General features: G+C 47.4%; 1 protein-coding gene and 1 pseudogene across 4 annotated transcripts; one reads left to right on the top strand and one right to left on the bottom strand.

Moving 5' to 3' along the window:
- The first annotated feature begins 33933 nt into the window (after positions 1-33933).
- TOMM6 (translocase of outer mitochondrial membrane 6) lies at positions 33934-53011 on the top strand. 4 transcript variants are annotated; one of them, XM_063921617.1, is made up of 3 exons: positions 33934-34108; positions 40777-40810; positions 52553-53011. In XM_063921617.1, the coding sequence occupies exon 3, from the start codon at positions 52605-52607 to the stop codon at positions 52797-52799; it is 195 nt and encodes a 64-aa protein (XP_063777687.1). In that variant the 5' UTR covers positions 33934-34108; positions 40777-40810; positions 52553-52604; the 3' UTR covers positions 52800-53011. The 4 variants fall into 4 exon arrangements, with proteins under 4 accessions (XP_063777687.1, XP_063777686.1, XP_063777689.1 ...); XM_063921616.1 differs by lacking the exon at positions 40777-40810 and having other exon boundaries at positions 33936-34108; XM_063921619.1 differs by lacking the exons at positions 33934-34108; positions 40777-40810 and adding an exon at positions 41294-41442.
- A 16441-nt stretch (positions 53012-69452) lies between these two features.
- LOC134930115 (5S ribosomal RNA) lies at positions 69453-69570 on the bottom strand (annotated as a pseudogene).
- Between the last annotated feature and the right edge of the window lie 2519 nt (positions 69571-72089).

Below are 72089 nucleotides of genomic sequence, written 5' to 3'. Positions count from 1 at the left end.
GGAACGAGTTGGCGTTTGCGAGATGCTGCTACTGGTGCCGCCGCTGCTGTTCTTGCTGCGGGAGGCAATACATCTACCCAGTGGGCTGTCACAGTCATATAGTCCTGAGTCTGCCCTGCTCCACTTGTCCACATGTCCGTGGTTAAGTGGACATTGGGTACAACTGCATTTTTTAGGACACTGGTGACTCTTTTTCTGACGTCTGTGTACATTCTCGGTATCGCCTGCCTAGAGAAGTGGAACCTAGATGGTATTTGGTACCGGGGACACAGTACCTCAAGCAGTTCTCTAGTTCCCTGTGAATTAACGGTGGATACCGGAAACACGTTTGACACCACCCAGGCTGCCAAGGTCTGAGTTATCCGCTTTGCAGCAGGAGGACTGCTGTGATATTTCATCTTCCTCGCAAAGGACTGTTGGACAGTCAATTGCTTACTGGAAGTAGTACAAGTGGTCTTCCGACTTCCCCTCTGGGATGACGATTGACTCCCAGCAGCAACAACAGCAGCGCCAGCAGCAGTAGGCGTTACACTCAAGGATGCATCGGAGGAATCCCAGGCAGGAGAGGACTCGTCAGACTTGACAGTGACATGGCCTGCAGGACTATTGGCTTTCCTGTGTAAGGAGGAAATTGACACTGAGGGAGTTGGTGGTGTGGTGTGCAGGAGTTTGGTTACAAGAGGAAGGGATTTAGTGGTCAGTGGACTGCTTCCGCTGTCACCCAAAGTGTTTGAACTTGTCACTGACTTCTGATGAATGCGGTCCAGGTGACGTATAAGGGAGGATGTTCCTAGGTGGTTAACGTCCTTACCCCTACTTATTACAGCTTGACAAAGGCAACACACGGCTTGACACCAGTTGTCCGCATTTCTGTTGAAATAATTCCACACTGAAGAGGTGATTTTTTTTTTGTATTTTGACCAGGCATGTCAATGGCCATATTCGTCCCATGGTGTCTCCCTGGGTGCCTGACTTAAACAAACCACCTCACCATCAGAATCCTCCTTGTCAATTTCCTCCCCAGCGCCAGCAACACCCATATCCTCATCCTGGTGTACTTCAACAGTGACATCTTCAATTTGACTATCAGGAACTGGACTGCGGGTGCTCCTTCCAGCACTTGCAGGGGGCGTGCAAATGGTGGAAGGCGCCACCTCTTCCCGTCCAGTGTTGGGAAGGTCAGGCATCGCAACCGACACAATTGGACCCTCCTTGGGGATTTGTGATTTAGAAGAACGCACAGTTCTTTGCTGTGCTTTTGCCATCTTAAGTATTTTAAGTTTTCTAGCAGGAGGATGAGTGCTTCCATCCTCATGTGAAGCTGACCCACTAGTCATGAGGAACATAGGAGACGGCCTCAGCCGTTCCTTGCCACTCCGTGTCGTAAATAGCATATTGGCAAGTTTACGCTTCTCCTCAGACGATTTTAATTTTGATTTTTGGGTCATTTTACTGAACTTTTGTTTTTTGGATTTTACATGCTCTCTACTATGACATTGGGCATCGGCCTTGGCAGACGACGTTGATGGCATTTCATCGTCTCGGCCATGACTAGTGGCAGCAGCTTCAGCATGAGGTGGAAGTGGATCTTGATCTTTCCCTATTTTACCCTCCACATTTTTGTTCTCCATTTTTCAATGTGTGGAATTATATGCCAGTAATATATTTATCAATAGCAATGGCCTACTACTATATATACTGCGCACAAAAACTGAAATGCACCACAGGTATGGATGGATAGTATACTTGACGACACAGAGGTAGGTAGAGCAGTGGCCTACTGTACCGTACTGCTATATATTATATATACTGGTGGACAGCAAACTGTGCAAAACTGAAATGCACCACAGGTATGGATGGATAGTATACTTGACGATACAGAGGTAGGTAGAGCAGTGGCCTACTGTACCGTAGTGCTATATATTATATATACTGGTGGTCAGCAAACTGTGCAAAACTGAAATGCACCACAGGTATGGATGGATAGTATACTTGACGACACAGAGGTAGGTAGAGCAGTGGCCTACTGTACCGTACTGCTATATATTATATATACTGGTGGTCAGCAAACTGTGCAAAACTGAAATGCACCACAGGTATGGATGGATAGTATACTTGACGACACAGAGGTAGGTAGAGCAGTGGCCTACTGTACCGTGCTGCTATATATTATATATACTGGTGGTCAGCAAACTGTGCAAAACTGAAATGCACCACAGGTATGGATGGGATAGTATACTTGACGACACAGGGGTAGAGCAGTGGACTACTGTACCGTACTGCTATATATATAGTTATACTGGTGGTCAGCAAAATTCTGCACTGTCCTACTATATACTACAATGCAGCACAGATATGGAGCGTTTTTCAGGCAGAGAACGTATAATACTGGTGGTCACTGGTCAGCAAAACTCTGCACTGTCCTCCTACTATATAATACTGCTGGTCCCCAGTCCCCACAATAAAGCAATTAGCACACTGAGCACAGATATTTGCAGCACACTGAGCACAGATATGGAGCATTTTTCAGGCAGAGAACGTAGATATTTGCACTTGCAGCACACTGAGCACAGATATTTGCAGCCCACTGAACATAGAAACTGAGAGGACGCCAGCCACGTCCTCTCACGATCATCTCCAATGCACGAGTGAAAAATGGCGGCGACGCGCGGCTCCTTATATAGAATACGAATCTCGCGAGAATCCGACTGTGGGATGATGACGTTCGGGCGCGCTCGGGTTAACCGAGCAAGGCGGGAGGATCCGAGTCTGCTCGGACCCGTGCAAAAAAGGGTGAAGTTTGGGGGGGTTTCGGATCCCGAGGATCCGTACCCGCTCATCACTAATTAATATATGTTTATATGTATTTAGTATGTATATGTATGTATAGATATATACGGATAGCTAATCTCGTACTGAGCACTCTGTTTGAGAAAGAATCCTGGTGGCTTCCGATGGTTATTCGTTCCTGCCGCGGACATAATAAAGTGTGAGTCACGCCCTGCTCTGCATGGGACCATGTCACAAATCCAGTGGATCGTATACAGGAAGCTATGCTATATCCTAGCTGTGTAACCATGGGTACCTTACTTAGACCTGCCATGGCAGGCGAATGGGTGAGTAGTAGTATTCAAAAATGATAGGATACCTTGTCGTCCGATATAGATACCCTGGAGGGAGATGAGATACTCCTTACGTTGGGTCATATCAAGGACGCTGCAGCATGCTTAAGTGAGACTGCAGGGTAAATTGGACTCTTGGATTCACAGGCGATTTCTATAGCGGTCTTGGCTAGGCGGTCGTTGAGCATTCACCAGTGGAATGCTGATGCTGGCTCCAAGAAGAAATGGAGCCTCTTCCCTATGAAGGAGAAGCCTTGTTTGGTGATGGCCTAGTTGATCTGATCTCAGCAACGGCCGCAGGTAAGTCAACCTTCTGGCCCTATGGTCAATCACAACGAATGAAGACGCATCATTATCGGATGCCGTTATCTCGACCCAATAGATGCACAAGAAGTTAGATTCCCTTTTCTTTACAGGTTTAGGAGAGGGAAGAGGTCCGTAGTCTCTTCCAGATCACAGGAGCAGAAATCATCCTCTGCGTCCGCCGAATCCACCGCATGGCGCTGGGGCTCTCTTGCGGGAGGCCGCACCGGTGGGGGCACGTCTAAAAAAAAAACAAAAAAAACTCTTTAGTCAGTTCTGGATTCATCCGGAAAACTGGCAGTTTTAGAGACGTTTCCCCTCAACGATTTTTCAAATCGGCCTTACCAGTTCTCCGACGAACAGGGAGGTAGTATGCGACGCAATACAAAAATTGTGTCTGAATCATGTCATTGTCCTGGTTCCCCGTCACAACAGGGTGAAGCCGTTTAATCAAGCCTTTTTCGTGGTCCTGAGACGGGACAGAGGCCAATCCTAAACAGAAATCCCTCGATTTCTACCAAAAGAAACTCGAATTCAAGATGGAATCTCTCGGGACAGTGATTTCCAGTCTGGTGGAAAGAGGTTTCATTGTTTCGGTAGACATAAAGGATGCCTACTTATAGATTTCAATTTTCCTCGGCGTCACTGAGGTTTACAATTCAGAATTGTCATTACCAGTTTCAAATGTTGCCGTTTGGTCTATCTACGGCTCTGAGGATTTTCACCGACATAATGGTGGAAATGATTGTTTTCCTTCAAAAGCATGGAGTCACGATTATCCCGTACTTGGACGATCTCCTGATAAAGGCGAGATCAAGGGACCAGTTGGTGCAAAACATTGCACTATCCCTGACAGTTCTTCAACAACATGGTTGGCTCCTAAACTTGCCAAAAGCAAAGTTAATTCCAACAACGCGGCTGTCGGTTTTTGGGAAGGATACTGTACACAGAACTACAGAGTTTTTCTTCCAGGGAAAAAGGCTCTGGAACTTCAGAGCCTGGTGAAACATGTTCTGAAACCAGCAAAAGTGTCAATCTATCAATGCATTCGGTTGCTGGGAAAGATGGTTGCGGCCTACGAAGCCATTCAGTTGGCAGATTTCATGCCAGAGTGTTCCAGTGGGACCTGTTGGACAAGTGGTCCGGATCCCACCTACACATGCACCGAAGGATTATCCTGTCTTCTGAGACCAGAATCTCACTCTTGTGGTGGCTACACAGCTCTCACCTCCTAGAGGGGCGCAGGTTCGGGGTCCAGGACTGGATCTTGATAGCCACGGATGCAAACCTCCGAGACTGGGGTGTAGTCACACGGAGGAAAATTTTCCAAGGAAGATGGTCAAGTCAAGAAACTTGTCTCCACATAAACGTTCTGGAGTTAAGGGCCATTTACAACGGCCTTCTGCAAGCGGAACATCTTCGCGATCTGCCCGTATTGATCCAGTCGGACGATGTAACAGCAGTAGCATACATAAACCGCCAAGGTGGAACAAAAAGCAGAGCGGCGATGGCAGAAGCCACAAAGGTCCTCCGCGGGGACGGAAAGACATACAAACACTCTGTCCACAATCTTCATTCCAGGGACTTCTTTGGCAGACACGATCTCCAGCCAGGAGAGTGGGGCCTCCACCAAGAGGTCTTCGCTGAGGTGACAAGTCGTTGGGGAGTTTCCTCAAGTAGACATGATGGCATCTCGTCTCAACAAGAAGCTTCAGAGATATTGTTCCAGGTTGAGAGACCCTCAAGCAATAGCAGTGGATGCGCTGGTGACACCGTGGGTGTTTCAGTCGGTGTATGGATTCTCTTTATTTCCTCTCATTCCGAAAGTTCGAAAAATCACAAGAACAACAAAGATTCGAGCAATCCTCATGGTCCCAGAATGGCCAAGGAGGGCTTGATATCCAGATCTTCTGGAATTACTCATACGAGATCCCTGCCCTCTTCCTCTGCGCGAGGACCTACTACGGCAGGGGCCGTGCGTGTATCAAGGCTTACCGTGGCTACGTTTGACGGCTTGGCTGTTGAGCACAAAATCCTAGCCGTGAGGGTATTCCCAGTGAAGTCATTACCACACTTATTCAAGCCAGAAAAAAGGTAATGTCTAAACATTACCACCGTAGTTGGAGAAAATATATTCTTGGTGTGAATCCAAGAAGACTCCTACGGAAGAGTTTCAGCTAGGATGTTTTCTCCATTTTCTACAAGCAGGTGTGGATGCGGGCCTAAAATTGGGCTCAGTTAAGATACAGATTTCAGCCTTATCGGTTTCTTTCAGAAACAATTGGCCTCCCTTCCAGAAGTTCAGACTTTTAGAAAGGCATGTTGCACATCCAACCTCCATTTGTGCCTCCTGTAGCACCGTGGGATCTTAATGTGGTTTGCACATTGGTTTGCACCTTTACAGAAGGTGGAGTTGAAGTTCCCCACTTGAAAAGTGGTCATCCTGTTGGCCTTGGCTTCTGCAAGGCGAGTGTCTGAGTTAGCGGCTTTGTCTCACAAGAGCCCTTATTTGATCTTCCATGAAGATCGAGCAGAATTGAGGACACGTCAACAATTTCTGCCGAAGGTGGTTTCATCTTTCCACATGAACCAACCTATTGTGGTGCCTGTGGCCACTGACGCCTTCATTGAGTCAAAGTTTCGAGATGGTCAGACCGGCTCAGATTAGGAAAACAGAGGCTCTGTTTGTCCGGTTTGCTCCCAACAAGATGGGGTGCCCTGCTTCCAAGCAGACTATTGCACGCTGGATCTGTGGTACGATTCAGCATGCTCATTGCACGGCTGGATTGCCGTTACCGAAATCAGTGAGGGCCCATTCTACTAGAAAGGTGGGCTCGTCCTGGGGGGCTGCCGAAGGGGTCTCGGCATTGCAACTTTGCCAAGCAGCTACTTGGCAAACACTTTAGCTAAGTTTTACAAGTTTGGTACCTTGGCCGATGATGACGTTTGGTCATTCGGTACTGCAGAGTCATTCGCACTCTCCCGCCCGTTCTAGAGCTTTGGTATAACCCCATGGTTCTGAATGTGACCCCAACATCCTCTAGGACGTATGAGAAAGTAGGATTTTAATACCTACCGGTAAATCCTTTTCACTTAGTCTGTAGAGGATGCTGGGCGTCCGTCCCAGTGCGTACTGTATCTGCAGTTATTACTTGTGGCTGCACACATGTTGTGTTACGGTTCTTGTCAGCATGTTGCTGCAATCGTTCATGCCGTTGGCTTGTATTCTGTTGAATGCCACGTTCTGCGGCATGCTTGAGGTGTGAGCTGGTAAGATGTTCACCGTGGTTTAACAATAAATCCTTTCCTCGAAATGTCCGTCTCCCTGGGCACAGTTCCTATAACTGGAGTCTGGAGGAGGAGCATAGAGGGAGGAGCCAGTTCACACCCTTTGAAAGTCTTAAAGTGCCCATGTCTCCTGCGGATCCCGTCTATACCCCATGGTTCTGAATGTGACCCCAGCATCCTCTACGGACTAAGAGAAAAGGATTTACCGGTAGGTATTAAAATCCTATTATTCATGGTATATAACAAAACAAATTACAGGATTATAGGTGACTAATCTGTTAGAAAAATAAAATATGAATGTAGGCACATAGTGGAATGGAAGAACTGGATCTATAACTATAACTATCTATTACATCAAAGTTGGATCAGCCTGTAGTGTGTTTTTCCACTTTAATTTTGAGTGTGACTCCAAATCCAGACCTCCATGGGTTAATAAATTTGATTTCCATTGATCATTTTTGTGTGATTTTGTTGTCAGCACATTCAACTATGTAAAGAACAAAGTATTTAATAAGAATATTTCATTCATTCAGATCTAGGATGTGTTGTTTAAGTGTTCCCTTTATTTTTTTGAGCAGTGTGTATGTATATATATATATATATATATATATATAATGTGTACATATACACACACAATAGTCCATACCTCCCAACTGTCCCGATTTTCGTGGGACAGTCCCGTTTTTTGGGGACTGTCCCGCTGTCCCACCCGCGGGCCACAGTGTCCCGCGGTGGGGCGGGTCAGTTTGGAGGTTCTGTCAATTGCTGCTCTGCTTTGCAGAGCAGTGGTGAATAGACGCTGTGCGCATGCGCACAGCGTCTATTCAGTGGAGTCAGAGGGAGCATGCCAGCGGCTCACAGAGCGCTGGGCATGCCCCCTCAGTGACGAAAACGGAGGCGCGGCTCGCGATCGCGGGTCCTCCCGTGAAGCCACGCCCCCTTTCCACAGGCCACACCCCCTTTTCGGGAGCGCGAGTGTCCCGTTCTGCAAAGAAGCAAAGTTGGGAGGTATGATAGTCTTTAATCCATGACACTGAAACATCTGTAGTATGTGACCACGCTATTTAAATATTAAAAATCACACATACTCAGCACTCACCAATTACCCTCCAATCTGCATTTTACTTGCAGGGAATGTTCCAAAATATTGCAATACTTTGTTCAGCTGGCCAACCACGGCAAGTTCTCTCCTTTCTGGCCAGTACCTACACTGACTCTAAAAAACATGATTATTACTCTGCATCAGGTCTCAAACAGATTTTATACACATAGTTTTTTTCCTTTCATGGGATTAGGTCTACTGAACTCATTGGCTCAAAGAAACAAAGTCTATTATTACAAATAAAAGTTTGTGGTCACATTTTCTCCTGCACCCCATATTTAAGTCACAATTTGTCAGCTCACTCCCTATGTGCCGATTAAGTGATATGCTTGGATGAGGTCTGTTTCTTTGAACCAATGAGCTTTGATAAATCTCCCCCTTTATGTCCAATATTTACATATATAACACTGAAATGGTTAGATTTATGGCAAATATGGAAGAGTTTAAGGGCTCTATTTACTAAGCCTTGGACAGAGATAAAGTGGACGGAGATAAAGTACCAGCCAACCAGCACCTGTCATTTTTCAAACACAGCCTGTGAGATGGCTGTTCGGAACGGATCTCCGTCCACTTTATCTCGGTCCAAGACTTAGTAAATAAGCCCCTAAGTATCTTTTGATCGTCTCCCAGTCTGCTATAAAGTCATCATTTAGGGATTTTCCCAATATGGGATACAGTGTGTATGGAACAGCAAATGAATGAATGAATTTATAGTTTTGCTATTGGAATTGAAGAATGATAGGATGGAAAGCTCTTCAGGAAGAAGAAGAATAGGCCTAGATGAGGATGAAGTTTGAAGATTAGAAACGTAGTTAAGGAAAGGATTAGAGCCTCAAACAGAACATACCTTCATCATGCAACACGTACTGAGAAGTGAGAATTCCAAGGCCACACCTCAGTATTCCATTTGTGTGATGTCACAATGTGCAGGCTAACTGGCTGTGTCATCACCACCAGCCATTACCACCAGCTGCAGAAGCTGACGAGGCATTATTACTGTGTGATCCTTATAATCTATATCACCCTGTGTTCGTTTTTTTTTATTTATGTAGCGTTTTTCGCACATCTTTTACACTTGGAGTACAGTAAATGAGGGTCCTTGGGACATTAAGGGGTTTATTTTTCTTATTTTGCTAAAGACCAGTTTGTAGAGTGATACAAATATTTTTCACAGATTATCAGTTTCTTTTTCAAATCTTTGCATCTATTATGGAACTAGACCTATAAATCACAGTTTTCCAAACAGTCAAAACAAGTTGTCAGGCATCGAAAAATCACTGAAATTAACAAATTCTTAGGGGAAATCTATTAAAGACCAATTTAGTTAATGAATTTTGGAAATTAGCAATAATGTTTTCACTGGTCTCAGACACTCAAAATGAGCCCCATGAGTCATATGTATGTTTAACCACTGGAGTTAATGATCACATTAAAATAAATGGAAAAAGCTGCGCCCATGTAGTTTTTTGTTACTAGCAGTGACGGCTCCATCAGTGGGGCTGCAGCACAGTCCAAAATTCAAATAGGGGAGTTACATCATCTGACAGCGAGTCCCAGCCAGCGATGTTTGGCAGCGTTTGTGGTGGCAGTTTATGTGGCTCCCCTACATCGGCATTTCATTAATGGGTGCAATGTGTGCAGTGCACACAGGCCCCTGGGTCCAGCGGAGGCACACACTGCACCCATGTTTTAATACTTACCTTTCCGGAGTCCCGTATTGGGCGCTGCAGCCGTGGCAATAGCCACAGCCAAAATGGCTGCCGTGCATGCCCACTAGCAAAATTAGGCTAAGATTTGTCAAGCCATGTCATTTTTGAAACACAGCCTGTAACATGGCAGTTAGGAGCTGATTGGCTGGTACTTACATAGAATTTGAATTTGACGGCAGATAAGAACCACTTGGCCCATCTAGTCTGCCCCTTTTTTTTACCATATTTTTAGCTCAATCCTTATTTGATCCTTATTTATTTGTAAGGATATCCTTATGTCTATCCCATGCATGTTTAACTTGCTCTACTGTCTTAGCCTCTACCACCTCTGATGGGAGGCTATTCCACTTGTCCACTACCTTTCTGTGAAGTAATTTTTCTGAAAATTTCCCCTGAACCTCCCCCCTCCAGTCTCAGTGCATGCCCTCGTGTCCTATTGCTTCTCTTCATTTGGAGAATGTTTCCCTCCTGGACTTTGTTAAAACCCTCGATATATTTGAAAGTTTCTATCATGTCCCCCCTTTCCCTTCTCTGCTCCAAACTATACATATTGAGATTTTTTTTGTCTTTCTGGGTATGTATTGTGATGTAGGCCATGCACCATTTTAGTTGCCCTTCTTTGTACAGTCTCTTATGTATTAATATCCTTTTGAAGATATGGCCTCCAGAATTGAACACAGTAGATGAGGCCGTACCAATTACCTATACAGTGGCATTATTACTTCTTTCTTTCTGCTGCTGATTCCTCTTCCAATGCAACCAAGCATCTGACTAGCCTTCCTCATTGCTTTGTTACATTGCTTACCTGCCTTTAAGTCACCTGAAATAGTAACTCCTAGATCCCTTTCCTCCTCAGTAGTTTCCAGTATAGTGCCATTAATACTGTATTTAGCCTTTGGATTTTTGAGACCCAAGTGCATGATTTTGCATTTTTTTTGGCATTTATCACTGTGCAATTTATCACTCTCCAAAGCTCGATAAATCTGGCCTTAGTCTGCAGAAACTGGGCGGGTGCCATTTTTCCAGAGACCTGCACATGCGCAGTAGACTCCGGCACAATGCCGGAGCCTACTGCACTGGGTAGAGGAAGGGGCCCCCTCCTCTGTTAAAACTCCGCTTCTCCCCAGTTTTAAATTTGGATTGCGCTGCAGCCTCACCTCTGGAGCCGCCACTGGTTAATAGCCAAATAGACTATTTACTGAGTAATATGACATTTGGACATAATTCTGGAGATGCTAAGTGAGTTCCATGTGACCTGTTTTTTCTCTCCGCATCATTTCTTTAATTAAGTCTGACAATACTATTACATTCTGTCATTGCTGAGACTGTATTAGTTCATTATATAGAAAGTCAGTTTGGGGATGAACTTTTGGGGCATGGGGCTCCTTGGATTGCTCTGGCTGGGCATCACCACCTTACATTTATTTTTAACACCTATATCACCCTGTGTTTTTTTTTATTTATGTAGCATTTTTCGCCCATCTTTTACACTTGTAGCACTGATCAGCTAACATCACTTTCTAACATTCTGACACCTTACTGCTGTCCTCTTTCTAATACCCATTTTACACCGCAAGCATATAACATGGGTTATTGCACATGAACGTGCATAACCCGTGATGCTGCTCTGTGTAAAAGGGCAGAGTTAGAATAATCTGGGTCGAGTGACCAGGTATTCCAACTCGGGTAGTTTGCAGGGTTGAATACGTGTTCAACCCGGCAAACTGTGCAGTGTAAACTGTACCCGGATCGCATCGACCCGGCTTCCCGTTTACAGAGAATATACAGGCGGTGCTTGGAGATCATGTGATCTCCAAGCGCTGCCCCCGCAGCGTCATCGGCTGTGTCACCAACCCAACAATGAGCTGGCAGTGGAAAAAGGGGGCTGACGCGGGTCGCAGCCGGGTAGCACCCGTGTCAGGCTCCTGGCTGCGACCCGCAATCTCTGTATAAAAGAGGTATAACACTCAACAGCTTCTTTCACTTGCCTAACACTGATTTCTCACTTCTATCCCTTATCTGTGTGGTGCCCTGGGCTGGGGTGGTTTGGGGGTGCTTTGTGCCCCAGAGGCGAACCCCTATAATGTTAGGGACCTGTCCGATGAGGTCACTGTGAAGAAGGTGGGCAGGCTTGTAAATTGGGCAATATATGGCAAGAACCTCGGATATGATGGTTGTTATCATTTTAATAGTGCATGGTGCACCTGCATTCTTGTTCCTATATTACAGTCCTAAGTCCCAGCAAGGTAGCACATCCCATTATAAGAAACTAGGGTGTTCAGTCCAGGCCCCCTCTCTACAATATACTCTTAGTTCATTTTGAACCCGGTCCTATAGAAGAACTCTGTAATGAGGATGTAATAGGTAATGCATTTGATCCCTATAATACCATGGAATTTTGTATTAATAGTGTAACTATATGTGGTGCATTTGCACCTTACAAGGAGATAGAAATGTTAGATAAATCAAAACAGGGTACCATCCCAAGAAGAGGTTGGGAGAGATACCAGCAGAAAATATTCCTTTCTCTTACGTCCTAGTGGATACTGTGGAACTGTACTTTAGTACCATAGGGGTATAGATCGGGTCCACTGGAGCCTGGCACTTAAAAACCTTTAGTGTGTGTGTGTATGTGTGTGCTGGCTCCTCCCCTCTATGCCCCTCCTACCAGACTCAGTTTAGAAAAATGTGCACAAGTAGCTGGGTGCATTTCTGTGGAGCTCCAGAGAGTTTTCTTTATTTCTCTAACGGCCTAGTGGATACTAGGGTTCTGTACTTTAGTACCATGGGGTATAGATCGGGTCCACTGGGGCCTGGCACTTTAAAACCTTTAGTGTCTGTCTGTGTGTGCTGGCTCCTCCCCCCTATGCCCATCTTACCAGACTCAGTTTAAAAAAATGTGCCCAAGGAGCCGGGTGCATTTCTCTGGAGCTCCAGAGAGTTTCCTTTATTTTTTATTTTAGTTAGTTATTTTCAGGTAGCCCTGGTTGGCAACCAGGCTGCCTGCTTCGTGGGACTTAGAGGGGGGGACCAAACCAACCTACTGAGGGTTAATGGTTCGTAATCCCAGCTGACAGGACACTTAGCTCCTGAGGTGCTGATCACACATCGTTAGTATGTGTGCCCACGCTGGCAGCTAGCCGCCACACTCTAACAGATGCCGAAGATCAAGGTGCGGTAAGTGTTACGCCGGGGTCCCAGTTAGCGGGTCCCCGGTGTAGTTTTGGGGGCATGTCGCGCGGGGGTCATAGGCCACGAGCTGCGGTGGCCACCGCGGACAAAACTGGCTCTCCTCAGCAGTGCTCACTGTCAGACAAGGCTTTGTGTGTACTGTTATAGTTTTACTGTGTATTAACAGGGCCAGTATAAAAAAAAAAAAAAACACAGGGACCGCGTGCCATTGCAAGGGGCGGGGCTTCCCGAAGCAGGACCAGAGGCGGGAAGGCACCATTTCCTGCTGCTGCGGATCGTTAAGGCTGCATGTACACTGCTTCTTCGGGGACCCACGCTGTTACAGACTTCTGTGCTGGTACCAGGGTGTCATAGCAGGGAGGGAGCTCTCCAGCGGCAGCGTCGCTGCACTTGTATCAGGTTGTACACTTACATTCACACATTGGGCTGCTGTGTTTGTGTGCTGGTCTCCGTTTCCTCAGTGTCACTCCAGGGGCTCTCTAGGGTCTGTATGGAGGTGTCCAGTGGGCTGCGCTGTATTTTCAGTTGTATTTTAGAGATGTGCACCGGAAATTTTTCGGGTTTTGTGTTTTGGTTTTGGATTCAGTTCCGCGGCCCTGTTTTGGATTCGGACGCGTTTTGCCAAAACCTCCCTGAAATTTTTTTGTCGGATTCGGGTGTGTTTTGGATTCGGGTGTTTTTTTTACAAAAAACCCTCAAAAACAGCTTAAATCATAGAATTTGGGGGTCATTTTGATCCCATAGTATTATTAACCTCAATAACCATAATTTACACTCATTTTCAGTCTATTCTGAACACCTCACACCTCACAATATTATTTTTAGTCCTAAAATTTGCACCGAGGTCGCTGGATGGCTAAGCTAAGCGACACAAGTGGTCGACACAAACACCTGGCCCATCTAGGAGTGGCACTGCAGTGTCAGGCAGGATGGCACTTCAAAAAAATAGTCCCCAAACAGCACATGATGCAAAGAAAAAAAGAGGCGCACCAAGGTCGCTGTGTGACTAAGCTAAGCGAAACAAGTGGCCGACACAAACACTTGGCCCATCTAGGAGTGGCACTACAGTGTCAGACAGGATGGCACTTCAAAAAAATTGTCCCCAAACAGCACATGATGCAAAGAAAAAAAGAGGCGCACCAAGGTCGCTGTGTGACTAAGCTAAGCGACACAAGTGGCCGACACAAACACCTGGCCCATCTAGGAGTGGCACTGCAGTGTCAGACAGGATGGCACTTCAAAAAAATAGTCCCCAAACAGCACATGATGCAAAGAAAAAAAGAGACGCACCAAGGTCGCTGTGTGACTAAGCTAAGCGACACAAGTGGCCGACACAAACACCTGGCCCATCTAGGAGTGGCACTGCAGTGTCAGACAGGATGGCACTTCAAAAAAATAGTCCCCAAACAGCACATGATGCAAAGAAAAAAAGAGACGCACCAAGGTCGCTGTGTGACTAAGCTAAGCGACACAAGTGGCCGACACAAACACCTGGCCCATCTAGGAGTGGCACTGCAGTGTCAGACAGGATGGCAGATTTAAAAAATAGTCCCCAAACAGCAGATGATGCAAAGAAAAAAAGAGGTGCAATGAGGTAGCTGTGTGACTAAGCTAAGCGACCCATGTGGCCGACACAAACACCTGGCCCATCTAGGAGTGGCACTGCAGTTTTCTAGCGAGAGGATGAGTGCTTCCATCCTCATGTGAATCTGAACCACTAGCCATGAACATAGGCCAAGGCCTCAGCCGTTCCTTGCCACTCCGTGTCGTAAATGGCATATTGGCAAGTTTACGCTTCTCATCAGACGCTTTTAATTTTGATTTTTGGGTCATTTAACTGAACTTTTGTTTTTTGGATTTTACATGCTCTCTACTATGACATTGGGCATCGGCCTTGGCAGACGACGTTGATGGCATTTCATCGTCTCGGCCATGACTAGTGGCAGCAGCTTCAGCACGAGGTGGAAGTGGATCTTGATCTTTCCCTATTTTAACCTCCACATTTTTGTTCTCCATTTTTTAATGTGTGGAATTATATGCCAGTATCAATAGCAATGGCCTACTACTATATATACTGCGCACAACTGAAATGCACCACAGGTATGGATGGATAGTATACTTGACGACACAGAGGTAGGTAGAGCAGTGGCCTTCCGTACCGTACTGCTATATATACTGGTGGTCACTGTCAGCAAACTGCAAAACTAAAATGAACCACAGGTATAGAATCTAGATGGATAGTATACTTGACGACACAGAGGTAGGTAGAGCAGTGGCCTTCCGTACCGTACTGCTATATATACTGGTGGTCACTGGTCAGCAAACTGCAAAACTAAAATGCACCATAGGTATAGAATCTAGATGGATAGTATACTTGACGACACAGAGGTAGGTAGAGCAGTGGCCTTCCGTACCATACTGCTATATATACTGGTGGTCACTGTCAGCAAACTGCAAAACTAAAATGCACCACAGGTATAGAATCTAGATGGATAGTATACTTGATGACACAGAGGTAGGTAGAGCAGTGGCCTTCCGTACCGTACTGCTATATATACTGGTGGTCACTGTCAGCAAACTGCAAAACTAAAATGCACCACAGGTATAGAATCTAGATGGATAGTATACTTGACGACACAGAGGTAGGTAGAGCAGTGGCCTTCCGTACCGTACTGCTATATATACTGGTGGTCACTGTCAGCAAACTGCAAAACTAAAATGCACCACAGGTATAGAATCTAGATGGATAGTATACTTGACGACACAGAGGTAGGTAGAGCAGTGGCCTTCCGTACCGTACTGCTATATATACTGGTGGTCACTGTCAGCAAAACTCTGCACTGTACTCCTCCTATATAATACTGCTGGTCCCCAGTCCCCACAATAAAGCAGTGTGAGCACAGATATATGCAGCACACTGAGCACAGATATGGAGCATTTTTCAGGCAGACAACGTATAATACTGGTGGTCACTGGTCAGCAAAACTCTGCACTGTACTCCTCCTATATAATACTGCTGGTCCCCAGTCCCCACAATAAAGCAGTGTGAGCACAGATATATGCAGCACACTGAGCACAGATATGGAGCGTTTTTCAGGCAGACAACGTATAATACTGGTGGTCACTGGTCAGCAAAACTCTGCACTGTACTCCTCCTATATAATACTGCTGGTCCCCAGTCCCCACAATAAAGCAGTGTGAGCACAGATATATGCAGCACACTGAGCACAGATATGGAGCGTTTTTCAGGCAGACAACGTATAATACTGGTGGTCACTGGTCAGCAAAACTCTGCACTGTACTCCTCCTATATAATACTGCTGGTCCCCAGTCCACACAATAAAGCAGTGTGAGCACAGATATATGCAGCACACTGAGCACAGATATGGAGCGTTTTTCAGGCAGAGAACGGATAAAACTGGTGGTCACTGATCAGCAAAACTCTGCACTGTACTCCTCCTATATAATACAGCTGCTCCCCAGTCCCCACAATTAAGCAATAAGCACAAATATTTGCAGCAACATTAATAAACGGAGAGGACGCCAGCCACGTCCTCTCCCTAACATTTCCAATGCACGAGTGAAAATGGCGGCGACGCGCGGCTCCTTATATAGAATCCGAATCTCGCGAGAATCCGACAGCGGGATGATGACGTTCGGGCGCGCTCGGGTTAACCGAGCCATACGGGAGAATCCGAGTATGCCTCGGACCCGTGTAAAATGGGTGAAGTTCGGGGGGGTTCGGTTTCCGAGGAACCGAACCCGCTCATCACTAATTAATATGTTTGTGGACATGGTTATGGGTGCAGCTTGTAACGCTACACCTTCATCAGCGGGGTCCCTCATGTGTGAACAATGCTCCTTATCTCCATAGGGACACAGTTCACAGGCACCTGACTGTTTAGACAATTTTAAAAGCATGATACAGAATGTCAATTCAGAATTAGCTGCAGCTAAAAGGGAGAGACAGGTGTTGAATCAGTGTATTGATTGTATGGCAAAAGCAGCAGATACCAGAAAGGCTTCTCAGCCCCCTCTGTTGGTATCACATAAGCGTTCACTGCCAGAGGTGCTCCAGTCTGATTCTGATTCTGATCAGCCTGATGTGGATGATGATATGGATGAGGACAGTTCTCTGTCCCCAGGGGTGGAGGCCCTCATTTTTGCTGTTAGAGAGGTTCTTCACATCCCAGATCAGGAGGCAGAACCAGATGAGGAGTTGTACTTTAATGTTAGACCAAAGACCTCGGCAACTTTTCCTGTGTCTAAAGAGTTAAACTTCCTGGCCAAGGAAGCATGGTTAAACCCTGATAAGAAATTTTAAATTTAACAGAGGTTTTTAACTACCTTTCCCCTCCCAGCTGAGGACAGTAAGGTATGGGAAACCCCCCCTCAGTCGATACTTCTGTGTCCAGACTGTCCTTGAAATTGGTACTGCCAGTGCCAGGAAACGGCTAACCGTAAAAGAAATGGCTGACCGTAAAATTTAAACCACTCACAAGGCAATTTATATAGCAGCGAGTATAGCACAGCGACCCACAATAGTTTGTGGGTGGATTTCCAGGGCAATGGTCAAGTGGTCTCATACTTTTATTGATGGTTTAGACCAGAGATTTTAAACCTTTTACAACTCGCGGCACACTGAACAAGCACATTCAAATAATGGTGATGCATGGTGCAGTTGTATGTCCTAGGATGTCATGTCGCAGCTTCTCCATAGGTAACGCCTGAGCCACATCTGAGAAAGCCAGAAGAGCCCAACACTGCCCGGGCCCAAAATTAGAACTGGCTCTGCAACCACTAAACCCACCAGCATTGATCGTTCCATGGCCACAGTAGTGGCAAAACACTGACTGGCATGGCTGTGGCTTCTATGGCAGCACACCTGGAGACTGCTCAGGCACACTAGTGTGCCACGGCACAGTGGTTGAAAAACACTGGTTTAGACTCTCTGCCCGGGATGAGGTCATTACTCTGCTGCAACACATACAGGGAGCGAGGCTATAAAGGAATTGTGTAAGATAAATGAGCGCACTATTGCTATGGCTGTTTCGGCACGCAGAGCTCTATGGTTTACGTCAAGCGGACGCTGATTCCAAAAAGGGTGTAGAAAATCTTCCCTTTACAGGTGATGCCTTGTTTGGGGACGAATTAAATAAATGGATCTCCCAAGCAACGGAGGGTAAGTCTACCTACCTGCCGTCGGCTGCACCACTTGCTAGACGTTCTTACACGGGACCCTCTTTGCAGTCCTTTCATGTGGCAAGGTTCAGAGGCAGGGGCCGGGGCATCTCCACCACTCCGAAAGGATCTCGTGGTAAGTCCCGAAAACCTGCAGCTGCTGCCTCCCTGGACCAGACCACCGGATCCCCTGCCGCTAAGCCTTCCACGTGACGGTTGGCCCGAGCAGCAAGGCGATTTTCAGGTAGCCTTCAACACTGCGCCCACGTGTGGGCAAAGTCCTGCCAGGATCCTTGGGTGAGGGACCTCATTTCCCAGGGATACCATCTGGAATTTCATGCACTCCCTCCTCACAGAGTTTTCAAGTCGGGCTTACCAGTTTTGCCTGCAGCAAAAGTTACCTTGCAAGAGGCTATTCAAAAACTTTTGTGGACAGGGGTGGTGGTTTCGGTACCTCCTCCGTTGCGCAACAGGGGTTTTTACTCCAGTCTTTTTGTCGTTCCAAAACCGGACGGTTCGGTGCGAACCATCTTAAACCTGAAGTCTCTGAACCCGTATCTGCGGAAGTTCAAATTCAAGATGGAATCTCTGTGGGCCATGGTGTCCAGTCTGGAGGAGGGGAAATTCCTAGTATCTCTAGATGTCAAGGATGCTTACCTCCACATTCCCATGTGGCTCCCTCATCAGGCTTACCTCAGGTTCGCCAACCTGGACAACCATTTTCAGTTTCAGGCCTTGCCCTTTGGACTGTCCACAGCTCTGAGGGTCTTCACCAAAGTCATGGTGGAGATGATGCTGCAACTGCGCATGATGGGAGTTAACATTGTCCCCTACTTGGACGATCTCCTGATAAAGGCCATGTCCAGGGAGTGTCTACTGCACAGCATCGATCTGACGACTCGCCTGCTTACGGATCATGGGTGGATCCTAAATTTTCAGAAATCTCACCTGGAACCGACCCAACGTCTTCAGTTTCTGGGAATGATACTGGATACAGTGTCTCAAAAGGTGTTTCTCCCGGTGGACAAGGCCTTGACTTCCCAGGCTATGGTCCGCTTGGTGCTCCGTCCTCGCAAGGTGTCCATACATCTTTTGCCTCCGCATACTGGGGAGGATGGTTGCTGCTTACGAGGCAATCCAATATGGCAGTTTTCATGCCCGGCCATTTCAGCTGGATCTACTCGCTATTTGTACTTTATGAGGCCACCAAGATTGGTCGTCCGGCTTCTTAGCAATCAATTGCTCGTTGGCTCAGGTTTACCATTCAACAGTCCTATACTTCGGTGGCTTTGCTTTTGCCGACGTCCATTCAGGCCCACTCGATGAGATCTGTGGGCTCTTCCGGGGCGGCTGCCCCTGGGGGTCTCGGCCTTGCAGCTGTGCCGAGCTGCTACTTGGTCTGGTTCGACACTTTGGCCAAGGATGACCTTCAGTTTGGTCATGCGGTTTTACAGGGGTCTCAGCACTCCCCCACCCGTTTGATAGCTTTGGGACTTCCCCATGGTACTAAAGTACAGTTCCCCAGTATCTACTAGGACGTAAGAGAAAATAGGATTTTAATACCTACCAGTACTTCCTTTTCTCGTAGTCCGTAGTGGATACTGGTCGCCCGCCTCAGTGCTTCAATTTCCTGCTTACCTGACTGTTTGGTTGGGCCGCCGTTGCGGTCCCCTTATGTTGTTGGGATACCTTTGCTATACTGGTTAGGTTGGTGTTGCTATCCTCTGTTCTGGTTAGCGCCCTCCTTTTCGGTTATGGTTGTGTGTTGGCTTAATGCCTCACGGCTGTTGTACCTGTTTTCTTCTCTCGTGGTATGTCCGTCTCCTCGGGCACAGTTTCCTAGACTGAGTCTGGTAGGAGGGGCATAGAGGGAGGAGCCAGCACACACATATACATACTAAAGGTTTTAAAGTGCCAGTACTTTACTAACCATATGTATGAATTATATTTTTTTGCTGAGGGGTATGTACAGTAATAAACCTCTTTCAAAAGAAAAATAGTAATCAGTAATGCTGGCCATACATTAGGACGACTCGCATCAGATGCGAGCCATCCCACGACTCCCCCGCCAGCTTCCCCACGTGCAACAGATCATAAGGTGCTTTTGCTTACCATACGATCTAACATACAAACTGCAATTGACCCCAATCCAGATTGACTAATCATATGTGCAGCACATATGATCAGTTGATGCGACGTGCGACCCACGGGGACGCGCATCGTAATCGCGCCCAAAACATGCACGATGTGCATGCGATGGGTCGAATAATGCATAGATAGCGTGTATTCATACACGTTATCGCCCTACTGTATGGCCAGTTTAAGGGTGATCCACCTTGCTGCAAGTGAAAGCTTGTGAATATTTTTGCCCTTAATATTAGTCACCTGTTAACTATATCACAGTATTGTGTCAATCATGTGTGATGACATACACAGAGACCAAAATCTCGTCTCCTCATACACTGTGGACAAGAAATACAGTAACGATTTATTATGGGGTCTGTGCAAGCCAGAGACACCTTTTAAAGTAGTTGAAAAGCATTTCCCAGATCTCACAAATCATGGCCCCCGACTCCAGCCCCTCACAGGAATAAAATAACTTTCAGGGCCATCAGTCGAGCCCTGCCCCAGCCCACCACAGGGTGACAGGGATTATCATAATCATGGCCCAGCCCCACAGGGAAATGATGCTGCAGCAGCAGCGCGTCTCCCCCCTCCTCCAGTCCCGACTCCCGACTACTCCAATATATACCCCCCTGAGCCCAGGGCTGGCCACCCAGCCAATTCTCGTGAGCCCTCTGTTGTGACAGGCTGAGCCATGCCACGCCGACGCTGTGATGAGCAGAGGATTCTGCAGTGTCCACCTCTGCTTAAGGTGGCTTGCAGGAGCTGCAGTGTGGTGCACAGCCATACAGCCAGGCAGTGTCTGAGCCAAGTGCTCAGTGCTCACCGCTGCCCGGCAGAAATATAAATCGTATGCGGAGCGCAGTCCCGAAATCCCAAGATTGGAAGGTTAAATCTCAGGATTCAAATCCCAGATTTTGGCCCCAAATACAAGGATCCTGTTAATCCCGATCCCTGGACTGGCTACCCTAAATGGGACAATTAAATGAATGTCAGGGAACATACGGATCAGGGGTACACACGATGCCAGGCCTGGCCAACCTGTGGTTCTTCAGATGTTGTGAAACTACAAAATCCCAGCATGCACTGCCACGGTTTTAGCATTGCCTAATAGCAAAACTATGGCAGGGCATGCTGGAACTTGTAGTTTCACAACAGCTGGAGAGCCACAGGTTGGCCAGGCCTGCACTATGCGATCAGTTCCCTCATTCTGCAGTGCGACGTATGATCCCTATTCAGTAGGGAGCAGGAGATTGGAGAAAAGATGTCCATTACTAATGTAGAGAAAACAGCGCTCAATAATAATTAACATAAAGGAAAATACACATGTGGACCTTGTGGTGATCTAAATTTCATATAACACTTTTAATACTAAAGACATAAATATTAAAATCATATATATAAAATACATGTGTATTTTCCTTTATGTTAATTATTATTGAGCGCTGTTTTCTCTTTATTATATCTTTGTACTTGTGGAGAGTGACTATCTCCTTCTACGGGTGTAGTACTGGTGACCGGCGGTCTCCTGACCGCCGGTCACCTTACCGACGCCGGGATCCCGGCAGCATACCGACGCCGGGATCCCGGCGGGGAGGGGCGAGTGCAGCAAGCCCCTTGCGGGCTCGGTGGCGACCTGCGGTCGCCACGGGTTCTATTCCCACTCTATGGGTGTCGTGGACACCCACGAGTGGAAATAGTCCCTTTTGGTCGGCATGCCGACCATCGGGATAGTGAGCCGTCGGGCTCATGGAGGAGGTCATGTGACTGTCGGTCAGCTGACCGGCGGTCACATGAATACCACCCCCTTCTACAGCTGCTTAGAAAACCAGCACTAGTAGCGTCTGTTAATTGATATATATCTTTTATATATCTATCTGTACACGTCCGTTACTAAGGCCCTTGGAATCTAGGAAGGTATTTTTGATGCTGGGGTGTATAGAGGGCACTTATGACTGTATGTTCAGGCCAATCGATGACTTCAGTGGTGAATCAAGAACGATGGTCTGTGTCATTGTACAAGTTCTAAATCAGGGGCGGCCAGACTTTTGGAGTCGGTGATCTACTTTGAAAGCTGAAAAGCTTTTGTGATCTACCTAGGAGGAATAATAGCGCAAAAAAAGGGGCTTGGTATAACAAAAAGTGGGCGTGGTATAACAAAAAAAGGGACGTAGACTTGCTGCACAGAGTGTAATGACTGCCTCACACGAAATAACACATTGGCCCCCACAGGTAAAAACCTCAAACACATATGCCCCCACAGTGCCAGATATGCCCTCACAGTGCCATGTGCCCACAGTGCCAGATATGCCCCACAGTCCCAGATATGCCCCCACAGTGCCAGATACAGATATGCCCCCACAGTGCCATGTGCCCACAGTGCCAGATATGCCCCCACAGCGCCAGATTACAGATATGCCCCCACAGTGCCATTTGCCCACAATGACAGATATGCCCCCACAGTGCCAGATACAGATATGCCCCCACAGTGCCATGTGCCCACAGTGCCAGATATGCCCCCACAGTACCAGATTACAGATATGCCCCCACAGTGCCAGATATGCCCCCACAGTGCCATGTGCCCACAGTGCCAGATATGCCCTCACAGTGCCATGTGCCCACAGTGCCAGATATGCCCCCACAGTGCCAGATACAGATATGCGCCCACAGTGCCATGTGCCCACAGTGCCAGATATGCCCCCACAGCGCCAGATTACAGATATGCCCCCACAGTGCCATGTGCCCACAGTGCCAGATATGCCCCCACAGTGCCAGATATGCCCCCACAGTGCCATGTGCCCGCAGAGCCAGATATGCCCCCAGTGCCACATATGACCCCACAGTGCCAGATATGCCCCACATTGCCAGATATGCCCCCACTGAGCCATGTGCCCACAATGCCAGATATGCCCCCATAGAAGAGCTCACTGTTGCTGTGTGGAGAGCGCAGCGCGCGCTTCTCCTGTCTGCCGCCCTGCTTCTCAGTCTAATCTCCGGCGGTGACGGCAGCGTGTATAGCTCAAATCAGGCGCCGGTCCGCGAGCTCTCATTGGCTAACGAACCGGCACCTCATTTGAGCTATACACTCGGCCGTCACTGCCGCAGACCAGACTGAGGAGGCAGAGCGGCAGGCAGGAGAGGCGCAGCTTCGGGTGGCTGGGCGGCGGATCGCGATCGACCAGTCGATCGCAATTGACTGTTTGGCCACCCCTGTTCTAAATGGTCAGGATAGAAAAAGATCTTGTTGGAATATGTTCTCTGTGCTGTCATTGGCTAATGAGGAGCATTGGAATTTGTATCTGACGATATTTGAGGTCATATTGGCCACATGTAGTAGTCAGGATTCAGAAATATAATCACATTTGTGGCAACTTGCACTGTGGAGAAAGTATTAGGAGCAGTCAGTGATGTGGGAAAACCTTTCCAACCAACCAAAAGTGATTTACCAACAAGTAGCAGACTTTACACTCAGCGAGTTTCGTGTTTTCTGGGATTATAGCAGGTACCAGTTACTTATGATGGCTGGTGTCATTCTGCAAATGCTAGGAGCTATTAATGTATGTAAGCTTACCTTACGATCCATTTAAACTTTAACACTAATGAAGTACACAGGTTCTCTAGCTGCTTAAAACCAGATGAAACACTGGAAGTGGTCAGTCAGTCATAGAACCTGTGTAATACATCATGGGTTAGTATGGTTAGCCTATGCTTTGGTGTATTTCTAATGGGTGCAGAGTGTGCCGTGCACTTGGGCCCCTGGATCCATGGGGACCCCATTGCACAACCTGCAATTATTCAAAATACCTCTCAGCAGGTATCATTGAGAACATGGGGGGTAATTCCAAGTTGATCGCAGCAGGAATTTAGTTAGCAATTGGGCAAAACCATGTGCACTGCAGGGGAGGCAGATTTAACATGTGCAGAGAGAGTTATTTGGGTGTGGTGTATTCAATCTGCAATCTAATTTGCAGTGTAAAAATAAAGCAGCCAGTATTTACCCTGCACAGAAATAAAATAACCCACCAAAATCTAACTCTCTCTGTACATGTTATATCTGCCTCCCCTGCAGTGCACATGGTTTTGCCCAATTGCTAACTAAGGCCCTCATTCCGAGTCGTTCGCTCGGTATTTTTCATCGCATCGCAGTGAAATTCCGCTTAGTGCGCATGCGCAATATTCGCACTGCGACTGCGCCAAGTATCTTTGCTATGAAGATAGTATTTTTACTCACGGCTTTTTCATCGCTCCGGCGATCGTAATGTGATTGACAGGAAATGGGTGTTACTGGGCGGAAACAGGCCGTTTTATGGGAGTGTGGCTGAAAACGCTACCGTTTCCGGAAAAAACGCAGGAGTGGCCGGAGAAACGGGGGAGTGGTTGGGCGAACGCTGGGTGTGTTTGTGACGTCAAACCAGGAACGACAAGCACTGAACTGATCGCACAGGCAGAGTAAGTCTGGAGCTACTCTAAAACTGCTAAGTAGTTTGTGAGCGCAATATTGCGAATACATCGGTCGCAATTTTAAGATGCTAAGATACACTCCCAGTAGGCGGCGGCTTAGCGTGTGTAACTCTGCTAAATTCGCCTTGCGACCGATCAACTCGGAATGAGGGCCTAAATTCCTGCTGCGATCAACTTGGAATTACTCCCATGGTCCAAGCACCATGTTTCTGGAGATCTGTGCCGCAGTTATCACCGGAACATGGGGCAGGAGCTGTGGTTCAAGGGCTCTGCTCTAGCGTACTACAGAGACCATCAGGAAATGTTCCCTGCAAGTAGACAATGGCAAGCACCAGAGTGTACAGCGGATATCGGGGGTCATTCCGAGTTGTTCGCTCGTTGACGATTTTTGCTATGCTGCGATTTGTTGCAAACTGTGCATGCGCAAGGTATATAGGGCGCATGCGCTTAGTTATTTAACTAAAAACCATATTTGCTGCGGATTCTGCAGCGCTTTTCAGTCGCGCTGCTGTTCTGTAAATGATTGACAGGAAAGGGGCGTTTCTGGGTGGTAACTCAGTGTTTTCCCGGCGTTTGCAAAAAAACGCAGGCGTGTCAGGGAAAAACACGGGAGTGTCTGGAGAAACGGGGGAGTGGCTGGTCGAACTCAGGGCGTGTTTGTGACGTCAAACCAGGAACTAAACGGACTGAGCTGATCGCAATCTGTGAGTAGGTCCGGAGCTACTCAGAAACTGCAAAGAATTATTTAGTAGCAATTCTGCTAATCTTTCGTTCCACTTCTGCTAAGCTAAGTTACACTCGAAGAGGGCGGCGGCCTAGCGTGTGCAATGCTGCTAAAAGCAGCTAGCGAGCGAACTACTCGGAATGAGGGCCATCAGCTGTTGAGGAGGGGGGGGGGGGGCAAGCACAGAGGCTGCACACAGGCCCTCCCCCTCCTCCTCTTGATCTGCCCTGCATGGATGATAAAAAGTGCACACATGCATTCCAATAGAAAAAATAAGAATTTACTTACCGATAATTCTATTTCTCGTAGTCCGTAGTGGATGCTGGGGACTCCGTCAGGACCATGGGGTTTAGCGGCTCCGCAGGAGACAGGGCACAATAATAAAAGCTTTAGGATCAGGTGGTGTGCACTGGCTCCTCCCCCTATGACCCTCCTCCAAGCCTCAGTTCGGATACTGTGCCCGGACGAGCGTGCATAATAAGGAAGGATATTGAATCCCGGGTAAGACTCATACCAGCCACACCAATCACACCGTACAACCTGTGATCTGAACCCAGTTAACAGTATGATAACAACGAAGGAGCCTCTGAAAAGATGGCTCACAACAAGAAATAACCCGATTTTTGTAACAATAACTATGTACAAGTATTGCAGACAATCCGCACTTGGGATGGGCGCCCAGCATCCACTACGGACTACGAGAAATAGAATTATCGGTAAGTAAATTCTTATTTTCTCTAACGTCCTAAGTGGATGCTGGGGACTCCGTCAGGACCATGGGGATTATACCAAAGCTCCCAAACGGGCGGGAGAGTGCGGATGACTCTGCAGCACCGAATGAGAGAACTCCAGGTCCTCCTCAGTCAGGGTGTGCCCCTGACCAAGTAGCAGCTCGGCAAAGTTGTAAAGCCGAGACCCCTCGGGCAGCCGCCCAAGATGAGCCCACTTCCTTGTGGAATGGGCTTTTACTGATTTTGGCTGTGGCAAGCCTGCCACAGAATGTGCAAGCTGAATTGTACTACAAATCCAGCGAGCAATCGTCTGCTTAGAAGCAGGAACACCCATCTTGTAGGGTGCATACAGGCTAAACAGCGAGTCAGATTTTCTGACTCCAGTCGTCCTGGAAACATATATTTTCAGGGCCCTGACAACGTCAAGTAACTTGGAGTCCTCCAAGTCCCTAGTAGCCGCAGGTACCACAATAGGTTGGTTCATGTGAAAAACAGAAAACACCTTAAGGAGAAATTGAGGACGAGTCCTCAATTCTGCCCTGTCAGAATGAAAAATTAAGCAAGGGCTTTTATATGATAAAGCCGCCCATTCTGACACACGCCTGGCTGAAGCCAGGGCTAATAGAATCTTCACCTTCCATGTGAAATATTTTAATTCCACAGTGGTGAGTGGATCACCAATGTGACTTTAGGAAACTCAAAACAACATTGAGATCCCAAGGTGCCACTGGGGGCACAAAAGGAGGCTGTATATGCAGTACCCCTTTTACAACGTCTGAACTTCAGGCACTGAAGCCAGTTCTTTCTGGAAGAAATTTGACAGGGTCGAAATTTGAACCTTAATGGACCCTAATTTTAGGCCCATAGACAGTCCTGTTTTCAGGAAATGTAGGAAACGACCCAGTTGGAATTCCTCTGTAGGGACCTTCTTGGCCTCACACCACGCAACATATTTTCGCCAAATGCGGTGAAAATGTTTTGCGGTTACATCCTTCCTGGCTTCGACCAGGGTAGGGATGACTTCATCTGGAATGCCCTTTCAGGATCCGGCGTTCAACTGCCATGCCGTCAAACGCAGCCGCAGTAAGTCTTGGAACAGACAAGGCCCCTGCTGGAGCAGGTCCTTTCTTAAAGGTAGAGGCCACGGTTCTTCCGTGAGCATCTCTTGAAGTTCCGGGTACCAAGTCCTTCTTGACCCATCCGGAACCACGAGTATCGTTCTTACTCATCTCCTTCTTATGATTCTCAGTACTTTTGGTATGAGATGCATAGGAGGGAACACATACCCTGACTGGTACACCCACAGTGTTACCAGAGCGTCCACCGCTATTGCCTGAGGGTCCCTTGACCTGGCGCAATATTTGTCTAGTTTTTTGTTCAGGCGGGACGCCATCATGTCCACCTTTGGTTTTTCCCAACGGTTTACAATCATGTGGAAGACTTCCCGCTGAAGTCCCCACTCTCCCGGGTGGAGGTTATGCCTGCTGAGGAAGTTTGCTTCCCAGTTTTCCACTCCCGGAATTAACACTGCTGAGAGTGTTATCACATGATTTTTCGCCCAGCGAAGAATCCTTGCAGTTTCTGCCATTTCCCTCCTGCTTCATGTGTCGCCCTGTCTGTTTACGTGGGCGACTGCCGTGATGTTGTCCCACTGGATCAATACCGGCTGACCTTGAAGCAGAGGTCTTGCTAAGCTTAGAGCCTTGTAAATTGCCCTTAGCTCCAGTATATTTATGTGGAGAGAAGTCTCCAGACTTGATCACACTCCCTGGAAATTTTTTCCTTGTGTGACTGCTCCCCAGCCACTCAGGCTGGCATCCGTGGTCACCAGGACCCAGTCCTGAATGTCGAATCTGCGGCCCTTTCATAGATGAGCACTCTGCAGCCACCGCAGAAGAAAACACCCTTGTCCTTGGAGACAGGGTTGTCCGCTGATGCATCTGAAGATGCGATCCGGACCATTTTCCCAGCAGATTCCACTGAAAGGTTCTTGCGTGAAATCTACCGAATGGGATCGCTTTGTAAGAAACCACCATTTTTCACAGGACCCTTGTGCAATGATGCACTGATACTTTTCCTGGTTTTAGGAGGTTCCTGACTAGCTCGGATAACTCCCTGGTCTTCTTCTCCGGGAGAAAACATCCTTTTCTGGACTGTGTCCAGAATCATTCCTAGGAACATTAGACGTTCGTTGGAAAAAGATGCGATTTTGGAATATTTAGAATCCACTCGTGCCGTCGTAGAACTACTTGAGATAGTGCTACTCCGACCGCCAACTGTTCTCTGGACCTTGCCCTTATCAGGAAAGCGTCCATATTTCTTTTAGGAAGAATCATCATTTCGGCCATTACCATGGTAAAGACCCGGGGTGCCGTGGACAATCCAAACGGCAGCGTCTGAACTGATAGTGACAGTTCTGTACCACGAACCTGAGATACCCTTGGTGAGAAGGGCAAAATTTGGACATGTAGGTAAGCGTCCCTGATATCCAGTGACACCATATCGTCCTGGTTCGCTATCACTGCTCTGAGTGACTCCATCTTGATTTGAACCCTTGTATGTAATTGTTCAAATCTTTTAGATCTCACCGAGCCGTTTGGCTTCAGTACCACAATATAGTGTGGAATAATACCCCTTCCCTTGTTGTAGGAGGGGTACTTTGATTATCACCTGCTGGGAATACAGCCTGTGAATTTTTTTTTTTTTTTTTTTTCAATACTGCCTCCCTGTCGGAGGGAGACGTTGGTAAAGCAGACTTCAGGAACTTGTGAGGGGAAGACGTCTCGAATTTCCAATGTACACCTGGGATACTACGTGTAGGATCCAGGAGTCCACTTGCGAGTGAGCCCACTGCGTGCTGAAACTCTTGAGATGACCCCCCCACCGCACCTGAGTCCGCTTGTATGGCCCCAGCGTCATGCTGCGGACTTGGCAGAAGCTGTGGAGGACTTCTGTTCCTGGGAATGGGCTGCCTGCTGCAGTCTTCTTCCCTTTCCTCTAACCCTGGGCAGATATGACTGGCCTTTTGCCCGCCTGCCTTTATGGGTACGAAAGGACTGAGACTGAAAAGACTGTGTCCTTTTCTGCTGAGATGTGACTTGGGGTAACAAAAGTGGATTTTCCAGCTGTTGCCATGGCCACCAGGTCCGATGGACCGCCCCTTTATACGGCAATACTTCCATGTGCCGTCTGGAATCTGCATCACCTGACCACTGTCGTGTCTATAAACATCGTCTGGCAGATATGGACATCACATCTACTCTTGATGCCAGAATGCAAATATCCCTCTGCGCATCTCGCATATATAGAAATGCATCCTTAAAATGCTCTATAGTCAATAAAATATTGTTCCTGTCAAGGGTATCAATATTTTCAGTCAGGAAATCCGACCAAGCCCCCCCAGAGCTGCACATCCAGGCTGAGGCGATTGCTGGTCGTAGTATAACACCAGTATGTGTGTATATACTTTTTAGGATAATTTTCAGCTTCCTATCAGCTGGCTCTTTGAGGGCGGCCGTATCTGGAGACGGTAACGCCACTTGTTTTTATAAGCGTGTGAGCGCCTTATCCACCCTAAGGTGTGTTTCCCAACTCGCCCTCACTTCTGGCGGGAAAGGGTATACCTCCAATAATTTTCTATCGGAGGAAACCCACGTATCATCACACACTTTAATTTATCTGATTCAGGAAAAACTACAAGTAGATTATTCCCACCCTACATAATACCCTTATTTGTGGTACTTGTAGTATCAGAAATATGTAACACCTCCTTCATTGCCCTTAACATGTAACGTGTGGCCCTAAAGGAAAATACGTTTGTTTCTTCACCGTCGACACTGAAGTCAGTGTCCGTGTCTGTGTCGACCAACTGAGGTAAATGGGCGTTTTTACAAGCCCCTGACGGTGTCTGAGACGCCTGGACAGGTACTAATTTGTTTGCCGGCCGTCTCATGTCGTCAACCGACCTTGCATCGTGTTGACATTATCACGTAATTCCTAAATAAGCCATCCATTCCGGTGTCGACTCCCTAGAGAGTGACATCACCAATACAGGCAATTTGCTCCGCCTCCTCACCAACATCGTCCTCCTACATGTCGACACACACGTACCGACACACAGCACACACACAGGGAATGCTCTGATAGAGGACAGGACCCCACTAGCCCTTTGGGGAGACAGAGGGAGAGTTTGCCAGCACACACCAAAAACGCTATAATTATACAGGGACAACCCCTTATACAAGTGTTTTCCCTTATAGCATTTTCACATATGTAATCATATCGCCAAATAAGTGCCCCCCCTCTCTGTTTTAACCCTGTTTCTGTAGTGCAGTGCAGGGGAGAGCCTGGGAGCCTTCCTCACAGCAGAGCTGAGCAGGAAAATGGCGCCGTGTGCTGAGGAGAATAGGCCCCGCCCCCTAAAACGGCGGGCTCTTCTCCCGGAGTTTGTGAGATCTGGCAGGGGTTAAATACATCCATATAGCCTCAAGGGCTATATGTGATGTATTTTAGCCATAAAAAAGGTATAATACATTGCTGCCCAGAGCGCCCCCCCCAGCGCCCTGCACCCTCAGTGACCGCTGGTATGAAGTGTGCTGACAACAATGGCGCACAGCTGCAGTGCTGTGCGCTACCTTATGAAGACTGAAAGTCTTCTGCCGCCTGTTTCTGGACCTCTTCAACTTCGGCATCTGCAAGGGGGGTCGGCGGCACGGCTCCGGGACGAACCCCAGGGTGAGACCTGTGTTCCGACTCCCTCTGGAGCTAATGGTGTCCAGTAGCCTAAGAAGCAAATCCATCCTGCACGCAGGTGAGTTTACTTCTCTCCCCTAAGTCCCTCGTAGCAGTGAGCCTGTTGCCAGCAGGACTCACTGAAAATAAAAAACCTAACTTAAACTTTTATTCTAAGCAGCTCAGGAGAGCCACCTAGATTGCACCCTTCTCGGCCGGGCACAAAGATCTAACTGAGGCTTGGAGGAGGGTCATAGGGGGAGGAGCCAGTGCACACCACCTGATCCTAAAGCTTTTATTATTGTGCCCTGTCTCCTGCGGAGCCGCTAAACCCCATGGTCCTGACGGAGTCCCCAGCATCCACTTAGGACGTTAGAGAAAAAACAATCTCTGGGGTTTACCTTCTGGATGTAATTAATGTGGACAATGGGTTTATCAGCTTTTTAAATAGAACCATACTGTGAATAGTTTAATAGGCAAACTATATCTATTCTAAAGAAATATGAATATATGTATACACATTTTTCTATTATAGGGTTTATAAATTATTTTTATCCTTTCTCCCTTTTCTTTTTTTTCTTCCATCAGTCTTTATTATATGACTATCCTCTAGACAAGAGGCTAATGTAAGGCTGTTTATTTGTGTGAACATTCCAGGTCTCCACACAGGGTTGGGTATGGGTGACCGGCGTTTGGTATCCCGCTGGTCACCATACTGACGCCTGGATCCCGGTTTAGAATGCCGGTGGGGAGGGGCGAGCGCAACGAAGCCCCTTGCGGGCTCAGTGGAAAATGCAGGTTCTGTTCTCACTCTATGGGTGTCGTGGACACCCACGAGTGGGAATAGTCCCTGTTAGTCGGCATGCCGACTGTTTTGAGGGGTCGAGCTGCCGGTTACATAACTACATCCCCTCCACACACACACTTACATTTGATCCTTGTACTTATGTCTTATTCTGATTCACGATATAAGCAGGGGTGTAGCTATGCCAGACGGGGCCCCATGGCATAATTCCATGCCGCGACACAGGCCCACCGCTGCGCGTGTTTCCGTGTGTCCCTTCCCAACCCCAACTCCCCCCCCCCCCCCCCCAGGGAATTCTGCAAAATAACACCTTCCACATAGCACTCACCACTGGGGCTGCACTGCCACCTCATTCTCTCTCTACCAGCCAGCCCGGCTCCATCTCGTGTCTCCTCACAAATGCTGGGAGGAGGCGTGGCCGTGGTCCAGGGATGTTCCTGCAGACTCAGCCACTCCTCCTCCCAGCATTAGTTAGTACTCAGGAGAGGCGGATCTGGCGGCCTGGGTGAGCAGGCGTGTCTACAGTGCAAAGTAAAATATGCCAGCGCCAGTGCTCACTGAGCAACTAAGTGCAGGGAAAGGCTCGGGCCCCATAGCAGTCGCATCACCTACACCTATGGTAGCTACGCCCATGGATATATGTGTTGTGGATTGAGTAACTGACAGCTTTATCGGTGCCCATGTATTATAGAAGCGGATTCAGAGTTTGGAAAAAAAATGAAGTAACTTTGCTCCTTGCCTTATCAATACCATCCATCACCACTGCAAGAGTCCTGCGCGCCTGAAAAGGGGGTGCGGCGTCAGAAAAAAGTCAAAAGGGTGTGGCTACATGGGAATGCCACAATAACAAGCCACGCCTCCCATTTTCATCACTGTGGGGGCATGCCCAGTGCTCTGTGAGCTGATGGCCAATACCCCAGCCCCTCTGTCTCCCATGAATAGACCGCTGCTGTGTGCTAGTTACAAGGGGCCTCCCAAATTCCCCCACTGCGAGACACAGCGTCCTGCGGGTGGGACAGTGCCCAAAAATCGGTACGGTCTCGTGAAAATCATGACAGTTGAGAGATATGTTTATCTGTTCTCTGTAGATGGGGCGGTGTGGGTGGGCGTGATGCGGCATAGGGGCTTGATGGGGCGTGGCACCGTGGAAGAGGCAGTAGAGAGGGTGTGGCATTTGTGTCATCATGGCTATACCCCCCCCCCCCCCCCCTCCTGCTACATACCCTCCAACATGACCCGCCCCACTAGGTACAAGATGCTCTGTTTCTGGACTTCCCTCTTGATTTAGTATTGCCTTCACCTGTGAAGAAACGGCTTTCTTATCATTTAACTAGTTCAACACAGGTGATGGAAATCATAAATTAAGAGGGAAGTCCAGGAACAGAGCATTTTGTACCTAGTGGGGCGGGTCATGTTGGAGGGTCTGCTGCTATACATTCCTGTTATTACAGGCATTGTAAAGTAGGGGGCGGGGCTACGATGGACGGATCGCATCATCGGGTCCCTTCGGACCACCCACTTGTGCCGCTGCGGGAGCGCTACCCACCTTTCCAGGGGGCTGGGAGTAGTACCTAAGCCATTCTGAGAGGGTAGGCAAGTATGTTTAAAATATGTGCAGCAGATAGTTTTGTGAAAGGTGTGCAGAGCATCTGTGGTGTATGGGGGTAATTCCAAGTTGATCGCAGCAGGATTTTTGTTAGCAGTTGGGCAAAACCATGTGCACTGCAGGGGAGGCAGATATAACGTGCAGAAAGAGTTAGATTTGGGTGGGTTATTTTGTTTCTGTGCAGGGTACATACTGGGTGCTTTATTTTTACACTGCAAATTAGATTGCAGATTGAACACACCCCACCCAAATCTAACTCTCTCTGCACGTTATATCTGCCCCCCCCCCCCCCCCCCTGCAGTGCACATGGTTTTGCCCAACTGCTAAAAAAATTCCTGCTGCGATCAACTTGGAATTACCCCCTATGTGAAAAGTAGCCACTAACCAGCATTTACCCTGCGTGCAAAGATAAAGGGAGTGTAGCCCGATGCGTGGCGAGTGAAGCGAGCCCGCGAGGGGCCCAATGCTGCATAGAGAAAAAAAAATACCCTAAACGAACGGAGAACGAAGGAAACATTTAGGAGCTGTAAGGGCGGAAGTTGTCTCCTGCCCACTCGTTTTGTCACGTCCAGGTCCTTTGCACGAAGGGAACATAGACACAACCTGTAGGCACATAGACCCCACTGGTGACACATCCGTGCAGCAGCTGGGGATCACGGTGCAATGATATATTTATTCATTTTGCGCTCAAGTGTACATCACAGCCATGTCTGGAATTGCCTTCAGAATGACTATAGCAGAAGTCCCTTGCTGCCTGCTGTACAGCTGCGTACAGAGACAGGAGCCAAGATACCCTAACACAGGAACTAACGATAAGCAACAACTGTTTCACCCGGACACGTGACTCACGCTGCGCACCAGTCAGCAGGGCTTATAGTGGATGCTAGATTCAAGTGATCCAAGCCTAAGGGACCTTCTACGTTAGGGGGAGGAGGCACGACACAAGGGGGAGGAGCGGCTTATGCTTGCAGCAGGAGGCCAGACAGCAGACACTGGGGGACGGAGTGAGAGAGCTGGGGGCAGATCGTGGTGAGTGTCCCTGACACTGGCCCGTCATGTGCTCAGGCAGTGTAGGCACATAGATCCCGCCGGTGACACAGAGCGTTATATAGCCGGGGACTGTCACCCTCCCCGCCGGCTGCAGGGCGGCACATGGGGTTACAGCTCTGTAGATCACTAGGAGAATGCTCCTGACGTTCTGTCCTGTTGGTTATCGCTGTTGCTATAGCGTCATATCGCCGGTATTTATCGATACTCCACTGCAGGCGAGGTCCAGTGGTGTCTTCCAAACGCAGTCTGGAAAGGGTTATTGTGAATTGCAGCGCTGCTTAACTGACGGTCAGAAATTGTCGTGGGTTTTTTATTTAATGTAATATAGTTTAAAAAGCATTTTTAAAGCTATATTTCTCTATCGTCCTAAGTGGATGCTGGGGTTCCTGAAAGGACCATGGGGAATAGCGGCTCCGCAGGAGACGGGGCACAAAAGTAAAGCTTTTACAGGTCAGGTGGTGTGTACTGGCTCCTCCCCCTATGACCCTCCTCCAGACTCCAGTTAGATTTTTGTGCCCGGCCGAGAAGGGTGCAATTCTAGGTGGCTCTCATAAAGAGCTGCTTAGAGAGTTTAGCTTAGGTTTTTTATTTTACAGTGATTCCTGCTGGCAACAGGATCACTGCAACGAGGGACAGAGGGGAGAAGAAGTGAACTCACCTGCGTGCAGGATGGATTGGCTTCTTGGCTACTGGACATGAAGCTCCAGAGGGACGATCACAGGTACAGCCTGGATGGTCACCGGAGCCACGCCGCCGGCCCCCTCACAGATGCTGAAGCAAGAAGAGGTCCAGAATCGGCGGCTGAAGACTCCTGCAGTCTTCTTAAGGTAGCGCACAGCACTGCAGCTGTGCGCCATTTTCCTCTCAGCACACTTCACACGGCAGTCACTGAGGGTGCAGGGCGCTGGGGGGGGGGCGCCCTGGGAGGCAAATGAAAACCTTTAAAAAGGCTAAAAATACCTCACATATAGCCCCAGAGGCTATATGGAGATATTTACCCCTGCCTAAATGTACTAAATAGCGGGAGACGAGCCCGCCGGAAAAGGGGCGGGGCCTATCTCCTCAGCACACGGCGCCATTTTCTGTCACAGCTCCGCTGGTCAGGAAGGCTCCCAGGTCTCTCCCCTGCACTGCACTACAGAAACAGGGTATAACAGAGAGGGGGGGCAAAATAAATGGCAATATATTAATATAAAAGCAGCTATAAGGGAGCACTTAATCATAAGGCTATCCCTGTCATATATAGCGCTTTTTGGTGTGTGCTGGCAGACTCTCCCTCTGTCTCCCCAAAGGGCTAGTGGGTCCTGTCTTCGTATAGAGCATTCCCTGTGTGTCTGCTGTGTGTCGGTACGTGTGTGTCGACATGTATGAGGACGTTATTGGTGTGGAGGCGGAGCAATTGCCAAATATGAGGATGTCACCTTCTAGGGGGTCGACACCAGAATGGATGCCTTTATTTGTGGAATTACGGGATAGCGTCAACTCGCTTAAGCAGTCGTTTGCCGACATGACAATTAGTGCCTGTCCAGGCGCCTCAAACACCGTCAGGGGCTGTAAAACGCCCCTTGCCTCAGTCGGTCGACACAGACCCAGACACAGGCACTGATTCCGGTGGTGAAGGTGACGAATCAACCGTATTTTCCAGTAGGGCCACACGTTATATGATTTTGGCAATAAAGGAGATGTTACATTTAGCTGATACTACAGGTACCACTAAACAGGGTATTATGTGGGGTGTGAAAAAACTACCAGTAGTTTTTACCGAATCAGAAGAATTAAATGACGTGTGTGATGAAGCGTGGGGTGCCCCGATAAAAAACTGCTAATTTCAAAGAAGTTATTGGCTTTATACCCTTTCCCGCCAGAGGTTAGGGAGCGCTGGGAAACACCTCCTAGGGTGGACAAAGCGCTAACACGCTCATCAAAACAAGTGGCGTTACCCTCTCCTGAGACGGCCGCACTTAAAGATCCATCAGATAGGAGGATGGAAAATATCCAAAAAGGTATATACACACATGCAGGTGTTATACTACGACCAGCTATTGCGACTGCCTGGATGTGCAGTGCTGGGGTAGTTTGGTCAGAGTCCCTGATCGAAAATATTGATACCCTGGACAGGGACAATATTTTACTGTCGTTAGAACAAATAAAGGATGCATTTCTTTATATGCGTGATGCACAGAGAGATATCTGCACACTGGCATCACGGGTAAGTGCTATGTCCATTTCGGCCAGAAGAGCTTTATGGACACGACAGTGGACAGGCGATGCGTAGAGGAGTTATTTGGGGTCGGTCTATCGGATTTGGTGGCCACGGCTACGGCCGGGAAATCCACCTTTCTACCTCAAGTCACTCCCCAACTGAAAAAGGCACCGACCTTTCAACGCAGCCCTTTCGTTCCTTTAAAAATAAGAGAGCAAAGGGCTATTCATATCTGCCACGAGGCAGAGGACGAGGGAAGAGACAGCAACAGGCAGCTCCTTCCCAGGAACAGAAGCCCTCCCCGGCTTCTACAAAAGCCTCAGCATGACGCTGGGGCTTCGCAAGCGGACTCGGGGGCGGTTGGCGGTCGTCTCAAGAATTACAGCGCGCAGTGGGCTCACTCGCAGGTAAATCCCTGGATCCTGCAGATAATATCTCAGGGGTGCAGGTTGAAATTAGAGACAGAGCCACCTCGCCGTTTCCTGAAGTCTGCTTTACCAACGTCCCCCTCAGAAAGGGAGACGGTTTTGGAAGCCATTCACAAGCTGTATTCTCAGCAGGTGATAGTCAAGGTACCTCTTCTACAACAAGGGAAGGGGTATTATTCCACTCTTTTTGTGGTACCGAAGCCGGATGGCTCGGTAAGGCCTATTCTAAATCTGAAGTCCTTGAACCTGTACATAAAGAAGTCCAAGTTCAAGATGGAGTCACTCAGAGCAGTGATAGCGAACCTGGAAGAAGGGGACTTTATGGTATCCTTGGACATCAAGGATGCGTATCTCCACGTTCCAATTACCCCTCACACCAGGGGTACCTCAGGTTCGTTGTACAAAACTGTCACTATCAGTTTCAGACGCTGCCGTTTGGTTTGTCCACGGCACCTCGGGTCTTTACAAAGGTAATGGCCGAGATAATATTTCTTCTTCGAAGAAAAGGCGTATTAATTATCCCATACTTGGACGATCTCCTAATAAGGGCAAGGTCCAGAGAACAGCTAGAGATGGGTTTAGCACTATCTCAAGAGGTGCTAAAGCAGCACGGATGGATTCTGAATATTCCAAAATCCCAATTAATGCCGACAACTCGTCTGCTGTTCCTGGGGATGATTCTGGACACAGTTCAGAAAAAGGTTTTTCTTCCCGAAGAAAAAGCCAAGGAGTTATCTGACCTGGTCAGGAACCTCCTAAAACCAGGAAAGGTGTCTGTACATCAATGCACAAGAGTCCTGGGAAAAAATGGTAGCTTCTTACGAAGCAATCCCTTTCGGCAGATTCCATGCAAAGGGATCTGTTGGACAAATGGTCAGGGTCGCATCTTCAGATGCACCTGCGGATAACCCTGTCGCCGAGGACAAGGGTATCCCTTCTGTGGTGGTTGCAGGAGGCTCATCTATTGGAGGGCCGCAGATTCGGCATGCAGGATTGGATCCTGGTGACCACGGAGGCCAGCCTGAGAGGCTGGGGAGCAGTCACACAGGGAAGAAATTTCCAGGGAGTGTGGTCGAGCCTGAAAAAGTCTCTTCACATAAGCATTCTGGAACTAAGAGCAATCTACAATGCTCTAAGCCAGGCGGAACCTCTGCTTCAAGGAAGACCGGTGTTGATCCAGTCGGACAACATCACGGCAGTCGCCCATGTAAACAGACAGGGCGGCACAAGAAGCAGGAGGGCAATGGCAGAAGCTGCCAGGATCCTTCGCTGGGCGGAGAATCACGTGATAGCACTGTCAGCAGTATTCATCCCGGGCGTGGACAACTGGGAAGCAGACTTCCTCAGCAGACACGACCTTCACCCGGGAGAGTGGGGACTTCATCCAGAAGTTTTCCACATGCTATTAAACCGTTGGGTAAAACCAATGGTGGACATGATGGCGTCTCGCCTCAACAAAACACTGGACAGGTATTGCGCCAGGTCAAGAGATCCGCAGGCAATAGCTGTGGACGCGCTGGTAACACCTTGGGTGTACCAGTCGGTATATGTGTTTCCTCCTCTGCCTCTCATACCAAAGGTATTGAGGATTATACGGCAAAGAGGAGTAAGACTAGTGGCTCCGGATTGGCCAAGAAGGACTTGGTACCCGGAACTTCAAGAGATGGTCACGGACGATCCGTGGCCTCTACTTCTGAGAAGGGACCTGCTTCAGCAGGGTACTTGTCTTTTTCAAGAATTACCGCGGCTGCGTTTGACGGCATGGCGTTTGAATGCCAGATCCTAAAAGGAAAAGGCATTCCAGAAGAAGTCATTCCTACCTTGATAAAGGCAAGGAAGGAAGTCACCGCGAAGCATTATCGCCGTATTTGGCGAAAATATGTTGCGTGGTGCGAGCAGCGGAGTGCTCCGATGGAGGAATTTCAACTGGGTCGTTTTCCTACATTTCCTGCAATCAGGATTGTCTATGGGTCTCAAATTGGGATCTATTAAGGTTCAAATTTCGGCCCTATCAATATTCTTCCAAAAAGAATTGGCCTCAGTCCCTGAGGTCCAGATTTTTATCAAAGGAGTACTGCATATACAGCCTCCTGTGGTGCCTAAGGTGGCACCGTGGGATCTAAATGTAGTTTTAGATTTCCTCAAATCCAATTGGTTTGAACCACTAAAGAATGTGGATTTGAAATATCTCACATGGAAAGTGACTATGTTACTGGCCCTGGCTTCGGCCGGGAGAGTATCTGAACTGGCGGCTTTGTTTTATAAAAGCCCTTATTTAATTTTCCATTCGACATAGGGCAGAGCTGCGGACGCGTCCGCATTTTCTCCCTAAGGTGGTATCAGCGTTTCACCTGAACCAGCCTATTGTAGTGCCTGCGGCTACAGACGACTTGAAGGACTCCAAGTTGTTGGACGTTGTCAGAGCCTTAAAAATATACATTTAAAGGACGGCTGGAGTCAGAAAATCTGACTCGCTGTTTATACTGTATGCACCCAACAAGTTGGGTGCACCTGCTTCTAAGCAGTCGATTGCTCGTTGGATTTGTAACAAAATTCAACTTGTACATTCTGTGGCAGGCCTGCCACAGCCTAAATCGTTAAGGCCCATTCCGCAAGGAAGGTGGGCTCATCTTGGGCGGCTGCCCGAGGGGTCTCGGCATTACAACTCTGCCGAGCAGCTACGTGGTCAGGGGAGAACACGTTTGTAAATTTTTACAAATTTGATACCCTGGCAAAGGAGGACCTGGAGTTCTCTCATTCGGTGCTGCAGAGTCATCCGCACTCTCCCGCCCGTTTGGGAGCTTTGGTATAATCCCCATGGTCCTTTCAGGAACCCCAGCATCCACTTAGGACGATAGAGAAAATAAGAATTTACTTACCGATAATTCTATTTCTCGGAGTCCGTAGTGGATGCTGGGCGCCCATCCCAAGTGCGGATTATCTGCAATACTTGTACATAGTTATTGTTAACTAATTCGGGTTATTGTTTAGGAAGCCATCTTTCAGAGGCTCCTCTGTTATCATACTGTTAACTGGGTTTAGATCACAAGTTGTACGGTGTGATTGGTGTGGCTGGTATGAGTCTTACCCGGGATTCAAAATCCTCCCTTATTGTGTACGCTCGTCCGGGCACAGTACCTAACTGGAGTCTGGAGGAGGGTCATAGGGGGAGGAGCCAGTACACACCACCTGACCTGTAAAAGCTTTACTTTTGTGCCCTGTCTCCTGCGGAGCCGCTATTCCCCATGGTCCTTTCAGGAACCCCAGCATCCACTACGGACTCCGAGAAATAGAATTATCGGTAAGTAAATTCTTATTTTAATTTATTTTTTTAAATATGCTTAGGGGATGTATTGCACCACCCGTGTCCATTAGCCCCCATAGTGAAATTATTCCCTTTTTTTTTGCACTCCCTCGTCCTCCTGTGGCCAGTGTATTGTTTGTTTATTATTATTTTAGCCCCCTCGCCCCCACCGTTATATTACTGTTATCCCCCACACCACCTCCATAAGCATTACTCTCCCACCCCCCCTCCCCCTCCCAAATATGCAGGGGCAGAGCGCAGCGGAGTGTGTTTACAGCGGCTGCTGCTCTCAGTAGCCACTGGGTGGGAGTGGGTGATGCCGGGTCGCAGTGATCGGGACACACTAGAGAAGGAGCCATAACTCTATAGGGGCTGGGAGGTCCTTCTTACATTGGTGGCTGTGGGAAGAATCTCTTCACACAGCAGCCCACTGGGCATTTCTGACTGGTCGCATTTGATGTGACCATGCCAGTTAAGTGGTTAATGAGGTGACATCCCAATATGGTTTCCATGTCCGTCCCGGGTCTCTTACACTTGTTTGCTGCTGAGAAACGAATCTCCAGCATACACCTGGGAGAGGCGTTGGGGAAAAACTATTCAATTAACTGGCCTTTTCCTTGACAGAAAGCCACTGATACGAGTAAACTGCGGAATCTAATGGGTTCCCCCACTGTGGAATCTGCATTTTAACGTTGATTTTTTTTCCTTGCAGCTCCTGAAGCTCTAAGGAGAGATACCTACCTCTGGTAAATTGCTTGCATGGTTCCCACAGCTAATTGAATTGGGCAGCGCAATCGGCTGCAGTGTAAACACCATAGTTCTATTCCACCCGCCCTGGGTATGGGTCATAGGGTCAACAGTCATTAGGTCGACCACTATTGGTCGACAGTGACTAGGTCGACACCTGAAATAGGTCGACATTTTTTTTTTTTACTTTTTTTGGTGTCGTTATCATCGTAAAGTGACAGGGAACCCCAATTAGGGCACCGTGTCCCCTCGCATGGCTTGCTTCACCTCGCTGCGCTCGGCACAGGTTACTATTCCCAATCGTTATCCACGTGGATCATAAAGTATAAAAAAAGTTTTAAAAAAAAAAATATTAAAAACACATGTCGACCTAATAACCGTATCTCCCCACCCCCTGAATGATGTACTATTATTATTATTATCCTTTATTTATATGGCGCCACAAGGGTTCCGCAGCGCCCAATTACAGAGTACATAAACAAATAATCAAACAGGAAAACAGCAACTTACAGTTGACGACAATATAGGACAAGTACAGGGTAAATAAACATAGCTACATCAGCAGATGACACTGGAATAAGTATCAGGTGGCAGAAGACTGCTGGATTTGGTGCAGCTGAAGATTATTAAAGTAAGAAAAGGGTAAGCACATGAGGGAAGAGGGCCCTGCTCGTGAGAGCTTACATTCTAAAGGGGAGGGGTAGACAGACAGGGGTGAGACAGATGGGGTACATAGAGAGCGTGGAACAGAGGTTTAGGATGAGATTTGGCTGGGTTTGGTGAAGAAGTGGGTCTTGAGAGCCCGTTTGAAGTTTTGTAGAGAGGTGGAGAGTCTGAGGGGGAGAGGTAGGGAATTCCAGAGAAGTGGTGCAGCACGTGAAAAATCTTGGAGGTAGGAGTGGGAGGAAGTAATCCGTATGCAGGAGAGTCAGCGAGCATTAGCAGAGCGAAAAGGACGGGTGGGAGTGTAAAGCGAGATAAGATCAGAGATGTTGATGGGAGAGGAGTGGGTGAGGGCTTTGTAAGCAAGTGTGAGAAGCTTGAAATGGATTCTGAAAGGGAAGGGGAGCCAGTGAAGGTCTAGTAAGAGAGGAGAGGTGGACGTAGTGCGTTTGGTGAGGAAAATGAGCCGGGCAGCAGCATTGAGGATAGATTGGAGTGGAGAGAGGTATTTGTCAGGAATGCCAGTCAGGAGGAGATTACAGTGGTCCAGTCTGGAGACGACTAGTGAGTGGATAAGAGTCTTAGTAGCATCCTGGGTCAGAAAGGGTCTGATCCTGGAAATATTTTTTAGATGAAAACGGCAGGTTTGTGAGAGGTGCTGAATGTGTAGTTTGAAGGAGAGGGAGAAGTCAAGGATTACTCCAAGACAGCGCACTTGGGGGGTAGAGGAGATAGTAGTGCCATCAATAGATAATGAGATTGTAGGAGGTGAGGTTATGCGGGAGGGAGGGCAGATGATCAGCTCGGTCTTAGACATGTTAAGTTTAAGAAAGCGCTGGGACATCCAGGAAGAGATAGCAGAGAGACAGTTGGAGATACGAGTGAGGAGAGCAGGGGAGAGGTCTGGAGAGGAAAGATAGATTTGAGTGTCATCAGCATAGAGATGATATTGGAAACCAAAAGAACTAATGAGCTTACCTAGTGAAGACGTATAGAGAGAGAAGAGGACCAAGGACAGAACCTTGGGGTACCCCTACAGTTAGTGGAAGTGAGGGGGAGGTGGAGTCATGAGAGGAGACAGATAATGAACGGTCAGAAAGGTAGGACGACAACCAAGAGAGGGCAGTGTCACGCAGACCAATGGAGTGAAGGATTTGCAGTAGGAGAGGATGGTCCACATTGTCAAAAGCAGCAGAGAGATCAAGTAGAATAAGTAGAGAGTAGTATCCCTTAGATTTAGCAGCATGGAGGTCATTGCATACTTTTGTAAGGGCAGTTTCAGTGGAGTGGAGAGGACGGAAGCCAGACTGGAATGGGTCAAGCAGTGAGTGTGAGGAAAGAAAGGAAGTAAGGCGGTTGTAGACAATACGCTCAAGGAGTTTGGAGGCAAAAGGGAGGAGAGAGTGTTTGGATCAAGGGTAGGTTTTTTAAGAATAGGAGAGATGAGTGCGTGCTTGAAGGCAGAGGGGACAGTGCCTGATGAGAGGGAGAGATTGAGAAGGTGGGAAATATGGGAACAAGCAGAAGAAGAGAGGTAGCAGAGGAGGCGGGAGGGGATAGGGTCAAGTGGGGAGGTGGTGAGGGGACAGGAACGAATGAGGGCCATGACTTCCTCTCCAGATGCATGGGAGAAAGATGACAGAGTTGGTGCGAGGGATGGGGAGGGTTGGTAAGGGATGGGAGAAGGCTGGTTACTGATGATCTGGTGTGATGTGATGTCCTGACGTATGGAGTCAATTTTGGATGTGAAGTAAGTGGCAAAGTCAAGAGCAGAGAGTGAGGAAGGGAGACGAGGTGGAGGTGGGCAGAGAAGTGAGTTGAGAGTGGCAAAGAGGCGCCGGGGGTTGGAAGACTGGGAGGAGATGAGGTTCTTGAAGTATGACTGTTTAGCAAGAGAAAGGGCAGCACTGAAGGATGAGAGCATAAGTTTGAAATGGAGGAAGTCTGCCTTAGAGCGTGATTTCCTCCAGTGTCGCTCAGCAGTACGTGAGCATTTTTGCAGATATCTGGTGCATTTGGTGTGCCAGGGTTGAGGTGTTAATTTGCGAGGGTGAATAGTGGTTGGTGGAGCAACAGAGTCAAGAGCAGAAGTAAGGGAAGCATTGTATGTGGAAGTGGCTTGTTCAGGGCATGAGAGAGAGAGAGAATAGGAGAGAGAAGTGAGTCAAACAGGGAGGAAAGGAATGTGGTGTCAATAGCTTCAATGTTACGCTTAGTGATGGTAGCCTTAGGAGGTAGAGATGGTGAAGTCGAAAGAGATAGGTTAAAGGAGAGCAGGTGGTGGTCAGAGAGGGGAAATGGGGAGTTGGAAAAATCAGAAATATCACAGCGGTGAGTGAAGACCAGATCCAGTGAGCTCCCATTCACATGGGAGGGTGAGGAGGTCCACTGGGAGAGACCAAGTGAAGAGGTGAGGTTAAGGAGTTTAGAGGCAGGGGATTGTGTGGGGATGTCAATAGGGATGTTGAAATCGCCTAGGATAATGGTGGGAATGTCAGAAGAGAGGAAGTCAGGAAGCAAAGTTGTCGATGAATTTGGAAGCAGTGCCAGGGGGGCGGTAAATGACAGCTACTCTAAGATGGACTGGTTGTAAGAGGCGTATGGCGTGGACCTCAAATGTAGAGAATATAAGGGATGGTTCTGGTGGTATGAGTTGGTAGGAGTAACTAGAAGGTAAAAGGACCCCAACACCAGCCCCATGGCGACCCCCAGGTCGGGGGGTGTGTGTGAATGTGAGGCCTCCAGCAGAGAGAGCAGCAGCAGAAGTAGTGTCAGAGGGCGTAATCCAAGTTTCAGTAATGGCTAGTAGGTGGAGGGAGTTGGAAATGAAAAGGTCATGAGTGGGGACCAGTTTGTTACAAACAGATCTGGCATTCCAGAGGGCACAGGATAGGGGGTATGAGTTAGTGGGAGAGATGTGAATGAGATTTTCAGGGTTGCTGTAGCGATGAGGTGGGATTAACTTTGAGGGCAGGGATGATGAGAGAGTAGTGATGGTACGGGTGCCTGAGCTAGGAGGGGAAACTGCAGGAGGTGGGCAGGGAGGGAGATCAGTGTGATGTGGATGGGGTTGTGGGGAGGTGACAGGGAAGGGAGAGAGGGAGCAGGGCTGAGTTGTGGGGTAGCAGGACCATGGGGCAGAGGTGAATGAAAGTGGGGTAACAGGAAAGGTGGGGGAAGGAAACAGAGGGATGGAGGGGAGACAGAGGAGGGGAGAGAGGAGGAGGTGTAGGAGACTAGGGGGGAAGGATAAAGATACATTATTAGGTAGACACTGAGTGATGTGGGGAGTATAAGAAAGCCTTGACATAGTGTTAAGTAGGTAAATAGGTTGAGGGAAAGTGGAAGTAGGAAAGGAGACTGTAAGGGAATCCGAGCAGAAGAATTACAGAAATGCAGGTGAGAAAAGCAGTGTAGGCTCAAGGTGTGTAGTTTTAGTATGAAATGAGTCAATAGCGTAGATAAAGTGGGTGCAGAAATGTATTTGGAGTGTAAGAAATGAAAGGATTGTGAGAGGTTTAAGAAGCAATGGTAATTATGTTTGATTTTTTTAAGTGTTTGCAGGTAAAATTGCATTGGTGCAGCTGTGCTTAAAAAACAAAATTACAATAATACAGATACAAGCATTTGTAGGTGAAATGGACGGTTTTTGAAATGTCCAAGTAAGGTTGTTCTGTGCTATTTAATCAGATGCAACAATCAGGAGGTGAGTGATCTGAGGAGTAAGTGACTCACATTTGTTATTAGTTCTTCAGTTTTCTTTGTTTTGTTTGATTGGTGTGCTTCTGTTTTCCTTCTTTTTCACTTCGATTGAACGCTGCTGTTATGTGTCAATTTTATCACGCTTTGATAAAAATGCACGCTTAGATCAATAAATGCACAGCCTACACCATTGGACTTAAGTAGAAGACTATTTCTCTAACGTCCTAAGTGGATGCTGGGGACTCTGTCAGGACCATGGGGATTAGCGGCTCCGCAGGAGACAGGGCACAAAAATAAAGCTTTAGGATCAGGTGGTGTGCACTGGCTCCTCCCCCTATGACCCTCCTCCAAGCCTCAGTTAGGTTTTTGTGCCCGTCCGAGCAGGGTGCAATCTAGGTGGCTCTCCTAAAGAGCTGCTTAGAAAAAGTTTTTTAGGTTTTTTATTTTCAGTGAGTCCTGCTGGCAACAGGCTCACTGCATCGAGGGACTTAGGGGAGAGAATTTCAACTCACCTGCGTGCAGGATGGATTGGATTCTTAGGCTACTGGACACCATTAGCTCCAGAGGGAGTCGGAACACAGGTCTCACCCTGGGGTTCGTCCCGGAGCCGCGCCGCCGACCCCCCTTGCAGATGCCGAAGTTGAAGAGGTCCAGAGGTCCAGAAACAGGCGGCAGAAGACTTTCAGTCTTCATAAGGTAGCGCACAGCACTGCAGCTGTGCGCCATTGTTGTCAGCACACTTCATACCAGCGGTCACTGAGGGTGCAGGGCGCTGGGGGGGGGGGCGCTCTGGCAGCAATGTATTATACCTTTTTTATGGCTAAAATACATCACATATAGCCCTTGAGGCTATATGGATGTATTTAACCCCTGCCAGATCTCACAAACTCCGGGAGAAGAGCCCGCCGTTTTAGGGGGCGGGGCCTATTCTCCTCAGCACACGGCGCCATTTTCCTGCTCAGCTCTGCTGAGAGGAAGGCTCCCAGGCTCTCCCCTGCACTGCACTACAGAAACAGGGTTAAAACAGAGAGGGGGGGCATTTATTTGGCGATATGATTACATATGTGAAAATGCTATAAGGGAAAACACTTGTATAAGGGGTTGTCCCTGTATAATTATAGCGTTTTTGGTGTGTGCTGGCAAACTCTCCCTCTGTCTCCCCAAAGGGCTAGTGGGGTCCTGTCCTCTATCAGAGCATTCCCTGTGTGTGTGCTGTGTGTCGGTACGTGTGTGTCGACATGTAGGAGGACGATGTTGGTGAGGAGGCGGAGCAAATTGCCTGTATGGGTGATGTCACTCTCTAGGGAGTCGACACCGGAATGGATGGCTTATTTAGGAATTACGTGATAATGTCAACACGATGCAAGGTCGGTTGACGACATGAGACGGCCGGCAAACAAATTAGTACCTGTCCAGGCGTCTCAGACACCGTCAGGGGCTTGTAAAAACGCCCATTTACCTCAGTTGGTCGACACAGACACGGACACTGACTTCAGTGTCGACGGTGAAGAAACAAACGTATTTTCCTTTAGGGCCACACGTTACATGTTAAGGGCAATGAAGGAGGTGTTACATATTTCTGATACTACAAGTACCACAAATAAGGGTATTATGTAGGGTGGGAATAATCTACTTGTAGTTTTTCCTGAATCAGATAAATTAAAGTGTGTGATGATACGTGGGTTTCCTCCGATGGAAAATTATTGGAGGTATACCTTTTCCCGCCAGAAGTGAGGGCGAGTTGGGAAACACACCTTAGGGTGGATAAGGCGCTCACACGCTTATAAAAACAAGTGGCGTTACCGTCTCCAGATACGGCCGCCCTCAAGGAGCCAGCTGATAGGAAGCTGAAAAATATCCTAAGAAGTATATACACACATACTGGTGTTATACTACGACCAGCAATCGCCTCAGCCTGGATGTGCAGCCCTGGGGGGGCTTGGTCGGATTTCCTGACTGAAAATATTGATACCCTTGACAGGAACAATATTTTATTGACTATAGAGCATTTTAAGGATGCATTTCTATATATGCGAGATGCGCAGAGGGATATTTGCATTCTGGCATCAAGAGTAGATGTGATGTCCATATCTGCCAGACGATGTTTATAGACACGACAGTGGTCAGGTGATGCAGATTCCAGACGGCACATGGAAGTATTGCCGTATAAAGGGGCGGTCCATCGGACCTGGTGGCCATGGCAACAGCTGGAAAATCCACTTTTGTTACCCCAAGTCACATCTCAGCAGAAAAGGACACAGTCTTTTCAGTCTCAGTCCTTTCGTACCCATAAAGGCAGGCGGGCAAAAGGCCAGTCATATCTGCCCAGGGTTAGAGGAAAGGGAAGAAGACTGCAGCAGGCAGCTCATTCCCAGGAACAGAAGTCCTCCACAGCTTCTGCCAAGTCCGCAGCATGACGCTGGGGCCATACAAGCGGACTCAGGTGCGGTGGGGGGTCATCTCAAGAGTTTCAGCACGCAGTGGGCTCACTCGCAAGTGGACTCCTGGATCCTACACGTAGTATCCCAGGTGTACATTGGAAATTCGAGACGTCTTCCCCTCACAAGTTCCTGAAGTCTGCTTTACCAACGTCTCCCTCCGACAGGGAGGCAGTATTGGAAAAAAATTCACAGGCTGTATTCCCAGCACGTGATAATCAAAGTACCCCTCCTACAACAAGGGAAGGGGTATTATTCCACACTATATTGTGGTACTGAAGCCAAACGGCTCGGTGAGATCTAAAAGATTTGAACAATTACATACAAGGGTTCAAATCAAGATGGAGTCACTCAGAGCAGTGATAGCGAACCAGGACGATATGGTGTCACTGGATATCAGGGACGCTTACCTACAAGTCCAAATTTTGCCTTTCTCACCAAGGGTATCTCAGGTTCGTGGTACAGAACTGTCACTATCAGTTCAGACGCTGCCGTTTGGATTGTCCACGGCACCCCGGGTCTTTACCAAGGTAATGGCCGAAATGATGATTCTTCCTAAAAGAAATATGGACGCTTTCCTGATAAGGGCAAGGTCCAGAGAACAGTTGGCGGTCGGAGTAGCACTATCTCAAGTAGTTCTACGACAGCACGAGTGGATTCTAAATATTCCAAAATCGCAGCTTTTTCCGACAACACGTCTAATGTTCCTAGGGATGATTCTGGACACAGTCCAGAAAAGGATGTTTTCTCCCGGAGAAGAAAGCCAGGGAGTTATCCGAGCTAGTCAGGAACCTCCTAAAACCAGGAAAAGTATCAGTGCATCATTGCACAAAGGGTCCTGTGAAAAATGGTGGTTTCTTACAAAGCGATCCCATTCGGTAGATTTCACGCAAGAACCTTTCAGTGGGATCTGCTGGGAAAATGGTCCGGATCGCATCTTCAGATGCATCAGCGGATAACCCTGTCTCCAAGGACAAGGGTGTTTCTTCTGCGGTGGCTGCAGAGTGCTCATCTATGAAAGGGCCGCAGATTCGGCATTCAGGACTGGGTCCTGGTGACCACGGATGCCAGCCTGAGTGGCTGGGGAGCAGTCACACAAGGAAAAAATTTCCAGGGAGTGTGATCAAGTCTGGAGACTTCTCTCCACATAAATATACTGGAGCTAAGGCCAATTTACAAGGCTCTAAGCTTAGCAAGACCTCTGCTTCAAGGTCAGCCGGTATTGATCCAGTGGGACAAACATCACGGCAGTCGCCCACGAAAACAGGGCGGCACAAGAAGCAGGAGGGAAATGGCAGAAACTGCAAGGATTCTTCGCTGGGCGAAAAATCATGTGATAACACTCTCAGCAGTGTTAATTCCGGGAGTGGAAAACTGGGAAGCAGACTTCCTCAGCATAACCTCCACCCGGGAGAGTGGGGACTTCAGCGGGAAGTCTTCCACATGATTGTAAACCGTTGGGAAAAACCAAAGGTGGACATGATGGCGTCCCGCCTGAACAAAAAACTAGACAGATATTGCGCCAGGTCAAGGGACCCTCAGGCAATAGCGGTGGACGCTCTGGTAACACTGTGGGTGTACCAGTCATGGTATGTGTTCCCTCCTATGCATCTCATACCAAAAGTACTGAGAATCAAGGAGATGAGTAAGAACGATACTCGTGGTTCCGGATGGGTCAAGAAGGACTTGGTACCCGGAATTTCAAGAGATTCTCACGGAAGAACCGTGGCCTCTACCTTTAAGAAAGGACCTGCTCCAGCAGGGGCCTTGTCTGTTCCAAGACTTACCGCGGCTGCGTTTGACGGCATGGCAGTTGAACGCCGGATCCTGAAAGGGCATTCCAGATGAAGTCATCCCTACCCTGGTCGAAGCCAGGAAGGATGTAACCGCAAAACATTTTCACCGCAATTGGCAAAAATATGTTGCGTGGTGTGAGGCCAAGAAGGTCCCTACAGAGGAATTCCAACTGGGTCGTTTCCTACATTTCCTGAAAACAGGACTGTCTATGGGCCTAAAATTAGGGTCCATTAAGGTTCAAATTTCGACCCTGTCAAATTTATTCCAGAAAGAACTGGCTTCAGTGCCTGAAGTTCAGACGTTTGTAAAAGGGGTACTGCATATACAGCCTCCTTTTGTGCCCCCAGTGGCACCTTGGGATCTCAATGTTGTTTTGAGTTTCCTAAAGTCACATTGGTTTGATCCACTCACCACTGTGGACTTAAAATATTTCACATGGAAGGTGAAGATTCTATTAGCCCTGGCTTCAGCCAGGCGTGTGTCAGAATGGGCGGCTTATCATATAAAAGCCCTTACTTAATTTTTCATTCTGACAGGGCAGAATTGAGGACTCGTCCTCAATTTCTCCTTAAGGTGTTTTCTGTTTTTCACATGAACCAACCTATTGTGGTACCTGCGGCTACTAGGGACTTGGAGGACTCCAAGTTACTTGACGTTGTCAGGGCCCTGAAAATATATGTTTCCAGGACGACTGGAGTCAGAAAATCTGACTCGCTGTTTAGCCTGTATGCACCCAACAAGATGGGTGCTCCTGCTTCTAAACAGACGATTGCTCGCTGGATTTGTAGTACAATTCAGCTTGCTCATTCTGTGGCAGGCTTGCCACAGACAAAATCAGAAAAAGCCCATTCCACAAGGAAGTGGGCTCATCTTGGGCGACTGCCTGAGGGGTCTCGGCTTTACAACTTTGCTGAGCATTTACTTGGTCAGGGGCAAACACGTTTGCTAAATTCTACTAATTTGATACCCTGGCTGAGGAGGACATGGAGTCTCTCATTCGGTGCTGCAGGGTCATCCGCACTCTCCCGCCCGTTTGGGAGCTTTGGTATAATCCCCATGGTCCTGACGGAGTCCCCAGCATCCACTTAGGACGTTAGAGAAAATAAGAATTTACTTACCGATAATTCTATTTCTCGTAGTCCGTAGTGGATGCTGGGCGCCCATCCCAAGTGCGGATTGTCTGCAATACTTGTACATAGTTATTGTTACAAAAAAATCGGGTTGTTATTGTTGTGAGCCGTCTGTTCAGAGGCTCCTACGTTTTGTCATACTGTTAACTGGGTTCAGATCACAAGTTGTACGGTGTGATTGGTGTGGCTGGTATGAGTCTTACCCGGGATTCAAGATCCTTCCTTATTGTGTACGCTCGTCCGGGCACAGTATCCTAACTGAGGCTTGGAGGAGGGTCATAGGGGGAGGAGCCAGTGCACACCACCTGATCCTAAAGCTTTATTTTTGTGCCCTGTCTCCTGCGGAGCCGCTAATCCCCATGGTCCTGACGGAGTCCCCAGCATCCACTACGGACTACGAGAAATAGAATTATCGGTAAGTAAATTCTTATTTACAAGTGAAACCAATAATTGAAATCTGTAACCACACCCCACCCCCTCAAATGCCAGGCAATAAATTACCTTAAAAACAAAAACCAGGCATTCCACAAAGATTAAACTGGGTCTATATCATTCAAAACTTAAAAAAGTACTTCAAAATCACATACTATGCAATAATGTTTCAATTTGCATTACCCAGCAGAATTAGCTTTGCATATATAGATATAAGTACTATCCCTTTAAACCAGGACACCTATGAATCACACAGGTTCTGTGGCTGGCTGACCTCAAGCCTGCATTTCACCTGGTTTAAATCAGCCACAGAACCTGTGTAATTCATGAGCCTCTTGGTTTAAAGAGGTGGCATGGTAACCTAACTACAATGCAAAGTGACACCAGATGTTGGTATCCGGATGATAGACCGTGTCTAGTTAGACAGTCAATAGATAGACACCATATGTTACACAGACATTAGGTCGACAGGGTCAAAAGGTCAACATGAAAAAGGTAGACAGTACAAAATGTCGACATGGTGAAAAGGTAGATGATAAAAAGGTCGACATGAAAATGGTTGACAAAAAAGGTAGACATAGGTTTTTTTTCAATTTGACGTTTTTGGACTTTTACATACGGATGGAGCCTCGGTCATTTCACCTGACCGAGACGCAGGCGTGCACTCCCGGTGTGACCAGGCGATCCGTCCACCTAGTCATGCCGGGAGTGCGCAGTGACGCTCCCATTCAGAGCGTCTCTGTCCAGGCGCGCAGACGGAGAAGCTCTCCATTCAAGTAAATGGGGCGCATCTCCGTCTGGGCGCGCGCGCCCGCCCATCCAGACGGAGACGCTCACAGCGACTAGTCACAGAATGAGCCTGAATAACGGAGGCTCCATCTGTACCTTCTCTATCCATGTCAGCATAGAGTTGGTTATAAACCTTATGGCGAGCGCAGCGAGGCGAGCGGATGCCATTCTACAATTGGGATATCAAAACTATCCACACAAACCCCAAAAATGTAAAAAAAAAAGTTGTCTGTCTCTTATTTTTTTTGTCAACCATTTTCATATCTATCTTTTGACCCTGTCTACCTACAGTACGTCTACTTTTGTATGTCTACCTACAGTACGTCTACTTTTGTATGTCTACCTACAGTACGTATACTTTTTTCACGTCGGCCTTTTGACTGTCTATCTGTTATACCACCCCCCCCGATGTTGCATTACTACAGTTACATTTCTAAACTTGATGTCTCATTCCTTACTGTCAACTATATCCACGTTCAGCACGCCGGTGGTCGGGATGCCTGTGGGGAGGGGGGAGTTAGGTCAAGGTACCCCAAGGGAGGGTTAGTGTTAGACTGTGGGGTGGAGGAGCAGTAAGTATACTTACTGTACCTGACCCCTGTTGGGTTCCTCTCTATCGGGCGCCTCTCTATGACGACCGGCATCCTGACCAATGGTAAAAGGTATCACACACACACCCCCACCACCACCACCACATTCCCAAGATGCTTACATGCAAGGAAACAAAGTTTATAGTGACACTACCCACAGTGTTCCTGACCCACCCCCATATGTTTCCCATGTTTTACAGGTGGATTGTTGGTTAAACAGACATCCACTTGGAGTTCTCGCATCGGTAGGTGATGGGGCCCGGTAGTGTGGAAAAGAGAGCAGGGGGCCCTGCAAGTGGCTGGATCTGCAGAGCATATCACTTTATCACCGATAGGAATGACTTTCGACGGAACCTTTTGGTGAACCTGGGACTCTTTGCTGCTGGCGTCTGGGCTGCCAGAAACATGACGGACATTGATTTTATGACGCCGCAGCCAGGCATGTAGAGGAACGGGATACCTGCATCATCTTTATTCAGACCAATGCACAAGCACCCAATTAAATGCAACAGCAATTCTCCAGTAAGAAGTGTCTAGGTGGACGTTATGCAGTGCTAAGCGGGGAATGGACCAATAGAATGGATCCTCTTTGGGAATGTCAAGCCTGCAGATTGACCGTCACTATTGTTAAGAAAATAAAAGTATTTTTTTATTTGTTCTATAGTATTTCTTTCTTCTCATTGACGGGACTATTTCAGGAAACCATTATTATAGAACAGTGATGGCTAACCTTGACACTCCAGCTGTTGTTGAACTACACATACCAGCATTCCCTGCATCAGTTTTAGCATGTCCAAATAGCAAAACTGTAGCAGGGCATGCTGGGATGTGTAGTTCAACAGCTGGAGTGTCAAGGTTAGCCATCACTGTTACAGAATATATATCTGTGTATGTAGACAGCTGCAATAAATGAGATAAGTGGATGCATCATTTACAAATGGATAGAAATGGGAAAATGGCTAAGGTTTTTTTTTAACTTTCAGCTATATCTGAGACCACAAATAAAGCTCATCTGTACAATGGGGGTAATTCTGAGTTGATCGCAGCAGGAACATAGGGGGTCATTCCGAGTTGTTCGCTCGCAAGTTGCTTTTAGCAGCTTTGCACACGCTAAGCCGCCGCCTACTGGGAGTGAATCTTAGCTTAGCAAAATTGCAAACGAAAGATTCGCAAAATAGCGAATAGACACTTCTTAGCAGTTTCTGAGTAGCTCCACACTTACTTGGCATCTGCGATCAGTTCAGTGTTTGTCGTTCCTGGTTTGACGTCACAAACACACCCAGCGTTCGCCCAGACACTCCTCCGTTTCTCCAGCCACTCCCGCGTTTTTCCCAGAAACGGTAGCGTTTTTTCACACACTCCCATAAAACGGCCAGTTTCCGCCCAGAAACACCCACTTCCTGTCAATCACATTATGATCACCAGAACGAAGAAAAAACCTCGTAATGCCGTGAGTAAAATACCTAACTGCATAGCAAATTTACTTGGCGCAGTCGCACTGCGGACATTGCGCATGCGCATTAGCGACTAATCGCTCCGTTGCGATAAAAAAATACAGAGCGAACAACTCGGAATGACCCCCTTTGTTAGCAGTTGGGCAAAACCATGTGCACTGCAGGAAAGGCAGATATAACATGTGCAGAAAGAGTTAGATTTTGGTGTGGTGAGTTAAATCTGCAATCTAAATTGCAGTGTAAAAATAAAGCAGCCAGTATTTACCCTGCGCAGAAACAAAATAACCCACCCAAATCTAACTTTCTCTGCAAATGTTATATCTGCCCCCTGCAGTGCACATGGTTTTGCCCAACTGCTAAAACATTTCCTGCTGCGATCAACTTGGAATTACCCCCAATATTTGCTACATGTAACAGCAGCCACTGTTTTCCCTGCATGTGAAAAATAAATGCAACTGTGCCCCTTGCCTTCCTACGAGCAGGGCCGGATTAAGCCTTGGGGGTGCCCAGGGCACTTTAGATTGGGAGGGTGGGGGGCAGTATATAACATTGTGCATTCCTCCCAATATGACCCACTCCAGGAGGGACAACATGTTCTGTACATGGACAACCCCCTTAATATAGGATTGTAGTCACCTGTGTTAAACTATTTAATTGATTTAAAAAAAAGGTGTTTCCACACAGGTGATTGCAATCATAACTTAAGAAGGAAGTCCAGGTAGAGAGTATTTTGTCCCTCCTAGAATGGGTCATGTTGGGACGTATGGATTGTGTATATTAAATTTAGCCCAATGGTGTATATTAGATTTAAACTTAATAGTTTAATAATTCCTGGGTACTGTTTATAGCTGCACCTAATTGAAAGACAACTATTTTATAAAATGTACTTGTTGTGGAACAAAGACAACTTAAACAACCTTAAAATACACATAGAAAAAAAATCTATAATTTATCTTGTCACATGCCAAAATAGCAGCCACCTCTGTACTACTTACACACTGGGACAGGGCTCAGGAGGACTGTCTGTGTATGTGCCTCTCTCTCTCTCTCTCTTTAGACAAGGGGTGGGGAACCTTTTTTCTACCAAGGGCCATATGGATATTTATAAAATCCTTCGGGGGCCATACAAAAATTCTCAACTTAAAATTTACCCTGCCCCTTAGAGGTACTGAGTGTGCGTGGCCAAAAATAGGTGTGGCCAATTAAAATGGGACGTGATACACATATGCCCCCAATAGTGCAGTGCCAGATCCACAAATGCCCCCCACAGTGCCAGATCCACAAATGCCCCCACAGTGCCAGGTATACAAATGCCCCCCCACCCCACTGTCCTGCTCCATCCGGCGGCATGTCTCAGGGGGCAGGGAGGAGAGCGCGGCTATGTCAGGCGGCGGCGTGTAGGACCTCAAACCAGCCGCCGTTTGTGAGCCAATCAGAGCCCGGGGACCGGCAGCGGCGGCTCCTGATTGCCTGCCGGTCCGCGAGCTCTGATTGGCTCACGAACCGGCGGCTGGTTTGAGATCTTATCTGCCGCTGCTGCCGGACATGTAGCTGCGCTCTCCTCCCTGCTCTGACAGCTGAGACACGTCGCTGCCGGACTGAGCGGCGGCGTGTCTCACTGATACAAGCGGGTGGGCCGGAACAAATGGCTTTGCGGGCCTTATACGGCCCGCGGGCCGGAGGTTCCCCACCCCTGCTATAGACCCTCATTAGACAAGTTACGCAGGACTCCCACCCAGGTGTGGAGGGAGCTGTAAGTGACACAGGGCTCCCACCCTGTGTCACTTACAGCTCTCTCCACCCTCCTATCTCTCCTCTGTTTGGTAAGCTCTGTCTTTAGTTCATGAAATCGAATACTTCTGTGTCTCTGCCTGCACTGCATACTCTCCTGCTCGCATTCTGCCTGTCTGGTTCTGCTGCTGCATAATAAGGAAAGTTAGTGATGTCAGTGTGCTTTGGCTGGGGGGCCCGGGGTACAGTATGCCCTGCATCCCCCCCTTAATCTGGCTATGGCTACAAGGTATGTTCCTGGGCAAATTGATTGTTTCCCCTTCAAACATTGTTTTGTATAACATTGATTTCTCATGAAACTGGGGGCGGTTGTTTGAGTCATCAACAAACTTTTTGTTCTGTGACACACTGGGGCAGATGTATGAAGGAGTGGTAGTGGGATTAGTGGTATCCACACACATTAGGGGCTGTTGATGCCGCTTCACCCCCCACTTATGAAAGAGGGGTGCGTGGCCCACACATCTACTCAATCAGTATGCTATCTCTAAGATAGCGTGCAGATGTGCCACCCAATGTATGAACAGTCAGTGGTACTGACCATTCGGGCAGCTGCAGTATCAATTTCGACAGCTGCAGCTGTGGTTGTTCCATCACCACAGCAGGGACAGCTCATGTCACTCCGGCACCCCAGGTATTAATACATACCTGCTTCGCCTCTGTAAAGACGAGAAGCTGCATAATGCGTGCCAATATAATGCAGATGCCTCTCTTTCACCTGACTGACCAATCAATCAACATCAGCTCAGTCAGTCTCTCTGCTGCTGACTGCTCCTCCCCGTCCTCAGCCGGAACATCCATCAGTCACTGGTGGAGATGTATCAGACCTTGGAGAGAGCGAAAGTACCAACCAGCCTGTTCTAACTGCCATTTTACAGGCTGTAGTTGAAAAATGACAGAAGCTGATTGGTTGATACTTTTCTCTCTTTAATTTCTCATACGTCCTAGAGGATGCTGGGGACTCCATAAGGACCATGGGGTATAGACGGGATCCGCAGGAGACATGGGCACACTATAAGACTTTGAATGGGTGTGAACTGGCTCCTCCCTCTATGCCCCTCCTCCAGACCTCAGTTAGATTCTGTGCCCAGGAGAGACTGGACACACACTAGGGGAGCTCTACTGAGTTTCTCTGAAAGACTTATGTTAGGTTTTTTATTTTCGGGGAGACCTGCTGGCTACAGGCTCTCGGCTTCGTGGGACTGAGGGGAGAGAAGTCAGACCTACTTCTTCTGAGTTAAGGGCTCTGCTTCTTAGGCTACTGGACACCATTAGCTCCAGAGGGTTCGATCACTTGGTGCGCCTAGCTGCTTGTTCCCGGAGCCGCGCCGTCACCCCCCTCACAGAAGCCAGAAGTAAGAAGCCGGGTGAGTATTAGAAGAACAGAAGACTTCAGTGACGGAGGAAGACTTCAGAGTCTCAGAGGTACCGCGCAGCGGTCGCGCTGCGCGCCATTGCCCCCACACACCACCGGCTTTACAAGGGTGCAGGGAGCAGGGGGGGCGCCATGGGCAGCAATATACCTCTCCTTAAGCCTGGCTAAACATGTGGGGGGGCGCCCTGGGCAGCAATATACCTCTACTTAAGCCTGGCTAAACATGTATACAGTGCATAGGCACTGTATACGAACCCCTGCCAGCATAAAAGGATAAAATAATAGCGGGGCTGAAGCGCGCCGAGAAGGGGCGTGGCTTAGCCCTCACAACATGATACGGCGCCATTTTCTCCACGGTTGCCGCCAAAGCAATGTGTACAGTGTAAACGAAGGGGGGGCACAGTGATTAGTGCAATTAAATATAGAATGAAATATAGCACTATAAACTTAGATAATGGGCATGTAATCATTGAGTTGTGCATATATGTCTGTGTTTTCCCTGTCAGATATACCCACTATGGCTTTTTAGTGCATGTGTCGACATGTGTGAGTGCTATGTCGCAAACAGCTATGGGAATCTGTCGGCATCGCCGACTCCTGTTGATACTTGATTCAGTAGATGCAGTGTCAGCAGGTCGGTAGTTGTATGCTTTTCAAAAGTAAACACTGTAGGGGAGACACAGTAGTATGTGGGTGACCCTGTCGGCACCAACTGTTATTACTGGGTGTAAATTAACATGCTGTAACTAACCTGTATATATTTTTATATGTATATGTATGGTACTGTTCCATGGACCTGTAGCTCGAGCACAGACATGGTAGTATTTGGGTGGAAGGGAGATTAAAATTATATATGTATACTTCCCTCGGACCCCTCGGGTCGCAAGAATGTTATTTTGCCTGGTTACTACTCCCTTCTGTCGATGAATACTAGGTTTTCTGTTGACCATAAGGTTTCCTGGTTAGATCCACAACTTGGGCATTCAGTACATGGGCCCTCATTCCGAGTTGTTCGCTCGCTAGCTGCTTTTAGCAGCATTGCACACGCTAAGCCGCCGCCCTCTGGGAGTGTATCTTAGCTTAGCAGAATTGCGATCGAAAGATTAGCAGAATTGCGATTAGAAATTTCTTAGCAGTTTCTGAGTAGCTCGAGACTTACGCAGCCACTGCGATCAGTTCAGTCAGTTTCGTTCCTTGTTTGACGTCACAAACACACCCAGCGTTCGCCCAGACACTCCCGCGTTTTTCCCAGAAACGCCAGCGTTTTTTCGCACACTCCCAGAAAACGGACAGTTTCCGCCCAGAAACACCCTCTTCCTGTCAATCACACTCCGATCACCAGAACGATGAAAAATCCTCGTTATGCCGTGAGTAAAATACCTAACTTTTGTGTAAAATAACTAAGCGCATGCGCTCTGCGTACCTTGCGCATGCGCAGTAAGCAACTAATCGCAATATAGCGAAAATCGGCAACGAGCGAACAACTCGGAATGACCCCCATGGTCATACACACTCAGAACACATTTATGTCACTAGGGACCCGACGGTTCCGGACAATCTGATTATATGTATTATATATATATATATATATATATATATTTATAGAATATGTGTGTATATGTTTATTACAATATGTATATTCATATTACGATTTCTAATGAATGCTGAAGTAAAAGTATTCCTTCTCATGTGCTGGTCGCTCTGTTGATAAAGCTCTAGGTCGGCCGTGACGAGTTGGTCTCAGATCCTCACGAGTAGTCCGAGTGTTTATTCTTTTCCCGCCGCGGATAGAATACTGTGAAAGTCAACTCCTGGTCGGCACGGGGCCCTGTCACAAAGGATCGTATACAGGAAGCTAAGTGATATTTTATTTATATGCTTTGAAGTTATTTGCATTACATGCGCATGGGGCAGTGTTTGTATTTGGAAAGGCATCCGATAGAATTACCCTAGAGAGAGAGGGGATGTTTCTTATGTTGGTTCTTCTCTATAACATTGCGGCTGGCTGCCGTGCGTATACAGGAGGTGTGGCCGGGGAAATGCTGAGGCTGACTCCGAGAGATACTGGAGTTTTTCTTCCCCCTGTGACGGTTTACCGCTGTTTGGGGATGCCTCAGTTAAGTCACTCTCGGCGGATACCACTGGTAAGTCTACCTTCGTGAGTTAGATTCCCTCACAACTGTTGGTGACGCATTCTTTTGTGGGATGCAGTCATGTTAACCGGTTCGATACCGTTCTTTTTTTCCTTTTCGGGTAGATAGTGGAAGGTGAAAAGGTAAGAGCTCTGCAGCCTTGTTCGGTTCGCAGAAGCGGATATTCTCTTCTGTTTTTACCACATCCACCGCATGTCGCTGGGTCTATCTGGCTGAAGCCCACACCAGTGGGAACTCGTCTAAGGCTCTTCCGTCAGTCCGGGAATGGACCTAGACCTGGGAGTTAATAATAGAATCCAAAGGGGATCATACTGGAGTTTACAGATGATTCCCCTCATTGATTTTTTAAATAGATCTTACCGATTCCCCTCTGGAAGGGGAGGTAGTACGCGACGCCATACCAGAGTTGCGTCAGGTTCAGGACTTTGTCCTGCTGTCCCTGTTAAAAAAAAACAAAAAAAACAACAACATTTCTACTTACGAAGTTGAACTACGGGATGGAATCTCTAAGGCCAGGGAGCTCCAGCACGTAAAGGTAGAAAAAGGGTTTAAATGCGTTTTTCTCAACATTCAGCCTGCCTGGGTTGATATCCAGGATTGTCTTTGCCATTTCACCGGAGTGTTGGCAGTATGATGATTTTCTTTCAATAGTTAGAGCCATTGTTATTTTGTACTGAGACGCTCTCCTGATTACGGCGAGGTCAAGAAACAAGTGGTTAAAATCGTTGTTTCTCTCTGACTGTTCTTCAACACAGGGAATGGCTGTTGTTCCCAATGACGCGGATGTCGGAGGTGGGTATCAGAGTAGATACTGAACGGTTGAGGTTCTGTGTTTTCCTGTGGAAAGAGGTCTGAGGATCCAGAGTCGGATCAGATTTGCAGTGACAATCCATCAATATGTTCCGTTGATGAAGAAGATGGGTGCGGCCTAAGAGGCCTGTTCGGTGAGCAGGTCAAATGCCAGAGTGGTTTTCACGGGACCAATTGGAAATGTGGTCCGGGTCTTACCTGCACATGCACCGGAATATAATCCTAATAGCCAGGATATCGCTCCTGTGGTGTCTGCACAGTCTAACTTCCTAGAAGGACAAAGGTTCGGGATCCAAGATTAGATCCTGGTGTCCATGCATGCAGATCTCCGAGGCTGGGGAGCAGTCTTTCCAAGGGAAGTATTTCCAGAGGAAAAGGTCAAGCTGGGAAGCTTGTCTGCAATAAGCTTTCTTGAATTAAGAGCTATTTTCAACGAACACATTCTTCGTGATCTGCCCGTGTTAATTCTGTCGGACGACTTGACAGCAGTGGTGTAAGTAAGCCGCTAGGGCGGAACAAGGAGCAAAGTGGCAATGGCAGAAGCCGAAAAAGTTTTCCGCTGGGCGGAAAGACAGGTAAACGCTATAGTAGCAGTCTTCGTCCCGGATGTAGACGACGGAGAAATGAATTTCCTCTGCAGACACGATCTCCATCCGGGAGAAATACAGTCGTCATCGAGAAGTTTTCACAAAGTGACAAGTCTTTGAGGAGTGCCTCAATTGGACATGTTGGCGTCTCGCCTCAACAAGAGACCTCAGGGATATTGTTCCAGATCAGGGGACACTCAAGCTATGGACGCCCTCGTGACACCTTGGGTGTTTTCAGTCGGTCTATGTGTCCCCTCCGCTTTCACTCTTTCAGAAGGTGATAAACGTAAGAAGAACTAAGGTTCAGGCGATACTCATTGTTCCGGTCTAGCCAAGGAGGGCTTGGTATCCAGTTCTTCAAGATTTACTCATAGAAGATCCCTGGCCTCTTCCTCTACGTGAGGATCTGTTACAGCAAGATCCGAGCGTGTATCAAGACTTACTGCGGCTGCGTTTGACGGCGTGGCGGTTAAATGCCATATCCTAGCCCGAAAGGGTATTCCCTATGAAGTCGTTTTCCACACTTCTTCAGGCTAGAAAAGAAGTAACTGCAAAGCCTTACCACCGTATTTGGCGTAAGTATGTGTCTTGGTGTGAATCCAAGAAGGCTCCTACGGAAGACTTTCAGCTGGGTCGTTCTTCTCCATTCTTGGCAAGCAGGTGTGGAGGCAGGCCTAAAGTTAGGCTCCATTTCAGTCCAGTTTTGGCCTTATAAATTTTCTTTAAAAAAATAATAATTTGGCCACCTTTCCGGAAGTTCAGACTTTCGTGAAAGGAGTACTGCACATCCAACCTCCAATTGTGCCCCATTGGCACCGTGGGACCTTGACATGGTGTTGCGGTTTCTTGTGTCACGCTGATTGGAACCTTTATGAAAGGTTGTGTTAAAATTTCTCTTTTGGAGAGTGGTCATGCTATTGACCTTGGCTTCCGCAAGGCGGGTGTCGGAAGTAGCGGCTTTGTCTCACAAGCGCCCCTGTGTGATCTTCCATGTGGATAGAGCGGAATTGAGAACTCGGATAACAGTTCTGCCAAAAGTGGTTTCTGTGTTTCGCAGAAACCAGCCTATTTTGATGCCTGTGGTTACTTATGCATTGGCTGATTCAAAGTCTCTCGATGAAGTCAGGGCTTTGAATATTTAGATCGCCATTTTGGCTCTGATTTGGGAAACAGAGGTTCTGTTTGTCCGGTATGCTCCCAGCATGTTTGGGGCGCCTGAGGCTATGCAGTCTGTTACACGCTGGATCTATGTTACAATTCGGCGTGCTCGTTCCACGGCTGGATTGCCATTACCGAAGTCGGTGGAAACCCATTCTACTAGGTAGGTGGGCTCTTCTTGGGAGGATGCCCGAGGAGTCTCGGCGATTCAACTTTGCCGAGCGGCTACTTGGTCAGGTTCAAACACTTTTGCTGTGCTCTACAAGTTTGATACCCTGGCTGATGGGGACCTTTTGTTTGCTCAATGGGTGCTGCAGAGAAGTCCACACTCTCCCGCCCGGTCTGGAGCTTTGGTAAACCCCATGGTCCTTACGGAGTCCCCAGCATCCTCTAGGACGTAAGAGAAAATAGGATTTTAATACCTACCGGTAAATCCTTTTCTCTTAGTCCATAGAGGATGCTGGGCGCCCGTCCCAGTGCGTACTGTGTCTGCAGTTATTGGTTATGGTTACACTCTTGTGGTGTTTCTTTTCTGTCAGGCTGTTGCTGACGTTGTACATGCCTTGGCATGCGATATCCTATTATTGATTGGGTTGACACACAGGGTGTGTTACATATTTTATCAGCATGTGGCTGTGTATTTTTTCATGCCGTTGGCTGGTGTTCTATTGAATGCCACGTTCTGCGGTATGTTCGTGGTGTGAGCTGGTATGACACTCACCGTGTTTAAACAATAAATTCTTTCCTCGAAATGTCCGTCTCCCTGGGCACAGTTTTCTAACTGAGGTCTGGAGGAGGGGCATAGAGGGAGGAGCCAGTTCACACCCATTCAAAGTCTTATAGTGTGCCCATGTCTCCTGCGGATCCCGTCTATACCCCATGGTCCTTACGGAGTCCCCAGCATCCTCTACGGACTAAGAGAAAAGGATCCTATTTTTTGATACATTTCCCCCAGTACAAAGACCTGCTGTTGAGTCTCTGGCTGAGAGTAGCCACACTTGCCTGGCACCCATGGCTTTTTGCAGTGAAATTCAATGGGGGATATTCAATTGTTTGAAAAGTCAATTGGGTGTCTGTTTTTTCCCCATTTAATAGACAGGAAAAAACATACACCCAACCAACTTTTCAAACATTTGAATTCCCCCCCCCCCCCATAGAATTGGACGGCACATAAGAACCACTTAGCCCATCTAGTATCCCTTACCTAACCCTGGACTGATAGAGCTAGATAACACATTTATTGGCAAGCTGCTCAGTCAGATTGTGATGTCACTCAGGTGCTGAAATGGAGGGGTAATTCTGAGTAAGAAAAAACATTTTGCTATCCCTAATGCACACTGAGTGAAAAATAACACTACATACTGGCCCTCATTCCGAGTAGATCGCTCGCTAGCTACTTTTTTGCAGCCATGCAAATGGATAGTCGCCGCCCACAGGGGAGTGTATTTTTGCTTTACAAGTGTGCGATCACGTGCAGCCGAGCGGGACGAAAACGTTTTTTTCAGTTTCTGAGTAGCTCTGAACTTACTCATGACAAATGACTTCAGCCTGTCTGGTCCCGGAATTGACGTCAGACACCCGCCCTGCAAACGCCTGGACACACCTGCATTTTCCCTACCACTCCCAGAAAACAGTCAGTTGACACCCATAAAAGTCCTCTTTCTGTCAATCTCCTTGCGAACGGCTGTGCGACTGGAATCGTCGCTAGAAGCATTGCACAGCAACAATGCTGTTTGTACCCGTACTATGCGCCTGCGCATTGCGGTGCATACGCATGCACAGTAGTAACCTGATTGCTGCGCTGCGAAAATCTGCAGCGTGCGATTAACTCTGAATGACCCCCAATATCAGATAATGCAGAGATCTTGGTTGCATATATCTGCAGATATAGGGCTACGACCTCAGGCCAAACACCAAGGCATCTCTGTCACTGAGGGTACCTAATACTAGGTATGGGTCCAGGGAGCATCATGTCGGCACAGGCTGGCCACTCCAGGGCATCACACGGGTGAAAATTAGTAAGAGTTAATAAGAAGCACATAAGTGCTATGTAAGTGAGGTGTGGTTAAAATACTACAAAAATATATAAAAAGTGATAGGGAAAAACATAAGTGTTAACAAAGGTTGTGCCGACCTAAAGCAGCCCAGCCACGCCAGCACAGGGGGAACCGCACCCAAACCCACCCATAAATAATTACAAATATTTCTGCTGCGGGGTACACTGGGCTCCACAAGGATAGACATTGGGGGTGTAGAGTAGGATCTTGATCTGAGGCATCAACAGGCTCAAAGCTTTGACTGTTCCCAGAATGCACAGCGCCGCCTCCTCTATAACCCCGCCTCCCTGCACAGGAGCTCAGTTTTGTAGTTGGTGCCGCAGATAGCAGGCACATAACAGAGGGGCTGCTCCAGGCAGCCCTAAGAAGAGCTTTTTTTGAAGAAAAAAGTGAAGACTTCAAGGGCAGCAGCGGTGGTAAATGTCAGAAGACATTCACTGCTGCAGCTCCAGCTCTCCCCAGCGGCGCTGTACACTCCCGAGCACTGGTTGCCGGGTAACTAACAGCAGGAGGCTCCGGATTTCTTCACGTCAGGCACACACGACGGGGGCTCTCCGGGATCCAGTCTTTATCGCGATCCGGCGCGGTCAGTGGGAGGCGGGCCGCGCGCGCTGGCGGTGGACACTGTGGCAGTACAGGCGATCCCACTAGATCACCAGGGCATGGGTGCAGGTCAGGTTTTCTCTCTAAACCATTTTCAGTAGCCCACAGTACCCGGTGGTTTTGCCAGCACGGGGATAAGGCTTAGACCTGAAGCCCCAGCCCCAGGGCGCCATTTCCTGCAAATGTTCCCGCCCTGGAGCTGCTTATCTGTCTATCCCTCACTCCCTGTCAGTGTCTGGGCGCCATTATCTCTCAGCTTCACTGTTCCTGGGACTGCTTGGGCAAATCCTCCTGTGTACAGCCGCCTGGTTGTCAGTGCTGTGACTTTACATGACACTTAAGTATTCTACCTGCCTTTTTAGACAGTGCTAGTTAAGAAAGAGTGCATTTAGTCAGGGTTTTCTAGTACAATTACCCTGTGATATACATCCAGTTCTTACTGTGTAGTGTTATATCTATTGACTGTATAGCTATATATATATATATATATATATATATATATAAGCTAGTCCAGTGCAGTATTATTGTTAGTAATAACCTCTGCATTGTACAAACTGTGACTATCTGTGTGTGCATTAGATAGCTGAGTGGTATCCATTTCGTGTCTTTCACTCAACTTGCTATCCCTATATTCTATAACCTGAGGGGGCTTGGTGTGTCAGGTTTTATATTGATATAGGATTTTCACAAAGATATACTTTAATACGTATTTCTCTGACGTCCTAGTGGATGCTGGGTACTCCATAAGGACCATGGGGGGGTATAGACGGGCTCCGCAGGAGACTGGGCACTCTTAAAAGAAAGATTAGGTACTATATCTGGTGTGCACTGGCTCCTCCCTCTATGCCCCTCCTCCAGACCTCAGTTAGTATCTGTGCCCGGCCAGAGCTGGATGCACCCTAGGGGCACTCCTGAGCTTCCTAGAAAATAAAGTATTTGTTAGGTTTTTTATTTTCAGTGAGATCTGCTGGCAACAGACTCACTGCTACGTGGGACTGAGGGGAGAGAAGCGAACCTACCTGCTTGCAGCTAGCTTGGGCTTCTAAGGCTACTGGACACCATTAGCTCCAGGGGGATCGAACACAGGCCCAGTCCTCGGTCGTCCGGAGCCGCGCCGCCGTCCCCCTTGCAGAGCCAGAAAAACGAAGAGAAGTTGAAAATCGGCGGCTGAAGACTCCGGTCTTCATTAAGGTAGCGCACAGCACTGCAGCTGTGCGCCATTGCTCCCACAGCACACCACACACTCCGGTCACTGATGGGTGCAGGGCGCTGGGGGGGGGGGGCGCCCTGGGCAGCAATTAGATTACCTTACTTGGCGAAAAGCACATAATACAGTCTGATAAACTGTATATGTGCATTAACCCCCGCCATTAAAGTACATAAAAGGACAGAAGCCCGCCGCTGAGGGGGCCGGGCCTTCTTCCTCAGCACACCGGCGCCATTTTCTCTTCACAGCTCAGCTGGAAGGAAGCTCCCCAGGCTCTCCCCTGCAGTATCGTGGTACACAAAGGGTAAAAAAGAGAGGGGGGGGCACATAAATTTAGGCGCAAAACTGTGTATATAAGCTGCTGTAGGGGAAAAATCACTCAGTATAGTGTACATCCCTGTATTATATAGCGCTGTGGTGTGTGCTGGCATACTCTCTCTCTGTCTCTCCAAAGGGCCTGGTGGGGGAACTGTCTTCAAATAGAGCATCCCCTGTGTGTGTGGTGTGTCGGTACGCATGTGTCGACATGTCTGAGGTAAAAGGCTCCTCTAAGGAGGTGATAGAGCGGATATGTGTGTGGGAGGGTGTCTCCGTCGACAACGCCGACACCTGTTTGGATATGTGTAAGTGCTGAGGTAAAATTATTGCACAAAAGGTTTGGGAACAGAAAGGAAATCTACCCTGGTCTGTCCCTATGTCACAGAGTCCTTCAGAGTCTCTCTATGTTCACTATCCAAAATAACAAAGTATCGACACAGAGTTTAATTCCACTGTCGACTACGATAATGCAAAGTTACAGCCAAGAGGGCTAAAAGATATTCAATATATGATTATTGGAATAAAAGATGATTTGCATATCACTGATAACAAATGTGAATGGAACAGAGAATAGCGCTTGGTGGAGACCGAAGCAGCCTGGGTGTATTCTGGTGACTCCCAATCACCTAAATGGCTAATGGACAACAGATATTTGCTGAGTACACAGTTGGCGCTCCCACCCTTTGAACAAATGTCACGTCGAAATCTTGATAAATAGTCCCAAAATAAGTCCTATGTTTCACCTGTAGGATTCTTCTTTCTAAATGTTCTTCTCCAGAAATTAATTCAAGATTTTTCTTGTATGGAGATATTCGTCATAGAGAGAAGAAATACCACATATAGGGGTCTATTTACTAAGTCTTGGATTGAGATAAAGTGGACGGAGATAAAGCACCAACCAATCAGCTCCTAACTACCATGTCACAGGTTGGGTTTGAAAAATGACAGTTAGGAGTTGATTTGCTGGTACTTTATATCTGTCCACTTTATCCCATCAAGGCTTAGTAAATAGACCCCATAGTGTAGTAATTTGAATAAAAAGTGGGTTTATTAAAGTGCATAAAATTCTCGTATCCAATAAAAGTGGCAGATTCACATTATAATAAAATTAAGAGTAAAATTGGAAGGTTCCGGAATTCCTCCCTCCTCCCTTCACGCAAAACACCGGCCGCAGGACCTGGTAGGGTTCTCCTATTATTCAAAATGCAGGTAGATGGATCATTCAGTGCCGCCAACGCGTTTCGAGTTGTATGTAACTCTTCCTCAGGGCAGAATCTGCCCTTTAATAAACCCACTTTTTATTCAAATTACTACACTATATGTGGTATTTCTTCTCTCTATGACGAATATCTCCATACAAGGAAAATCTTGAATTAATTTCTGGAGAAGAACATTTAGAAAGAAGAATCCTACAAGTGAAACATAGGACTTATTTTGGGACTATTTATCAAGATTTCGACGTGACTTTTGTTCAAAGGGTGGGAGCGCCAACGGTGTACTCAGCAAATATCTGCATTTCACTGATGACTCATCTGTCCCTGACACGAGAGTACACATGTTAAGGGGAAGAATGCTGAGGTAAATTTCCCTCCTCTCATGAGGAAAAAGAGCGGGAATCTCCAGACAAGAGACGGTAGCTTCCCACAAGAGAATTCTCAGGCTGTATCCTTTCCCCACTAGGGCCAGGATGTGTTGAGAATCTTCCCCTTGGGTGTCCTGTTTGCACTAGCTATTCTGAGGGATCCTGCAGATAGTGTGCACATTCTAGTATACTACCCAGACCGGCGATTGTGTCTGCATGGGTTTATAGCGCTGTGGCAGCGTGGACAGGTACCTTATCAGCAGAGATTGAGACCCTAGTAGGCATATAAATATTTTAAGATGCTGTCTTAAGTGATAGATATATAATATAAAGCATGCCCAAAGGGACATGAGTATACTGGGTCCTAGAGACAAAAGCTATGTCGATTTCTGCTTGACGTGTCCTGTAGAATATACATTGGACAGATGATGCCGACTTAAGAGGCATATGGAAGGCTGAGGATTGTGTGGAGAAAGGTTAGTCACCATATCTCTCCTTTATCTCTGCTAGTGCTGACTACACTGCGCAGGGGTTTGGGTAAGAGGTATTGTGCTGCTGCCAATTGTACTGTGTTACCTGATACTGCAAGTTATATCATGTCTGCTTCTGAGGGTAACGGTTCTGGGGCTGAACACACTGCCGGTGTTGCTGAAGCCACAGATCCCTATGAGGAGAATATAGCAGCTGTGGGCTCTGGTTCTGGGGGCTCCTTGCCCCCCAGTGGGACTGTGGCAACGGAGGTACATAATGACCCACCGTAGGCCGCTTTTTCCACGCTTCTACATACGCTAGTTAATAAACTAACACCCCCTATGGGACCCCCTATACCGGTACAACCGTATGTGGTCCCTGCAGCTAACCCGCCGTGGGTGGACGATTTATCTGCCCAATTAAAGAAGTTGAACCAGTCCCTGACTACTAAAAAGTCTGACCATCGCTCGCCTAAGTCCAAGGGGTCCTCTAAGCGAGCGCTTGTCTCCTCACAATCCACTGCTGTCACTGACACCTCGTCTGACGAAGACGGCACTTAGTTATATTGTGTGGAACCGCACTAGTCAAACAATAGAATTAAATGCTGAGATAGTTATATAATAATATAATGATAAACCAACATGCAGACAGTTAACAAGTGATTCTTAAACTGTTAATGATTGGCGGTGCTCCCAGGAATTTTGTAGGTGAACTACAATTTGGAGAAGAAGGAGAAAAAGACAAAAAAAACCTTTTTTGGGGAGCACTCATTTGTAATAAACGAAATAATATGTGTGATAATAGATATTAAAACGTAACTTTTAATCAATCCTTGAATAAAGAAACTTTTGAACAAGAAGTTGGGACTCGTGTCTGTTATGATTAATATGTAGAAAAAATCTTATTTAACCTTTTTAACAAATGAGGTACAAGATAAATGAAATAAAAAGGGTGAAAATATCAAAGGGATAGTGGAGGATACCGAATGGTTTCTTAAGGTCCCGGGTATCCAAGAAATCACTGTATATGCCTAAGTTATGGATATCAATGATAGATATATATGCATATATGCTAACTGGATAAGGTTTGTAAAAATGGAGCTCAGGATGGATGTAATGAGAGTGGGGCGAAAAGAGTATTTAGATTTCCCTTGATGGGAGGAGGGGGGGAGAAAGGAACAGGGAGAGAAAAAAGAAAAGAGAAAAAGGGGGGGGGGAGGGAAAGGGAAGTAGGATTGGGACGGAGAGTAGAGGCCCACTGCACCTGGTATTCTCAGGAAGTTGCCCGTCCTGATACTGGCCAGGCCATGCCTGCTATGCTTCCGAGATCGGTCAAGATCGGGCGTATTCAGGGTAGTATGGCAGTGGGCCTAGGATGGAGGACAAGAGAGAAAAGAGGAAGAGGAGAGAAAAAGAAAAAGATCACCGCGAAATCTGTACTCTAATGAGTCAGTACCATAATAGTCTGAAATGTTTTTCCAAATAAGAGAGTGTGTGGAATAAATTCAGAATTGAGGGCAGCTCTTTTCCTTAAAAATGGCCCACTGCACCTGGTATTCTCAGGAGGTTCCCCTTCCTAATACTGACCAGGCCATATCTGCTTGGCTTCCGAGATCGGACAAGATCGGGCGTATTCAGGGTAGTATGGCCGTGGGCCGTTTGAATAAAGGAAAAGATAAGGATAAGTCACACTCTACTTATTGTACTTAGCATAAATCTAGACTAAAATTAGTCCGAGGTATTTCCAGAAAAGAGTGTGCGGTGAGAAAAATAGAGAGAAAAAAGGGAAATCTTAAAGTAAAAAATAATTACTGAGTGAGAATATGAAAAAATGCACTCACAATGAAATATGTTGTGTAAATAGCAAATTCTGCACACACAGTATATTAAGAGCTCAAGGCTGGCTCACAGATAATTGCACCACAGCAATAATAATAGAAGCACCAAAGTATGTGCACTGTTATTTGTTCCATCAATAAGGAGCAGAAAAAGGGGAATCAGGAAGATATAAGTTTAGAGCTCAAGGCTGGCTCGCATGAAAAATCACTTAAATCATATAGCATTCAGTAAAGGCAACAAAGAATGTGTGCTCATATCTTGATCAATAGATACAGGGACAAAAAATGATGATTAGAGCTCAAGGCTGGCTCATAGAAATATAAACTCTGTAGCATATTCTTATGAACTGACATAGCATTGGAGATTATTTATGCAAATAATTTGCTGCTGTTGAAAAAAGGGAAAAAGAACATGCAGTAGAGAAATACAATTATAATAGATAGCATAAAGCTATTTGATATCCATTAAGGCATGAGCGGGGAGATAGTACAAATAGTGAATACTTTGTACAGTTTTGGCTGTGTACTACCGCTGTAGGGGTAAAGTACTGTAGGGGAGAAAAAATAGTCAGGTGTTGGTAATCCTAGAGTATTACCGCGACCGCAAGGTGTGCGGCCAGTGTAGTCCCGATATCCCCCAGACGTGCACCCGCTGACAGTGAGGAACGCGGCCGCCCGCTTCCGGATTGGGCGTTGCCGCGGTGACGTCACTAAGGACGTCTCTCGACGTACGTTTCACCTTTGGTAGGCTTGGTCACGAGAGCCTCTCTCTGTTGCTCTCCTGTGGCCAGTATAAGAGTACTAGTTTGACCAATGACTGACTTTAGATGGATGATGGATGGCAGGATTAACCAATTGGGTCCTTGCAGAAATGGATGTTTCGGCCATGATGAAAAAGGGAAAGGATAGATATAGGGGATAAAGGAAACTGGCATGAAATATAAAAGGTACACAGATATATAGAATTGGATAGTGTATAGATATAAACGGGCAGGTAAAAGATATAAGGATTACTTATATGTACTGGACAGAAGAAAATAGAAGGGAGGCATGGTTTAAGTCAGAACAAAGATGATTGCGGTGGCCATGTTGGAAAAGGGAAAGAATGGATGTGAGTCTGAAGTAAAGAATAGAAAAGTTTTGGATCTGACAGGTGAGGAGTAGTGAGGATAGATAAGTTGATTGCAAAGTGAATGAATTGAAAACGGGGTGTGTATGTGTGGGCAAAAGTAGAATAATAGAATAGAGAGGAGAATGATGGAAAAATAAAATAAATATGAATGAAAATTAAAATCAAAATAAAATGAATAAGAGTAAAAATGAAAATGAGTAAAAAATGAATAAAATAAAATAAAAATAAATATATAAATAAAAATAAATAAATATTAAAATAAATATAAAAATAAAAATAAAATAATTAGAAAGATTAAAGAAAAGGAGGAAGGGAGGCATAGTTGAGGTCAGGACTGAAAGGATTGCAGGAGTAGGTGGAGTGGAATGGGCGAAGAAATTGCAAAGAAAAAAATGGGGGGAGGGAGGAAAAGGAAAATAAGGCAAGAGAGAAGAATGTGTAGGATGGTGTGTGGTATAGTGAACTAGTGTGAAGAGGGTTGTATGAAGTGGGGAAAGAAAGAGGGGATATGTGTGTGTGAGAAAATGCTGAAAAGTAGTGGTGTGGGTGTGATGCATGTATTGATGGGGATTACTGGAAGATGGTGGGGAGTGTAGTGTATGTGTGATGCACTGTGAATGTAAGTAATGAGGGAAAGTGGAAAAGTGAGTGTGGAGCAGAAAGGGAGTGATGGAAAAGATGGAGGTTGGGTGAAAAAAGACTGGAAAAAAGGGAAAGAGAAAAGGATAAAAGTGAGAAAAAATGTGAGAGAATGTTAAAGAAAGGTGTCAAAAATGATAACCTTAGTAAATGGTGAGGATGGGGATAAAGAGGAAGGGATGGGTTGGTTAGTGGTAAAAAGGGTGGAGAGGATAGGGCTGGTAAAATGGGGGAACAGTGAGTCAATTTTTAGATCCCACACTTAGGTATGTAGGAAGATGCTGTAGTTAATGTTTTCATTCAAGCCTTTTGGCATAAGAGTGTCCAGTTTGAAAATCCATTCTGATTCCTTCTTCTGGAGTGTCATGTTGTAGTCTCCTCCTCTCAGGCCCATTTTTATGTGTTCCAGGCCTGAAATGTGTAAATCCTCTACTCGGCTGTCATGGAATCTTAAGAAATGTCTGGCGATAGTGGTAAGCTTTTTGAACTGAGCTGAATCGGATTTGGCATTCCTTACTGTGCTCATATGTTCAAGTGCCCTGACTTTAAGCATGCGAGATGTCATG

The sequence above is a fragment of the Pseudophryne corroboree genome, chromosome 5 (genome assembly GCF_028390025.1).
Source record: "Pseudophryne corroboree isolate aPseCor3 chromosome 5, aPseCor3.hap2, whole genome shotgun sequence".
Lineage (NCBI taxonomy): Eukaryota > Metazoa > Chordata > Amphibia > Anura > Myobatrachidae > Pseudophryne > Pseudophryne corroboree.
Note: the sequence above shows the minus strand (reverse complement) of the source record. Positions and strands in the feature narration are given on the sequence as shown.

Coding starts and splice junctions, on each gene's coding strand:
- TOMM6 (XM_063921617.1), top strand. CDS start 52,605: ATGGGGCCCGGTAGTGTGGAAAAGAGAGCAGGGGGCCCTGCAAGTGGC.